Genomic DNA, 72,089 nt, shown 5'->3' with positions numbered 1-72,089 from the left:
ACCAAAACACTTAATTGATTAAAGCTACACTTCGAGTGACATAGTTTATTAATGATTAAGTTTAATTTTTGATAAAGGTACGACTCACGAAACGTAAAGTGAAAGTTTTCTCAGTGTACGAAAGGACGTTCGAAAAACCGGAACCGAGACATAAGTCGAGTGACGACGTACGACTTATCGGAACAAAAATTACAAGTTAACTAGGCACGAGAATATAATATAATATATAATTAATTAATATAAATTATATATATTGGATATTAATAAATAAATATGTCGACGAGGAAGAGTTAAAATACATGTGTGAGCTGGAAAAGGGATCCATGCGATCGCATGGAATCCCCTCACATTAGCCATGCGATCGCATGGCAGGGGATTTCAGGACATCTATAAAAGCTCGATCTGGTTCCAGTTTCTTTCCCCATTCATTTTACTACGTATCTTTTAAATTATTTATATTATTATTATTATTATTATTATTATTATTATTATTATTATTATTATTATTATTAAGATTAATATTATTATTAATCCTATTATTATTAGTAGTATTAGTACATAAAATAATACGACGATGCCATGAGCGGGTCACTTTTGAAATGGGTTTTCGAGCGGGATAGAGCTAAGGAAACTATGGGTTATAGCTATGAAGGTTATGGATATTTCTTGGGGGTTATGACCATGAGTCAAAGGTCAAACCTAGTGTTTATCATCTCTGTTGCGTCTATGTACTTTCCTGCAATATTGAATCACAATATTGATACGTGAGCATTCATATCTTATCTTTTATATATTAATTGTGTATCCATGTCTAGTGCTCTAGTATATATATTTATGCATGCTTGTATGCTAAATTCGTCGTTAAATAGTTTATGATGAATCACGAATTAAATACATATATTACTGATAAAAGGTATATGATATGCATGTTTTTGGAAAGCTGTCGAAAAATCAATAACTTTTCATTTAGAAATCGCGTAATTTCGGTGAACGAATTAAAAGATATGATCAACTGACTTATGATTGATATTAATTAAAATTGCTTTTGAATCTGCAATTGATATTTAAACAACTTGTATGTAAGATTGATAAATTGGATTTTTGAATATTACCAGCCGAGTAAATGAATCCTTATATAAGGCACGTCTTGTTTTGTTGAACAATTGTCAAAATTGATTATTTTATCATATTTTAAAGCCTTATAAAAACTATAGTCTAATTTTACAAGAATTTTTGAAACTATGTGAAATGTTAAAATGTTTCGATTATCATAATCATTCAACTATAGTATTGAATCAGATTGACTTTTTGAAATGACTTTTGATAACTTTTGTATGTCAATCTCGAGCATTAGGATTATGATACACTATGACCTGACCTAGCTTGATAGACATTTATTGACCAACATATGTTCTCTAGGTTGAGATCTACGGTTATTTGGTAATCCGAGTTTCAGTCACATTTTGGTGAACGACTTTATATGCTGCTAAGGTGAGTTTCATATGCTCCCTTTTTAATTGCTTTTGCAATCTATATTTTTGGGCTGAGAATACATGCACTTTATTTTAAACTCAATGGATACAAGTACATACTAAATTCTACACCGAGTTTGAACCGAAAATCCCTTAGCTTTGGTAACTAGTAGCTACCAGTTATAAGAACTGGTGGGCGCGAATAGTTATATATGGATTCATAGGACTTGACATCCCCGTCTGTTCCAGGTTTAGAAACCCTAGCCTGAACTATTAAACAGACGTATGCTATTTAAGTTAGTACACATTGGTTTGCGTGTATTGTACATGTTGATTGCATGTATGTTAAAACAAGAGTACTTATTATAACGTTAAAGCTTAGTTACCAGGGTGCTCAATCTTGTAGAATATTTTGAAAAACGTTTATGGATGAAACAACTGAAATCTTGTGAGCCACCTTTATATACAGATTATGTGAAACACTAAAACTATGAACTCACCAACCTTTGTGTTGACACTTGTTAGCATGTTTATTCTCAGGTTCCTAGAAGTCTTCCGATGTTTGCTTATATGTTAGACAAGCTTTGTGCATGGAGTCATACATGCTTTATTCAAGAAAACGTTGCATTCACAAAATCATCATCATGTATCTATTTTGACTACATTGTCAACGGAAGTATTATTGTAAACTATTATTTACGATGATTGTCTATATGTAGAAATCATCAGATGTCGAAAACCTTGGGTTTAAATATTCATTTATGGTATACCTTTTCAAAAGAATGCAATGTTTATAAAACATATCATATAGAGGTCAAATACCTCGCAATGAAATCGATGAATGACGTATTCGTCCATATGGATTTGGAGCGATCATCACAGTTTGGTTTGACTGTCCGTTTGAGGATGGTACACCGTGCTCAATTTCAATTGTGTACCCTACCCATATCTTCATGAAACTTTTCCCAAAACCGAGATGTGAAACGAGTATCTCGATTCGAAATAAGAGATATAGGAACCCCATTCCTTGATATCACTTCCTTGATAAACAACTTAGCCAAAGTCTCCGACGATATCGCTTCCCGAATAGGAAGAAACAAAGCACTTTTCGTCAATCGGTCAACTATCACCCAAATCGAATCAAATTGGGTCCTCGCCGTCTTTGGTAACTTTGTAATGAAATCCATGGTAATGTGCTCCCATTTCCATTTCGGGATTTCTAATGGTTGTAACATATCATACGGCTTTTGGTGTTCAGCTTTAACTTGCAAACACGTGACGCATTGTTCAACATACTTAACAACATCACGTTTCATGCCCGGACACCAATACTCTTTTCTCAAATCAAGGTACATTTTCGTCGCGCCCGGATGAATGGAATACTTTGACTTATGTGCTTCATCAAGTAGCACTCGTCGATTATCCCCCATCTTAGGCACCCACGCCCTTCCTTGAAAGGACAACAAACCATGCGGGCCTAAGGTAATAGACTCCGTTTGCCATACGATTCGTTCCTCATGCTTGTTGTTAACAAAAGCTTCAATTTGAATCTCACCAAGCTTTACAAGAAAATCGTTAGTGATAATCATGCGTAACGATCCTACTCGTATTGCCGGATGTTGACTCTTTTGACTCAATGCATCCGCGACCACATTCGCCTTGCCCGGGTGACAAAGTATTTCACAATCATAGTCCTTTACCACATCCATCCACCTACGTTGACGATAATTCAAATCTCGTTGATCAAAAAGATGTATCAAACTCTTATGATCAGAAAAAATCGTACACTTAACACCATACAAGTAATGGCGCCAAATTTTCAACGCATGTACCACCGCTGCCAACTCAAGATCATGAGTCGGATATCTTGTTTCGTGTTCCTTTAGTTGTCGAGAGGCATAAGCGATGACTTTACCTCTTTGCATTAGAACACACTCGAGCCCATTTAGTGAAGCATCACAATAAACCGTCATGTCTTTTACACCTTCCGGCAACACTAATACCGGAGCTTGACACAACTTCTCTTTTAACAATTGGAAAGCAATTTCTTGCTCGTTTTCCCAATTAAATCTCGCATTCTTTCTCGTCAATTCCGTCAATGGAGAAGCAATCTTAGAAAAGTCTTGGATAAACCGACGATAATAACCGGCCAATCCGAGAAAGCTTCGGATTTCCGCAGGCGTAGTCGGTTGTCCCCAACTCTTCACTGTCTCTATCTTCCCTGAATCTACTTGAATACCTTCTTTATTCACAATATGACCAAGGAATTGAACTTCCCTTAGCCAAAATTCACATTTGGAGAGTTTAGCATACAACTTCTCCTTCCGCAACGCCTTCAACACACCACGCAAATGATGTTCATGTTCCTTCATACTCTTCGAATAGACAAGTATGTCGTCAATGAACACAATTACCGACTTGTCCAACATAGGTTGGCACACTCGGTTCATAAGATCCATGAATGCCGCCGGTGCATTCGTAAGGCCAAAGGCATAACTACAAACTCAAAATGCCCGTAACGCGTTCGGAAAGCCGTTTTCTCAATGTCTTCCTCACGGACCCGCATTTGGTGATAACCGGACCGTAGGTCAATTTTAGAGAAAAACGTCGCACCTTGGAGTTGGTTAAACAAATCATCAATCTGAGGCAATGGATAACGATTCTTGATCGTCACTTTATTCAAATCCCGATAATCGATGCACATCCGCATACTACCATCCTTCTTTTTCACGAATAAAACCGGAGCGCCCCATGGCGAAGCACTCGGTCGGATAAAACCCTTCTCAAGCAACTCTTGGGTTTGATTTAACAACTCTTGCATTTTCGTTGGTGCTAAACGATAAGGAGTTTTAGAAATGGGGGTAGCCCCCAGAACCACCTCAATGCGAAATTCAACTTGTCTTTTCGCCGGAACACCCGGTAATTCGTCCGGAAAAACGTCTTCGAATTCACTAACCACCGGAATTTCACGAATGGATGGTGGCTCTTCACGAGTATCAACTACATGGGCAAGAAAAGCCATACCACCACTAGTAAGGAAACGACGTGCTCGTGCAATAGTGCAATAGTGCATAGTGGCACAAGTCTTCTCCATCTTTTGCCATGAATAATTAACTCTCTCCCACTTGGGGTCTTAACACGAATAGAATTTTCATGGCATGCAATATCGGCTCTAAAACGATCGAGCCAATCCATGCCAAAAACAATATCGAATTCACCCAAAGTCATCGGGATGAGATCAATTTTAAATGTTTCGGAACCAAACACGATATCACAATCATTACAAACATCAACCCCTAGCACCGTCTTACCATCCGCTATTTCAACTTCTACCGGATGACTTAACTTAGCTAGTGGTTTATCAAGCTTAGATACAAATCGCGGAGACATAAATGATAAATTAGCACCGCTATCAAATAGTATCCTTGCCGGATTAGAGTTAACCATGAAAGTACCTGAGACGACTTCGTTGGATTGCTTGGCCTCATCATGTGTCATCAAATAATTACGTCCCCGAGCCGTACCCACCACCTTCTCCAACTTCTTAACATGGTCGGTGTTCAAATCGGGACACTCCGGCCTTCAGTGCCCTTCTTTACCACAATTATAACAAGTGAGTTTGGTTGTAGGAGATGGCTTGGTACATTCACGAGCCATGTGTCCTTGTCGTCCACAATTATAACATTTTGGTCTAAAACCCCCGGACGTACCCTTCTTCCCACTACCAACACTCTCACTCGCTCCCTTACTTTTCTTGTTCGAATAACTAGTAGATTCAAACTTCCTTTTTCCAAAAGTAAAGCCACTCTTTCTCAACACGAGCGCCTCAAAACCTTTGGCCATATTGAACAACTCATCAAAACTTTTCACCACGCTTACACTAATCTTTTCTTGATAGTTATCGTTCAAGATTCGATAAAAATCTTCTTTCAACATTTTATCATTCCCGACATACTCCTGGAAAAATTGGGTCTTTGACAAGAAAACGGATTTGAGAGTGTTCAAATCCATCGACCCTTGCCTCAAGGCACGCAACTCGTCCTTAAGTCTAGTAAGATCGTCCGAAGTTCGGTACTCGTCGAAAAACTCCGTGTTGAACTCATCCCAAGTGAATTCCATGCATTGCACTTCACCATAAAGTTGGATTTTCGCGTCCCACCACAATTTAGCATCACCCCTTAACATGCTACAACCATAGCTCGTCTTTTTATCGAGAGGACATTCACATGTATGAAAAGCCCCCTCCATATCGGAGATCCAACGGGCACTCTTAAGTGGGTCCCGTTCGTCCTCAAAGGTGGGAGGTTGTGAATCCTTGAAATTCTTATAAAAGAAGTCCCTTCTTCCAACATTATCCTCTTGAAGGACAACCTTAATTTGTTCCTTTACTACGTTGACTAGTTGCTCGTCAATCGTATCTAAAAACATCTTCTTAATGTCTTCGAGAAACTCCGCTTTTTGATGTTTAAAGATGGCCTCAACTTTGGCCGTGAACTCAACATCCTCACTCGTACCTCCATCATTGTTCTCGGGTCTGTTTCTCGTCTTCATACTATAAAACGGAAATAGATTAAACAATGAAACCAGAGAACAAGACACCAAAATATACGTATACACCTCACGGCCCCATCTTGCTCAACAATCGTCGTACATAGCTTGTTTGACACGATTTGAACCCGTAACAATGGTAGCTAATCATTGTTACTCGAGCACGTCGCATTAACTTGCTAGTACAACGTCTATCTCGCTTGATGATTGTAAAACACAACACAAAGCAATTAACACATAGTTAGTTCACCTAAACCTAGGCGCTAACCAAATCTCGGTCCGACCCGTCTCCTACAAGTCCCGCATACAACGCATACATAAATAAGTCTAAGTCTAAGCACAATCTCAAGTCGCCTAAATCCCTTAGACCATACTCTGATACCACTTGAAACAACCCAACCCGTAATCAACACGACAAATTTTTTTTTTTTTGTTTTTGAAATAAACCATTAGCACCCAAATTAAACGGTTACATGAAACCCAATTAAACAATACCACAAGTTTAATGTTTACAAACGGCACAAAGGCCCTTAAGCAAAAGTATTACAAGTTCGACCCATATAAATGATAGTTTTAATCCAAACGACACTTGAGCATGGTTTGAGGCTAAACTACCCAAAACTCTAGGTCAACTTCCAAAAAGCTTCATCAAGCAACCAACAAGGGGAACTAGTGCCCAACAACCCCTTTCCCTTTCTTCGCACCAGCATCTAAAAAGATAAACAACGAGAGGGGTAAGCTAATTCTTAGTGAGTGCAATAAGTATACACATGCATATATAATATACCTACTTGCAATCACCTACTCACATACCACAAACATGCTAGCAATACAATATTAGCATACGAACTCCAAATATAACGCTAATAACCTCCATCACTGCAACTAGCATAAATCAATAGCATATACTCCAAATGTAATATGCTATACTACAATACATACACAAACTATATGGTTAACCATAAACGCATCATAGTGCTACCGGCTCCGTGGTTCACACCATACGCAATGCTATGACGCTACCGGCTCCGTAGTTCACGTCACTATGCATTCGAGTCATACTCTTTTATAGTGTTACCGGCTCCGTGGTTCACACTTTGGTGTTACCGGCTCCGTGGTTCACACCTCATTTTATAGTGCTACCGGCTCCGTGGTTCACACTTTGATGCTACCGGCTCCGTGGTTCACATCACAACACATGCACCATGATGCTACCGGCTCCGTGGTTCACATCATAGCGCACTCGCACACACTATGGCACTCCCGGCTCCGTGGGTCATGCCATAGCATACAAATAAATATACTATATACATACATGCATAAATATCCCACTCACCTTAACGCCAAGGTGATGATTATAATTCGAAAGCTTCAAGTGAAGTACCTAATACATTAAGTATCCAAATCAACATACAAACTTGTGGAACTAACCACCAATACTTAACTCTTGAGCATTTAATGACATAATTGCATTAAATGACCCATTTACACCAAAACCGCCCATTAATGGCCAAGACTCATCATAATTCACTAAAAGCTAGCGATTAAAGTCTACTAACACCAACTAACACCATTTATGGGTATTTCATACCCAACTCACCCAACTAGGTCAACCATTACTCATTTGACCCATTTTAACACTTAGGCCTACCAATTTGGTCAAACTTGGACCCATTAACAATCTTTCATCAATAAACAAGTGTATTAGTGATTTAATAACACCATTGACACTTACAAACACTAAACCCATGACCAAACCCTAGATTACAAGTCTTAGGGTTTCCACACCCCAATTTAACCCAAGTTCACCCATTAAACTCCCAAATGGGTCTTACAAGTCCCAAATGAACAAACCCTAGCCATAAATCAATTAAAACTCAAAACACGAGGTTAAGACTTACCAATACTATCAATTCGTAGCTAAGAACGAGGAGAACAAATTTTCTATTTGCTCCAAAGATCGAATCACAAGTCTTCACCTTCGAATCTCACTTTTAATCCAATTGGGTTTTATGTTTTGGAAGAGAGAATGGAAAGAAAAGGGAAAAGAAAATGAATTAAATGAGGTAAGTGGCTAATATTTGAGCCACAAATCTGATCCACACGCAAAAAGATGAAAATACCCTCGAACCACTCATTTTTAAATCAGAAAAACGAGTCAGCTCACCAGTAGGGTCGCGGCGCGACCCCCTTTGCCGCGGCGCGGCATTTAACATAAAATTCGAGCTGTTTAACATGTGTCCTGGTTTTTGATTCACGTTAAGTGTCGCGGCGCGACCCTTACCCTCCGCGGCGCGACAATGTGCTGAAACTTACCAATTTTGACATCTTAAACCAACTATTGATTTACACGATGTGTACACTTCATACTCGCTTCGTGTATACACTTAGACTACATCACAAGGTCTCACCCTAATTAAAACACTCCTAAACCATGCGTATATTCATACTCGTATACATTCTCAAGTGTATTCATATGTATATATATATATATATATATATATATATATATATATATATATATATATCTCGTATACATTAAATCAACACTTTAAAACATATAAACACATATACGGCCAGGTATAAACGTTCTTAAGATCAATTACGCACCTTAAATCACATGTGGGAAGAACGGGATGTTACACAGTCTCCCTAGTCCCGACTGGTGCCATTCACACAGTGTACATATAATTTACACACAACATCAGGCATACTATATTATTCTAACATGGCAATCTCTACACTATGCATGGTAAAAGAGTCAACCACAGTAGCATGATATGCTACTTAAACTCTATCCGGAGATAGACCCACTCACCAATTACCAGCAACTGCTCAGTTATTAATTCTGAGTTTCTTCCTTGTTCTTATCTCCTGAGAACAACAAAAACCAAGTTAGAATAGTGTTCCAATCAAAATTAGACACACCGACAGCACATTTCAGCAAATTAGTAAAAAAAAAAACGTTCGCTAAAAATTCATGCTTAACACTTGTGCATTTTCAAAATTTACATCCTGAAAATCATAAAAACACGCGGGCAGCATAACTACTCCAATTCAACACTTAGTAAAATATTCTGTCCTCAAAGACACACGGTCGACTGTCTCACACATTCGACCGACTGTGTCTACACAATCGGTCGAGTGTCTTCTCACTCGGTTGACTGACTAAGTCAAATCATCTTGTCAGAATTCATACACACTCGGGCGAGTGTGTCACTCAACCGGTCGATCTTCTACACAATCGGTCGAGTGTCAGGAGACACTTGGCTGAGTGTGTTCATCTGATGAAGAAGATGAACACAGCTACAGGTTTAACCCAAAATTCGCCATTTCTTGCTCTAGAGCTCATTCCTTACCGCAAAACAGACCAAATCAAGTACAATAAACATCAATAAACACAAACCCACAAGATTTTGACACAAACAACATGAAAATCAACCATTTTGACCCAAATTGAACTTTTAGTAAAATTAACACAAAAACTCCATTTTCACAAAGATTAGAGCTTGAAACACTTCGATTCTTACCTCAAAAGACTCGGTAAACTGTAAGGAACAAGATGATACACAAGATTTTAGCTCTAGAACACTAATTAGCAATCTAGGGTTTGATGGTGAAGATGAAGTGAGTACGGGTGTGTTTTGGAAAATTTCTAGAGAGATGGAGAGATAAGGGAAGAAAAGGCAGCACAATACACTTATTTGGGGTTAAAATTCCATACCCCATCTTACACGGGTATTTATTAGTTATCTGAAATCTTACGTACCTAGTTAGGCGGCCCTAACGGAGTCCAAATTAAATAAACAAACCTGTTCTGTGACCCTTGTCACAAACTGGTCTTAACCAAATAATAAAATAACACTATTCATATAATTAAAATAAAAGCATATAAAACACATAATAAAACCCTAAGGGCAAAATAGTCCACTTACAACTAGCCCGGGTTTCAGTCTGTTACATGATGTATGTAAACGTCATGAGAGGTATACTGTGGGACAATAACTGGAGCTATCGGTATGGCTCTAGCTTGATCAGCTAGTAGTTGTAGACCTGACAGGTTCAACGATCCTCTTGGGGTTTATAGCCGTTAGTGCTATGAGAGTGAATAGCTGAATAGAGCTATTGATATCATTAGTGAGTAGCTATGTATAACTATGAATACCTTTATTGTAAGGCTATGTTAGTGTAGTGCCTTTGGTGCCTTTGGTGCCTTTACTGAATAGCTTGTTGATGCTATTACTACTCTGTTAATTGAATCACTGCCTAGCACTGTATGATATAGTTGAGTAATGCTATATTATGTGATAGCTGTGTAATATTATGTCCTTATGCCTTTGACCAAATGCATGATCCCTAAAAGCTAGGCTCGATACTTTATATTAGTATATGTTGGGATATCTCATTCGCTTAGCGTTATGCTAATCCCTCACATTTTCTCCCCTGCAGGTTATATTGTTTTGCATGCTAGAGACGGAAGAAGATAGTTGTACTTTGGTTGTGTTTGACACACGGAAGAACTCTGATGTCTGCTATAACTATGCCTAACTGTTTTGAAAAGTAACACCAGTTGGATTGTAATGTATATTAATGAGATGCTTTTAACATGTGAATATTATATGCTTTAAATACTTCCGCTGTGATTTAAAAAAAAAGTATGGTGTTACACTTGTGAAGCCACCTAGTAAAAGATTTCATAATATACAAATGTACAGAGTGCTTCACAGCTCTGATTTCGGGCTTAAATATGATTTACCTAATCCAAACTCTTGAAAAAATGTTAATTTTGGTCTTTCAGTCTAAATTGTTCTACTGTTATGTTTTTAATTTGGCAAATGCTAATGTATATATAATGAAGATAATGACGATGATGTTTGGAGAAATTGCAATTGTCGTCTCCTCTTTTGAACTGAAATTTGATTTAGTGATTTATACATAAAATTAGAGTTTTGGATTGTTTATTGACGTTAGATTTTCATATTTGAAAGAAGATGAAGAAGATGATTGAATTTAGGAAGGGGGATGAATTTGAAATGAAGTTGAAGTTTAGGGACGAAATAAATAATAATGCAAACCACAGGGACTACTCCCGTGAAATTCGAGGGCTTCCTTTTAAACATTTCCCCATCTTGATCATTTTAACAATTAGTATTTGTCTATGTGTGCGGACTGCACACGGATGGTTTTGATTTGTTTTAATTGTTTATTTCATTAATTTGTTCTTTTAAATTTGATTTTATCATTGATTTTTGCGTTTGAGTTCTTTTGTATTGTAGATCGACGTTAGTGACAGATTTGCTTCAGACTTCAAAGATTATATCAATGGTGGGTTTTCAACTATTATTATTATTATTATTTGATATTTGATATTTGATATTAGTATTTTAGTATTAATATATGGTTTGCTATTTTACATCTCTTTTTCACATTTTCTTTGTTGTAGGCTTGGGAGGATACAATTGAAATCATATTCACATGGTTTGCTATCAAATAGTAGCACAAAAGGTACAAACAAATTTGATATTGTCATATGCAGTAAGATGGTACGAAATTTTATTTCCAATCAATTTTCATTTGTTATCTTATTATTATTTTATTAATATTTCTTGTTGCTACTTGGCAAACTAAACCATTAAACTTAGTTGAATTTTTTATTTTTTTTGAAATTTCAGGTTCATTATTAGAAATTCTCACATGAAGTTTTATCTTTGGTACCATTTACTTTGTGTAATATTATTTTCTTAAGAAAATTTCAACTAATACTAGTTAAATTACTAGTCCGGTAATTATAGTATAATCATGTACCATCCATATATTTTGAATATATGTTTCACATACTTATTAATGTGTTCTATGTTTTGACAGGGAATCGTTGTTTTTTAATGGAAAACCATGTACACTCGAATTTGTGAAGAAGATCAACAAGGTTTGGCTATAATCAGTGTTTTGATTAGTTTATTGTCTTGTATGTACATATATGTATCTAGATTTTCTTTAACAAATCAACTTGAAGATGATTGCGGTTGAACGGTGTTGTATTACCATTATGTGTTTTGACTATTAATAACAATGAAATAAAATAATATTAGTTCAATATTGTTGAAACAATTGCTTTGCTTCTTCACAATACAACTGGATCTCTTATAGCTGAATACAGCTTTTAAAACTTACAAGTAACATGATCGTCAAATGCAACAATTGTTTGTTTAGTGGTACAGTCAATGTGCCATAAATGTCTTTATACATATAATGGATTAAACAATGTGCCACTATAATCCCATAAATTTGTAGTAGCATATTTGAAAAGTGCCGCTATAACCACATAAGACTGCAGCAGCACATTTGAAAAGTGCCACTAAAAGGCTTTAGTGGTTGCGTTTGTGGCACTTTTTTTGTGTGCCACACATTACCAAACTGTGCTTTAGTGGCACATTTTATGTTTTAGAGGCAACTAGAAAAAAAATTCGGCCCGCGCATTGCTGCGGGGCCTTTCGGGTTACATACTCATGTTTAACGTAGCGTAATGTATTTACAGAATTTCAAACGCGTTGCTGCGGGTGTGTTTGGATACACGTGGTTAGTACATAGTATACCTAATGGCCTGCGCGTTTTTAACTCCGGGAACATCGTGTAAAAAAGGGATGGAACCATCAATATGATATACGGAGTAATTAGTTTGGGTTGTTTATTATACGTGTATATATATGTATGAATGATATCCCGAAATATTTAGCGTTTAAAAACCGTTGGTTTTGTGTATAGTTGCGTTGTGTTCGTAAAATTATTTCGAGTTGATAGGTGACGTCGAAAAAATTTAACTCGCGGTGAGCGGGAAATTACGGCTCGTTAAAAGTTTAGCCCGGAGTATTTAGCATTTTTTTAAAAAACGTCCGTTTCGCGTATAGTTAGTTGTGTTGTGTCCGTAAAATTTTTTCGAGTTAAACGGTGACGTCGTAGAAATTTAATTCGCGGCGAGCAGGAAGATATGGCCGGTTAAAAATTTGTACGGAGTTTTTTTTTATTTTGTTTAATAAAATAGTAATGTTACAATTTATACCCCTATTTTGGGGGAAGAAGTTGTACCTTGAGGAAATGTTGAGGGGATGGAGATGTTTTTTTTTTGGTGTCGTTTCATAGTGAGGCTACAACCAAAATTTGGTCTCCTATTAGTATATAGGATAAATAAATAAATAAATAAATAAATAAATTGTGCGAGTATTTAATTGTGCGAATTTTTAGTGGGTGTGTCGTCGGTTGGTGATCCCGTGTTTTCCTTCTAGCTTTTTGCTAGTTTCGTGTATTTTTCATATATTAATAAAACTACTTGCTTTTAAAAAAAAAAAAGTATATAGGATAAATTGTATGCCACTAGTCACTAGATGTCATTTAATTTGTAGTGTCATAATTTTATTTACAAACTGGAAAATAAATGGGCCCTATATGAGAAAATTAAATGGATATAGGGAAAGAAAGAAAAGCATAAAGCACATTATACATATATTATGCACAAGAAACCAAGACTGGTTTATAAGTGCATGGATATATGAGCTTCAAATTTTAAAGTTGAGTTTAAGAGAGCATAAAGCAAACTCTTGGTTTTTTTTTTTTTTGGTTAGATGTTTCTATTCTTTCAGCTTTTTCTTTATCTGGCTTTCTTGCATCTGTAGCCATCTACAATTGCTTTAGCTGCCAAGCCACAAAATTTGAATCCATACAAATTTAGATGGTTCAACAATATATTTACATCCCACATCTTTTATAACTTTGTACCAATTAAAACAGTCAAAACTTTTAACCATGGCCTAGAACTCGTAACTTACATTTACGGTAGACTAATCGAACATAGTTCATATTCATAATCACAGGATAACCCGATTAGACCGTGTATATATGAGGTTGAGGTAGGTGACTAACAATTCAGTTGCATCACACATAGTTCATATTCATAATCACAGGGATAGCCCGATTAGAGCAGTAAGTCTCAACATAGAAAACCTATCCGTTCATCTGGAAGTTCATAATCATTCATGATCATACATGCGCATACAATCATATATACATATACAAATACATATATTACATTTATATACAATAAAATGAAATATACTAAATGGGATGTAAAAGGGTCGGTCCCGAGAATTTAAGTACGTAGAACGAGATGAAAAAAAGGTCTTATGGCATAACGAATAATATAAGCTATTTAAAAAGGGCTCTTAGGCCCTAACGAATAATATAAACATTTACGGAGTATAAAAAAGACCCTTTGGACTTTGTTAGAATGCTGGTGGACTTTGATTTCTTTTTTTCCTAGGGCCATTGATTGTTGATTTTGAGTCTGTTGTGTTTCACCTTCGCTACTTCAGCTCCAATTATGTTTATATATGTATAAAAAAAATTGGGCCCATGAAAATTTTGTGACCCGAGCTGTCGATCAAGTTGTTTTCCGTTTGGGCCTCCCCAGTGTAAAAACATAGAATTTGAGTACTATTCATTCAAAAATGAAGATGACGGAAAAAGAAAGAAAATATATAACAAATTGTATGAAGATTCCAAGAGTGGTGTTCCAACTTACTTTTCATTCAAACCTGTCATTGTCTTCTAAAGAACATCCCCTTAAATAATATGCATCTCTTTTTTTATAGCTTCTATTGCACATCAATGCACCTTATTATGATTGAAGTGAATCTACTTATTTGCTTTTTCTACCTTTATTATTTTCATCCAAATCTCATCTCATAAAAGATTAAACTCTGCCTTATATGTAACAGTCACATTCCATTCACAATCAAATACACACACAAACCGCCTCTTTATATCTTTCTCCAATCATGGGGATTGCTAATAACAGAGCGGTGGTGATCTACGTTTGTATCTTCGTCGTTCTTTCAACCCGATCAGAAACAGTTTCTGCGATTAGAAGCGTCGATCTTGCTTTAAAATGGGGAGAAGAAAGATTGTTTTCAAGGAATTCGCGTGTTCTGATAGGCGTTAAAGTTAAAGAACAAGAACTTCACACGGATTTGAATATAGCACCTACACCTGCAATGATGTATGATCCAAATCAAACTAACAAAAGGAGAATTCGAAGAGGATCGGATCCAATTCACAATACATGATCATGTAAGCTTATAATTTTTCAAAAAGGAAAATGATAGATTACAAGTTGTTTTATAGGAAGGTTTAATTTATGTAGTTTTGTATGATTAAATATTAAATTGAATCTCTCCCTCTCTTTTTTCTCTTGTTCATTCTAAAACCATAGCTTCTTACAGAGTGCAGACTGTAGTTCTTTTCTTCAATTTTGCTCTCAAGATTAACCTTGCAATCTCTCTCTTCATTTGTTTACATACATACATGTTTATATATCTATATGTGTTTGTAACTATGCATACAGATAGATGCTCATGTGCTTAATGCAATGCAATAACAAAACTGCATAGTTAGAAGACAGAACACTTGACAAGGATGTATAGCTTGCAGTTTTTTTTCTTCACAAATAAGAAGTTAGAATGCGAGTACTTGAAGTTTTTATAGTCGGATTAGAAAAAGTTAAATTTACATTTGAGCTAAAAGTGCAGTTCAATTTGATCAATGTGAGATGGGTATAAGATTATCAATGTTAAAAAAAGATGTATCAATCCAACAGCTCTTATTGATAATAAATCAAAACAAATAGAGCCAATGTTGGATGATGAATCTTTAGAAAGGTTTATACATCTGTTACATGTGACATGATGTATAATGTGCATTGTGCAAAATGTTTAATAGAGCCAACCACTGGTTAAATCTTATACTTAAATCTTATACTCTCCATACACATCAAGCAATGCAAATATTAGAAGTTGTCTGTTGTTCAATCGTGCTAACTTTCAAGAAAACTAAAACCTTGAAAAACAGAAGAATCATAATCGTCTAAGTAGCTTCACATTGTTAGCGGATCTATGTATTTAGCTCATTTATAATGTTAGTTGGTATTAGTATTATGTTAGCCCATTGTGTTCTAGATTAGGGCTTGGTCCATTTATATCTTTTAATATATTGGTGTAATGTAGCACTTGAAAGGAATGCAAAAACAATATGCTAAATCAAAATATCGTGAAAATTTAATTGCATACACGTCATCACTGTTAGAATATCATAACACCTCACTTTCGGTATGTAATTAAATTGTCGTAAATTGTAAATTGTTGTATGTCCATTTATTTTTCTTATAAGAGAAGTCCCAACGGTTGAACCTTGGGGGCCGCCTAGCTCCTCGCCCACCTGGGCGCTGTTAGCAGTAGGGCTCCGCCCAGACATCCATCTTTTTCCATTTCCTTTTCAATCATATAGTTGGACGGAGGAAGTGCATAATGAAGTAGTACTTTTTGCTTTTGAACTTTCACAATTAATTAATTTAGTGGATCTCAATTTTTATGAGGAAGTATTTCATTGTTTGTGGTATTTAGTTCTGGGTTTAGTTCTGAGAAGGAAGTGCTGATGTGACAGCTAGTCCTGTGAAGGAAGTGCTGTCATCATTGGAAACACTCTAAAGAAGTAATTGAAGATTAATCGGCAGTGACTTCTAAGTGCTGTTAAAAAAGGAAATGATTTGTATGTTAATGGGTCGTTCAATATACAGTTGACTAATTCTGAGTCGTCCTTGAGCTTCAATAAAACAAACAAGGCAATAAAATTTGTATAGTCCAAGTAAATTATTGACCCACATATGTAGACAAGGGCTTCAGTAAAATAAATAAGCCTATATTTTTTTATCGCCGATTAAACTGAGCGGTGTCTTTAGGTTCACCGTCCGCCCCATTTGACCATGCGTATTCAGTCTCAATAAACTCCCATCGTCTAGAGTCAATACCATTCAAATATATCATAAAACGCGCATTCCCTAAATGTTTCTTAACATTTCTTATTGTGCTTGGTCTCGTTCACCGTCAAATGTGGGAGGTTGAGAATCCTTGAAGTTCTTTATAAATGTTTTACAAAATAGACACAAGTACATGAAACTACTTTCTATGGTTGAATGATCGAAGCAGCAACGTTTTTCGTTGTTTATTTTGAGTGAAAACGAGAAGATCGGACAAAAGTTAATCCTTCTAACTTGACTTTTAAAATCAACTAAACACATGTTCTATATCTATATGATATGCTAACTTAATGATTTAAAACATATATATATATATATATATATATATATATATATATATATATATTCCGCCATATTACCAGCAGACGTACCAGCAACCTCGTTGCTTCTTGGCTTAAATGGGGAATAGTAGGAACCACAGAAAACCGATCAAATAAAAGAAAATCCTCAACCGAAAATGAGAAGATCGGACAAAAAGGGACCTTTCAAACGCGTTATAGTTTTGCAAGAACGTTTTTCGTTGTTTATTTTGAGTGAAATTGAGAAGATCGCAAAGAGATAATTAATTGCGGACAAGAATCGTTATGATGATATCATCAAAAATATAGAGGATATTTATGATGATATTTTGAAATTTTTAAGTTCGAAAGTTTAGAAACGTAGTCAACTGCCACAAGGATGTATTTGCATTTTATATATATATATATATATATATATATATATATATATATATATATATATATATATATATATATATATATATATATATATATAACGACCTAAGGGTCACGTACTATTATCCTTGCTTCTATTCATTGAAGCATGCTTTATATATATATATATATATATATATATATATATATATATATATATATATATATATATATCAAATTGTAATAATAGACCACAAGATTTCATATTTCAATATACATCCCATATATAGAGATAAAAATCATTCGTTTGTTTAACGACTTTATTGAATCAAACCACCTATATGAAGTCCCGTTGGGTGGTGTACGTTATACGTATCGTAATTTCTTTCAACGACACTTATCATTTGCACGTAACACACACATACAGGCGAAAACCCAAAGCTGATCGACGACACCTGGGTACACATCCATTCGGGCTGTGTTTCGGTTCTGTAAAACCTCCCTACAGGGTCAATATATACCACCATTATTGGTGTTCAATTGTTTTAAAGAAAATCATGTCTTCCCTAAAGATCAAACTCATGACCTTTCTCTATCTCATGACTCAAAGGAAATAGGAAAACTGTGACCACAAGTTCAATAAATAAGCCTATATATGTCCTAGTATAGTACATATAGTATTGAAGGAGTGTGGATCATGAATATATGTATATTTATTATAAATCATATAATCTTGGATACTCACTTTGTTATATATGTGATAACATTTTTTATGGGATACTTTTAACACTAAATTTAGTATTAACTAGATTGGCGGCCCTCGCTTTGCGGCGGGTTTCTGAACGACCATGAAGTTAACATTTTAAGTAATTATATATTACGAATGAATTTGAAAGAACATCAAGTTAAGAGTATGTATTGGAATAATCTACGGTAATCGTAATTGTAGATAAGGTAGGTACAACGCAAACTGGTTGTAGTAAACTGATATTGTATCTGCAAAATAATATTTTTATTAGCTTGTTTATTTGTAACAATTTTTTTGTTGGTGGGTTCTTACCTTGGAAGGTTTCCGTGTTTGAGCTAATGTTGTTGTATTTGTTGCTATCTATCTGCCGTATAATATTGCATTGATTATTTTCCCTGTTTCGTATGGTCTTAAATCACTGGCGGTGTTACTTGGCTCAGCCTGCAGCAATTAACAATAGTCATTATCATTATAATGAATAAAGTGTTATAATATATAAATATATATATATATAAATGGATAGTCAATTATTGATACACAAAAGTAATATTATTGTATTACCTAAACTTGTGATATTTTTGCTATAAATAGCCATGAATGCAAGCATTAAACTTGCACCATTTCTCACACTTACAAAGTGTTTCTTTCTTTCTCTCCATTATCATCTTTGTTCTTACACTTCATTATTAGTATTCTAAATCAAGAATCAAATCACTAAAGGTAGTTATAAGCCTACTGAATTATAACATCAAGAATCAAACCACTAAAGGTAGTTATAAGCCTACTGAATTATAACACGTTATCAGCACGATAATCTTAATACTAATTATGGTTGGCTCTGCCACCTAAATGATATATGGTCGGTTATACCACCTGAATAATATATGATCGACACTGTCGTCTAATTATCATTTATGTTACTAACATTTATATTTCAATTATCTAACATTTATATGGCCGACACTGTCGCCTAATTATCATTTATGTTACTAACATTTATATTTCTATTATCTAACATTTATATGGCCGACACTGTCGCCTAATTATCATTTATGTTTACTAATATTTATATTTATGTTATATAACATTTATTAATGATTACTTACATATGGTCGACACTGTCACCTACTTATCATTTATGTTATATTAAATTTATGTTTAATGTTTATATACTTATGAATATAAAGTGACTATAATTTATCATGTTGTTTGTTTTAATAGAAAATGTCGAATCTGGAAAAGCTTAAATTTACTCCTTTAGAATCAACTGGAAACAACTACATGCCATGGGTTATAAAAGTAAAAATGCATCTTAAATCAATGGGCATTCTTGAAGCCATAAATGAAAACAACAATTGTTCTGAAAAAGAACAAGCAACGGCATGTTGCTTTATTCATCAACATATTGATGAATGCTTACAAAATAATTATGTGACTGTAGAAGATCCCCATGTTTTATGGGAAGGTCTCAAAAGCAGATTCAATAATCAAAGAGAAATTTTACTTCCAGCTGCTATGGAACAATGGAGAACATTAAGGTTCCAAGACTTTAAGAAAGTAAATGAATATAGCTCAGCTCTGTATAATACATGTTCACAACTTAAATTCTGTGGACATGAAATAAGTGATGCGGACATGATGGAGAAAACTTTCTCCACAATGAATGCTGCAAACATCACAGTGCAAAGAAATTTGAGAATGCTAAAGTTCAAAACATATCCTGAACTTAATTCATATCTCTTAGTTGCAGAGCAAAATGATGAGCTATTAATGAAAAATCAGCAATCCCGTCCTACTGGTACACTTGCAATCCCTGAAGCAAATACTGCAAATAATTATAAACAGGGACAAGGACGCGGGCAAGGTCGTGGTTATAATAACCATCACCATCATCATGCCAAAAGCCATAACTATGGTAGAAACCATCCTTATGGTAATGGTAATGGGCGAGGACGTGGTCGTGGTCGTGGCCGTGGTGGTCAAAGAAATAATAATCCACGAAAATATAAATATCAACCACAAAACAAGCCCACTAAACAAGATGTTGAAGAAAATTCTTCTAAAAATTCTGAAGAATCTTGCTACAGATGTGGTAGAATGGGCCACTGGGCTAATACTTGCCGAACATCTAAACATCTTGTTAAGATGTATCAGGATTCGCTGAAAGATAAAGAAAAGGAAGTAAACTTTGTGGATAACGTCGATCCAACAGTCACTGAGAAACCATCTGATTTATATGAAGATTTCTTGAATGTTTAAGTTGTGTGTCTTTCGAAAAATAAACGATTTAATATCGTCTGTCTTTGTCATTATGTTTGCTAAATGTTTCAGTACTATCTATTTGCATGTAAAATATTGTGTAATATTAATGTACTCACTATTTATTTCTTATATATGAAGTTCAATATGAATTTTGCTGGAATACAACATCAATCAAGTGGTGGAGATCTCTGTATAGCAGACAGTGGAACTACACATACTATACTTAAATCCGAGAAATATTTTATTGATCTAAAACCAACGGAAGGAACTATACATACAATATCAGGACCTGCTAACTTGATAAAAGGGATAGGAAAGGCAAATTTCATACTACCAAATGGTACAAAATTTTTAATAAATGATGCCTTATTTTCTCCCAAGTCAAGCAGAAATTTATTGAGTTTCTCCGACATATACCTTAACGGGTATGATTATCAGTCAGTGACAACAAAAAATGAGAAATATTTAAGTATCACTGACAAGAGTCATGTGGTTGAAAAACTGCCAAGACTTAGTTCTGGATTACATTATACACATATAAATGTACCAGAAATACATATGGTAGTTAACGAAAAATATATTGATCCTGGTGTATTCAGTTTATGGCATAACAGATTAGGCCATCCAGGATCAACAATGATGAAAAGGATTATTGAATGTACTCATGGACATCCACTAAAGGATAGAAAAATCCATCATGATACAATGGTTCCATGTACATCTTGCTCTCTTGGAAAATTGATAACTAGACCCTCACCACTTAAGGTTGAGAAAGAATCACCAATGTTTCTTGAAAGAATTCAAGGTGATATATGTGGACCAATTCATCCACCATGTGGACCATTTAGATATTTCATGGTTCTAATAGACGCATCTAGCAGATGGTCTCATGTTTGTCTGTTATCAAGCCGTAATGTGGAATTTGCAAAATTTCTTGCCCAAATTATTAAATTGAGAGCTCATTTTCCTGATTACACCATTAAAAGGGTGAGACTTGATAATGCTGGTGAATTTACATCTCAAGCATTTAATGACTATTGCATGTCTATAGGAATTGTTGTTGAACATTCTGTTGCTCATGTGCATACACAAAATGGTTTAGCCGAGTCATTGATTAAACGTTTACAGTTAATTGCTAGACCATTGATAATGAGAACAAAACTCCCTGTATCTATATGGGGTCATGCAATTTTACATGCTGCTGCATTGATTCGCATCAGACCAAGTGCAAGTCATAAATATTCCCCCCTACAACTTGCTTTTGGTCAAGAGCCAAATATTTCCCATCTTAGAACATTTGGTTGTGCAGTGTATGTTCCAATCGCGACACCACAACGTACAAAAATGGGTCCTCAAAGGAGGTTGGGAATATATGTTGGATATGAAACATCTTCAATATTAAGGTATATTGAACCTATGACAGGTGACGTTTTTACAGCACGTTTTGCTGATTGTCATTTTAATGAAACATTGTTCCCTAGATTAGGGGGAGAAATGAAAAATAAAGAAAATGATGTTTCATGGTGTGAACCTCAATTAAAGTATCTTGATCCTCGCACAAAAGAATGCGAGACAGAAGTTCAAAAGATAATGCATATACAAGAACTTGCAAATCAATTGCCTGATGCATTTACAGATACAAAAACGGTGACAAAATCATATATACCAGCAGTAAATACTCCAGCTCGAATTGAAATTCCAAAAGCTGGCAATAACGTCACTCATGAATCTTTGCCACGTCAGAAACGTGGAAGACCAATTGGTTCAAAGGATAAAAATCCTCGAAAAAGAAAATCAGCTGATAATGAAGTAAAAGAAAGTGTTCAAGAAGAACCACAAATCAGTATTCCTACTGCAGAGGAGATTGATGATGTCAATACAGAAATTGCAATCAATTATGCATATTCAAAAATATTATGGAACCGAAATGAAATGAAAAATCTTGATGAGAAATTTTCATTTAATGTTGCATATGACATCATGAATAATGATGATGATCCAGAACCAACATCTATGGTTGAATGTCAAAATAGACATGATTGGGCTCAATGGAAAGAAGCAATACGAGCTGAATTAGAATCACTCAATAAAAGAAAAGTTTTCGGATCCATCATTCTCACTCCTAAAGATGTGAAACCTGTAGGATACAGATGGATTTTTGTCCGAAAAAGAAATGAGAAAAATGAAGTTACAAGGTATAAAGCTAGACTTGTAGCTCAAGGTTTTTCTCAAAGACCGGGAATTGATTATGAAGAAACTTATTCCCCTGTTATGGATGCAATTACTTTTAGGTACTTAATCAGCCTGGCAGTTTCTAAAAATTTAGAAATGCATCTCATGGATGTTGTGACTGCTTACCTATATGGATCACTTGATAGTGATATATATATGAAGATACCTGAAGGATTTAAGGTACCAGAAGCATCAAATGCAAAACCCAAAGAAATGTATTCGATTAAATTACAAAGATCTTTATATGGGTTAAAACAATCGGGACGTATGTGGTATAACCGATTAAGTGATTACTTGATAAGCAAAGGGTATACAAATAACCTTACTTGCCCTTGTGTTTTCATTAAGAAAACAACATCCGGATATGTGATCATAGCTGTTTATGTTGATGATCTTAACATCATAGGTACAAATAAAGAGATCTATGAAGCCATTCAACTTCTAAAGAAAGAATTTGAAATGAAAGATCTCGGAAAAACCAAGTATTGCCTTGGTTTACAAATTGAGCATATGCCTAATGGTTTACTTGTACATCAAACAACATATACTGAAAAGATTTTGAAACGTTTCAATATGGACAAGGCAAAACCATTAAGTACTCCTATGGTTGTTAGATCACTCAATGTTGAAACTGATCCATTTCGTCCATGTGAAGATCATGAAGATATTCTTGGACCAGAAGTACCATATCTTAGTGCAATTGGAGCTCTTATGTATCTTACAAATTGTACAAGACCTGACATTTCTTTTGCAGTTAATTTGTTGGCAAGGTTCAGCTCTGCTCCTACCAAAAGACACTGGAATGGGATCAAACACATATTTCGATACCTTCGAGGAACTACTGATTTAGGATTATTTTATTCTAACGAATCAAAACAAGATTTGGTTGGTTATGCTGATGCAGGTTATTTATCTGATCCACATAAAGCTAAATCTCAAACTGGATATGTATTCCTAAATGGAGGTACTGCAATATCATGGCGTTCTCAAAAACAAACACTTGTTGCTACATCATCAAATCATGCCGAAGTGATTGCATTACATGAAGCTACTCGGGAATGTTTTTGGTTGAGATCAATGACACAAATCATTACTGATTCTTATGGACTAGAACGCGATAAAAGTCCAACAATTATCTATGAAGATAATGCAGCTTGCATAGCACAGATGAAAGAAGGGTATATCAAAAGTGACCGAACCAAACACATACCTCCTAGATTCTTCTCATACACTCAAAATCTCATTAAGGACAACGAGATTGAAATGAGATATGTTCAATCCAGCAAAAACTCTGCTGATCTTTTCACGAAAGCACTTCCAACTGCTATTTTCAGAACACACGTTCATAACATTGGCATGAGACATGTTCAAAAGATGTAACAACCGAAGCGATGTCTACTTGAGGGGGAGTCAACTCCATGCTGCACTCTTTTTCCCTTAGCTAAAGTTTTTCCCACTGGGTTTTCTTTAGCAAGGTTTTTAACGAGGCAGTAACTTACAGTTGATTTTCAACAAACAAAATTGCTATCCAAGGGGGAGTGTTATAATATATAAATATATATATATAAATGGATAGTCAATTATTGATACACAAAAGTAATATTATTGTATTACCTAAACTTGTGATATTTTTGCTATAAATAGCCATGAATGCAAGCATTAAACTTGCACCATTTCTCACACTTACAAAGTGTTTCTTTCTTTCTCTCCATTATCATCTTTGTTCTTACACTTCATTATTAGTATTCTAAATCAAGAATCAAATCACTAAAGGTAGTTATAAGCCTACTGAATTATAACATCAAGAATCAAACCACTAAAGGTAGTTATAAGCCTACTGAATTATAACATAAAGTATATAATCACCATAGTGCCTTGTGTAGAATCTGCAACAAATATAAATAATATATATGACAGCCTCAAATAATTGTGTAGTTTTCTATTGTATACGAATGTCTAAGAGCAGTTAGTATATAAGAGAATGTTGTGGTCAAGACCTTAAACATTTCGACATTTTGAAGAAAATCTTTATAAACTATGTAAACATACATTTATGTCAATCAATGGTGGAACTGTAGCAGCATCATCATGAGGCAAAAAACCAATATGAGCTGTATTTCAACACTGAGGTAACTAACATAACTTCAATGATCAGCAAAAACATTAACAAACTGCCTAAACTACTTTTATTTATTAATTTAATCATTGAGCTCTGTCTGTAAATGTGATCGGAATTTCTTATATATCAAAAAAATGTTTACATAAACCGATAGATATATATTCTAAAAAACGGTAAACAAACTAATAGTTGATACTATTATAAGACCCCTCAACATATACAAACTAATAGTTGATACTATTATAAGACCCCTCAACATATCAATTTGTCATTCTAGAAATGCTAATGGTTCAACGCCTTATGTTGGTGATTTTAGTGTCATCCAACGTACATTTTAGTTAGTTGCAATTTACTTGAATGCAGGTGTTAGCTAGCTATACTTACCAACGGGTTCGGAGAGTGTGGAGTACACGCCCGTAAGAGTTGGCTACTAACTGTCGCGTAAAATGCGGGGGTCAAGGGGGCTGCGCCCCCTTGCGGGGTCCAAGGGGCAGCGCCCCTGGCGGGGTCCAAGGGGCAGCGCCCCTGGCTGGGGTCCTGCTCCCAGGTGAGCGGGCAGGGGTCGAGGGTCAGCGCCCCTCGCGGGGCTCGGGGCAGCGCCCCGAAACCTCAACAGAAATTGCACTATTCGTTAACTAGAAAAGTTGCGTTCGAATAAGTGTCAGCGAACAGGTATGCCTTTTGGTATAACCGATTTTCCCGCCAAAACTGAAAGGTTACACCCTTTCGGTTTAACTGTTTTCCTATAAACAGTTTATGAACGTCTTTGTTCATTAATTCTGCATTCATAAAAACCAACAGAAACACACATATTCTCTAACAATTTGATCAGTGATTTCGTTGCCCAAAACACTGATTGCGTTCTTGTTTGATCCCTGTAAAGATTTCGTGCAACCGTGGCAATCGTAGGGTCGAAATACTTTATAGAGATAGTGATTACACGATTCAAGAACGAATCCGGCAGTCAATTCATACCCGATTTCTAACACCTTAGCCTGCTCATTCAAACGTGAATGGTAACTGTATAATGGCTATACATTTAATAATTGCCCATAACAATTCCTAGGATACATATAATTATATCCACCCGTTACAACAGTAACAGACCATCAGTTAATTTTCTGAAAATTAATGATATGAAGAAACAATCATGATACAACAGACCATCGGTTAACTTTCAGAAAAATGATGATATGAAGAAACAATCATACATGGACAGTAACCTTTTGTTTTATCATTCATACCAGTTTTCAAATGAAATAAACAAAAATTTATTTTTCGGATCTAGAAAAGAGAGAAAACAACATACCTCCAATATTTACAACCTCTAAAACCAAACCACTTTTGCTGAGCTACCAACCTGCATCACACTTGACATCATATGATCTCACCTAATACAACATTTAAAACAGTTTTGTCAATAATTGTACCAACAAACAATTATGAAAATCGAATATCAATCAATGGATAAAACAAAGTTATAAATCAGACCAGGAACGACAATTGCAACGTTACACAACTGGATTACTGGAGGTTGAACCAACAGACTCACTCACTCAGAGAAGTGACACTGACAGGACCAAGATCACTTGAGGTAACTTCCACAGTAACAAAAAAAAAAGCAACAGCACTTGCAGGCTGATTAAATTCATTCACGCACATAATTCCTAACTTATTACGGCGGTGTAACGAATACCTATTGGCTGGCAACAACACCGGACTAATAAAACTTGAATTAACAGTCACGAACATTACAATATTGGTACCATTTCTTTGTTTTTGTCTCGTTGTCATTATACTATCAAAGTGTATTGTCTCATAACAAATGATATAAAATGGAAATATAACAGCACATCCAACAAAGTAAAGCACATAAGACAATTTAACACAAAACAAACAGATAAATTATATAAAGAAAATAGTCGGGACAACATCAATTTAACACGAATAAAAAAACATAAACAACATGATACATTACCTCCTGCAACAAAGAGTAGGCACCATTGGTTCGTTATTCAGCTAAAAACGAAAACACAACCTGATAAGAACTAACACAAAGCAATTTATAAGTATTCCTATACATCATCACTTTCAAATTTCCAAGTTAAAACACCAAACAGTAACATCATTACAAAAAGACTAAAGAACCTGCCTACTTTTTACCATAGCTTATCAAGTATAAACAACAAAATTAGCAACTAAACAAACCTTGAAATGGAGTTAGAAATGGTAATAAGAACTGCAAATTCGAACTTTAAGCAACACGAACAATACCCAAATCAACCTGCAATATGAAAACTACACCCCAGATCTACATAAACTCTAAAGAAGGAACTGAAAACATGAGAATGGTTACCTCGAAACATAGAGTTTAATGAAATTTGATAATGGTTACACCCCAATTAAGAACAGATTATGTGTTTAAAAGTAATACATTTACTGAATTATGTAGGAGAAAGTGATGTGAGCAATTATTGCTTGCCTGTGATAATTTGTTTTTAAAGCTCCACAACACCAGAGTTATCCAAATCAATTATTCAGCTCATGGCATCAGGTGCCTTAATATGTGGTCCAAGAAAGTAGTCCCTGAATCGATGAAGCCTGCATAATAACCAATACATATAAGCACATACAAAAACAAATCTTTAGAAATCAAAGAACCAAATTCATCTACCTGTAATAAAATTTGAAAACAAAATAAATTAATAACATAAGTCTTAAACCTCCCATCGATCCAAACATGCCAATCAAACCAACACTTCTTTACAAAAACGCAAAAGTTAAAAAAAAAAAAAAAAAAAAAAAACCCCAAGTCAAAAACCATTACTAAAAGCTGAACCTATTTATAGAATCAACAACTTATGAAAAGGCTTAGATGATGAGATGTAAGTTTTTATACTCAACAACTTATGAAAACCCTTACTGCATGATCTCAATCATATAACTCAATTACATAACACATAAATGAATAAAATGAAACTTACATTTTGGGAAGTCAGCTTTAGCAACAAATTTTTCAATAGTACCATAAACCAAATTACTATCAATCAAAAACTTCAAATAACCATTTATGTGGGATTCACTTATACAAAACCTTATATAAATACCTGCATCACAACATGTAAGTCAAACCTTATAAGAGCTCTGAAAGTCTAAAAGAAAATTTCTCTACTACCACGAAATAATTCAGTAACAATTAACAAACGAAAAAATTACTTTTAAACGTGAATAACAATATTTTTATCCTCATAAAAATAATCAACCCAATTGCTATTAGTTTTCTCTAATCAAATATATGGCAATGGAAAAATAGTTAACACAAATCAAATGCCATACTTTTACAAAAAGATAAGAAAAAAGGATTACAAAGATTAGCCACTAAATAAATAAATAAAAGTTTGTTCATGGGTTACATCAAACACTTTGAATGCTCAAGCCAATCTGAAAATTTACCCCACATTTGATATCGTATGAGAATCAAACACAACCTACATCACAACAATACACACCAAACAGGTACACGCAAATGTATACCGGGAAAAAAAGAAACAATTTTGTAATGACCAAAATTAATCTGAAAAAAAACGATGTCGAGTAGCACAAAAAAGGACACAGCAAAAAATACCGAAAAGGAGGAATGAATGTTCACATGAATTTAATAAGGAAAAAAAAACCTCGAATTGCTTACCAACTACGGAGAACCGATAGACGATCAAGCACTTTGAAGATGAGGTTACGCCCAATTGGCCAATCGCTTCCATTCCAAAAACCAACAAACCCTAAAAAGAAGCAATTGAAGTTATCAAAGAACCCATTGAATTTGTTGATGAAGATGAGGATCCCGTATGATGGTGATGATGACGGATCTACGTGAAGCGGAGCTGTGTAACATGAACTGAGATGAGAAAGATGGTGATAAGGATGAGGAAGATGGTATGTCTCCGGTGCCTCCGTTGGGGATAAAATTCTTTCCTGTAGCACAACCACCTACCATTTGAGATGTAGAAAGAGAAAGAGCGTGTGTGAGAGGTAGAGGTAAAAAATATTGAGCAAGGGAGGAAGATGATGGTGTTTGTGATGGTGCTATGCGTATGTTTTGTGAGAGGTTGAGGGAGAGGAATAGGTGGATATGAAGAAGGTAAGTGGCAGAAGAGTGTAGAGGGGGTGTAGGAAGGGGGGGGGGGGGGGGGGGGGGGGGGGGGGTGAATGAGGGTAGTGGAGTATGGGATTTGTTAATTTTTACCTGAAATGGTGTGGGTGATAATAATAGTAAGTCTATTAGAATAGAAAATATTAGATTAGAAGTGCAATTTTATAAATCTATTATAACATGCATATGTATATGTATATAAGTATATATTAGAAGTACTTAATACATGATTGTTTTTTTTACCGCAAAAGTATGATATATTAGAAAAAAACGCTCCCTGACAAGGTGCTAACAGAAAAAATTACAACGGGCTTTGAAGCCATGAGTTCCAATTAGAAACCACATGACCTCTGTTTTTAAGCCAACGAAAGGAAAAAAAAATTAATGACATCAAATAAATTACATCTACGAATTACAATATCATTAAATACTATGTCGTTCCGATGTCTCCAAATGACTCACAAGAGTGTAATGAATATCGAGCGTAAGCGAATCTTGGACGAGACTGCCATGGAAGCCCCATCGATCCAACTTTTCACATCCGACCAACTAGAAAACTGAGGCAGTCCACAGTTTAACCAAACCCGTACCAATCGCCAAACATCCATAGCCACGTGACAGTCGAAAAAAAGATGGTTATTACGTTCCACCTCCGAGTTGCAAACCGGACAGTTCAATGAGCTCAAGACGATACCTCTTGAGGATAAATTGCATCTAACCGGTAAAGCATCTCGCTTAAATCTCCACCAAAAAATATTAATCTTTTTCGGTAACACTTTCACCCACGACGTGGACGTGTGGTGCGACGGGAAAACTGTAAGACCCAAATATTTATTGTACATAATGTATTTATGGTGTACGATGCGTGTATGAAGTGTACGTGTTGCTTGCTCGAACGTCGAAGGAAACTGGACGTTGTCCGAAGTGACAAGGTGTGTACGTATTTTTTCAACCCCAAATAAAGTTTGAGTTGATGTTTCAAAGCCTTACCATTGGATAGAATATCTTATTACGTTTCCAACGATATTTGATTCATCGAAAATGGAGTTACGGTCGAAAAGTTATGGCCAAAACAAGTTGTTGAAACCTGTTTTGGGCTCGACCACAATTTCCAGTTATTTGGAGCGGCGCTCCACCTTCTGGCGCGGCGCGCCGATTGCTGCAGAGGCAATTTTCAGCCTTTTTAAAAGGTTTAAATGAGGGGTACTTTGGTCTTTTCAATTAGCGTCGGTTTGGGGTCATCAAGACTGACCTAGAACTCCATTGGAGCTCATTTCTCACCCACACAAACACTCCCATCCTCAAACCCTAGAGAGAGATTGAGTTCTAGTGAGAGAGAACTCCATTTGGAGAAGAAGGAGGTTGTTTCGGGTCAAACCTCAAGCATTAAAGTTGTTCTACTCGTCAACGGCATCATTTTGGCGGTATTGGTAAGTTCTAACTCCGAATTTCATTGTTGATTTTGCTATTCAAAGTTAGGGTTTGAACTTGATTTGTTGATAAACCCATTTAGACTCATGAAGTGGGTTTAGTGATGCTAGTAATCGGGTTTATTGTTAGTGTTGGTGGATTTTGGGTTGGTGAACAAATTGTTTATGTTTAGAACTTGAATTTGGGTTTAATCACTAGGTTTAGTGATTATGGAAGTATTGGAACCCATTTAGGGTTATTTGGTTGACTAATTTTGACTATGGGTCAAAATTAGGGTTTGGTGACGGTTATGACCCAATTGTCGATTTAGTAAGGTTTATAAACTTAAAATGGATTAAATTGAAGTATAAAACCGAGTTAAATATGTTTTGGTGTCAAAACTTGCTAATGGCGTGTTATTGACTTCTTATGGGTCAAATTAGGGTTTAAGTGTCTTTATGGGAAAGATAGGTGTTTAACACCTATGATTGGGTTTAATTGGCATATTAAGACCATTCTCACTTGTGTTAGTGATTATTGGTTAATTTTGGGCGCGGTTTGTACTTGGAAGTGCATTTGGGTCAAATTTGCACTAAGTGTCAAATTGGGTTGGTTTGTAAATCCAATCTAAGTGTGTTGTTGAATTTGTGATAATGGAATAGGTACTTTCCATTGACGAGTTGCAGATTATTCGGTAGCATTCTTCAAGGCGACAAGGTGAGTGGAATAATTATATGTGTAGGTATATAATGTATCTATTTGTTGTAGCGTGAAATGTGTAGTGTCGAGGTGTTAAGACACCACGTTTCACGTGAAGAGTGTAGCATCGAGGTGTTAAGATGCCACTCGGGTGTAGCATCGAGGTGTTAAGATGCCACCTAGGAGTGTAGTGTCGAGGTGTTAAGACACCACTCCGTAAAAATAATGAGTGATGCATCGAGGTGTTAAGATGCCACTCAGGGTGATGTGCCGAGGTGTTAAGGTGCCACCCTAGGGGTTAGTGGTGCGAGGTGTTAAGTGCCCTAACGGATGTTATGAACACCGATGGCGTTTTCGCAAGCGCCGTTCCCTTGTACTAATGGTTAACCATGGTTATTTGTGTTGTAAGCGTATTATATTATTCGAGTTATATTCATATGCGGTTGTTATGCTAGCTTGTGGTATTGGAGATTTATAGCTTGTTATTGTGACGATAAGCTAAATGTGTATGTTAGCGTGTTTGCGGTTTGGTGTGTAAGTGTATGTAAGTAGGTATAATTATATATGTATTCGTATAATTATTGCATTCACTAAGCTTTGCTTACCCTCTCGTTGTTTACTATTTTTATAGGTTCGGTTTTGGACAAGGGTAAGGGCATCGTTTTGGACTAGAGATCCCGCTTGATGCTAGGGGATGCTTTTGGCTTTAGTAGCTCTTGGAGTTTGACCGATAGTTGGGTAGTTTAATCCCAAACGCCATGATCATTGTGTAGTTTGGAACTTAAACTTTTTGGTGGTCGAAACTCGTAAATTGTATTAAACTCGTAAAACGGCCGATGTGGGCCCCGCTTGTAAAACATTGATTTTATATTTGAAACAGGTTAGTTTTACATATTTGGAGGTATGGTAAAAAGCGTTTCGTCTAAAAGTGTCGGGAACTAGTCAATCTTTTTCGCATTTTGAGACTTTCCGGACAGACCCGAATGGCGCGCCGCGAGGCCATCCTGGCGCGCCGCGCCAGTTCACTGTGCAGCAATTTTTTTTTTATTTTGTATTTTCACGTGGTTTGTTCGCGGGTTGGTTTGGGTTGTTACAAGTGGTATCAGAGCATGGTCTAAGGGATTTAGGTGACTTGAGATAGGCGCCTAAACTTAGACTTTTTGTGTGCGCGTTATTCGGGACTTGTAGGACTTTGAGTCGGAACGGGATTGGTTAGTGCATAGGTTTATGTTAACTAATCATGTACTAATTGTTTGTGTTGTGTTTAGCAATCATCAAGCGAGATAGACGTTGTACTAGCGAGTTAACGCGACGTGCTCGCGTAACAATGACTAGCTACCGTTGTTACGGGTGCAAATCATGTCAAACAAGCAATGTACAACGATTGTTGAGCAAGATGGGGTAGTGTGGTATATGTATATATATATATATACATACGTGTTATATCTTTTCGTTCCATTGGTTAATCTATTTCATTTCTTAAGAATGAAGACGGAAGATGAATACGGAACGGAAGGGCCTACTCATGAAAGGAAGGGCGAGTTAGCGGTAATGGTTGACGCCGCGATTGAGCAATGCGTCTTGGGTTTCGCCAACGGAGTTGGTCAAGTAGTCAAAGAGTCAATCGAAGGACGAGTAACCGAAATGGTCCGAGACCAAGTGACTAAGGTTGTAAGGGAAGAGTTTGAGAAGAGGTTTTCTAAACCTCGAGGTAGTAGTAATGAGGATGTACTTGCAAGATTGGAGCCAAGTGCTACTGGTAAGAGGACAAGAAGTGTAACACCCCAGCTTAACATGACCACAATATTGTCCGCTTTGCCCGCAGGCGCACGGCTTTTTCTTGGCGACCACACACGAGAAGCACTTTCCCAGGAGGTCACCCATCCCGATAGTGCTCTCGCCCGAGCACGCTTAACCACAACGTACTCGCACTTCTACTCAGCCTGTGATCCCAAAACGCGTTGTGTCATTTAAGCGTGAGTATTACCTTATAATCCCATGATCACTCATGTCAGTGGGCGATGTGGGATTTGCCTAGGGTGTTACATTCACCCCCCCTTAGGGACTCATCGTCCTCGATGAGGTTTTCCCCACCACCCCCAACATCACATGAGTGGCTCTGATACCATTCTGTAACACCCCAGCTTAACATGACCACAATATTGTCCGCTTTGCCCGCAGGCGCACGGATTTTTCTTGGCGACCACACACGAGAAGCACTTTCCTAGGAGGTCACCCATCCCGATAGTGCTCTCGCCCGAGCACGCTTAACCACAACGTACTCGCACTTCTACTCAGCCTGTGATCCCAAAACGCGTTGTGTCATTTAAGCGTGAGTATTACCTTATAATCCCATGATCACTCATGTCAGTGGGCGATGTGGGATTTGCCTAGGGTGTTACATTGGACTCCAAATCTTGTTTTGTTTAAGTCTCTTAACCTCACGATCCATTATTTCGATGGGTTCTTCAATGAATTGAAGTTTTTCATTGATTTGGATTTCGTCCAACGGAATAGTGAGATCTTCTTTAGCAAAACATTTCTTCAAATTTGAGACGTGGAAAGTGTTATGTACAGCCGCGAGTTGTTGAGGTAGCTTCAGTTGGTAAGCTACTGGTCCGACACGGTCTATAATCTTGAATGGTCCAATGTACCTTGGATTTAGTTTCCCCCGTTTACCAAATCGAACAACGCCTTTCCAAGGTGAAACCTTAAGCATGACCATTTCTCCAATTTTAAACTCTATAACTTTTCTTTTACTGTCCGCGTAGCTCTTTTGTCGACTCTGGGCGGTTTTCAATCTTTGTTGAATTTGGATGATCTTCTCAGTAGTTTCTTGTATAATCTCCGGACCCGTAATCTGTCTATCCCCCACTTCACTCCAACAAATCGGAGACCTGCACTTTCTACCATAAAGTGCTTCAAACGGCGCCATCTCAATGCTTGAATGGTAACTGTTGTTGTAGGAAAATTCTGCTAACGGTAGATGTCGATCCCAACTGTTTCCGAAATCAATAACACATGCTCGTAGCATGTCTTCAAGCGTTTGTATCGTCCTTTCGCTCTGCCCATCAGTTTGTGGATGATAGGCAGTACTCATGTCTAGACGAGTTCCTAATGCTTGCTGTAATGTCTGCCAGAATCTTGAAATAAATCTGCCATCCCTATCAGAGATAATAGAGATTGGTATTCCATGTCTGGAGACGACTTCCTTCAAATACAGTCGTGCTAACTTATCCATTTTGTCATCTTCTCTTATTGGCAGGAAGTGTGCTGATTTGGTGAGACGATCAACTATTACCCAAATAGTATCAAAACCACTTGCAGTCCTTGGCAATTTAGTGATGAAATCCATGGTAATGTTTTCCCATTTCCATTCCGGGATTTCGGGTTGTTGAAGTAGACCTGATGGTTTCTGATGCTCAGCTTTGACCTTAGAACACGTCAAACATTCTCCTACGTATTTAGCAACATCGGCTTTCATACCCGGCCACCAAAAATATTTCTTGAGATCCTTGTACATCTTCCCCGTTCCAGGATGTATTGAGTATCTGGTTTTATGAGCTTCTCTAAGTACCATTTCTCTCATATCTCCAAATTTTGGTACCCAAATCCTTTCAGCCCTATACCGGGTTCCGTCTTCCCGAATATTAAGATGCTTCTCCGATCCTTTGGGTATTTCATCCTTTAAATTTCCCTCTTTTAAAACTCCTTGTTGCGCCTCCTTTATTTGAGTAGTAAGGTTATTATGAATCATTATATTCATAGATTTTAATCGAATGGGTTCTCTATCCTTCCTGCTCAAGGCATCGGCTACCACATTTGCCTTCCCCGGGTGGTAACGAATCTCAAAGTCGTAATCATTCAACAATTCAATCCACCTACGCTGCCTCATATTCAGTTGTTTCTGATTAAATATGTGTTGAAGACTTTTGTGGTCGGTATATATAATACTTTTGACCCCATATAAATAGTACCTCCAAGTCTTTAATGCAAAAACAACCGCGCCTAATTCCAAATCATGCGTCGTATAATTTTGTTCGTGAATCTTCAATTGTCTAGACGCATAAGCAATCACCTTCGTTCGTTGCATTAATACACAACCGAGACCTTGCTTTGATGCATCACAATAAATCACAAAATCATCATTCCCTTCAGGCAATGACAATATAGGTGCCGTAGTTAGCTTTTTCTTCAATAACTGAAACGCTTTCTCTTGTTCATCATTCCATTCAAATTTCTTCCCTTTACGCTTTAATGCAGTCAAGGGTTTTGCTATTCTGGAAAAGTCTTGGATGAACCTTCTGTAGTAACCAACTAGTCCTAAAAACTGGCGTATGTGTTTCGGAGTTTTTGGGGTTTCCCACTTTTCAACAGTTTCTATCTTTGCCGGATCCACCTTAATACCTTCTTTGTTCACTATGTGACCGAGGAATTGAACTTCTTCCAACCAAAATGCACACTTTGAAAACTTAGCGTACAATTCTTCCTTCCTCAATACTTCTAACACCTTTCTCAAATGTTCACCGTGTTCTTGGTCATTCTTTGAGTAAATAAGTATGTCATCAATGAAAACAATGACAAACTTGTCAAGGTATGGTCCACACATCCGGTTCATAAGGTCCATGAACACAGCTGGTGCATTAGTTAAACCAAACGGCATGACCATAAACTCGTAATGACCGTAACGTGTTCTGAAAGCAGTCTTTGGAATATCATCTTCTTTCACCCGCATTTGATGATACCCGGAACGTAAGTCAATCTTTGAATAAACAGACGAGCCTTGTAGTTGATCAAATAAGTCGTCGATTCTCGGTAGTGGGTAGCGGTTCTTGATGGTAAGTTTGTTCAACTCTCGGTAGTCGATACACAACCTGAATGTACCATCTTTCTTCTTGACAAATAAAACAGGAGCTCCCCACGGTGATGTGCTTGGTCGAATGAAACCACGCTCTAAAAGTTCTTGTAATTGGCTTTGCAGTTCTTTCATCTCGCTGGGTGCGAGTCTGTAAGGAGCACGAGCTATTGGTGCAGCTCCTGGTACAAGATCTATTTGAAATTCAACGGATCGATGTGGGGGTAATCCCGGTAATTCTTTCAGAAATACATCGGGAAATTCTTTTGCAATGGGAACATCATTGATGCTCTTTTCTTCAGTTTGTACTTTCTCGACGTGTGCTAGAACAGCATAGCAACCTTTTCTTATTAGTTTTTGTGCCTTCAAATTACTAATAAGATGTAGCTTCGTGTTGCCCTTTTCTCCGTACACCATTAAGGGTTTTCCTTTTTCTCGTATAATGCGAATTGCATTTTTGTAACAAACGATCTCTGCTTTCACTTCTTTCAACCAGTCCATACCGATTATCACATCAAAACTCCCTAACTCTACTGGTATCAAATCAATCTTAAATGTTTCGCTAACCAGTTTAATTTCTCGATTCCGACATATATTATCTGCTGAAATTAATTTACCATTTGCTAATTCGAGTAAAAATTTACTATCCAAAGGCGTCAATGGACAACTTAATTTAGCACAAAAATCTCTACTCATATAGCTTCTATCCGCACCCGAATCAAATAAAACGTAAGCAGATTTATTGTCAATAAGAAACGTACCCGTAACAAGCTCCGGGTCTTCCTGTGCCTCTGCCGCATTAATATTGAAAACTCTTCCGCGGCCTTGTCCATTCGTGTTCTCCTGGTTCTGGCAATTTCTAATAATGTGGCCCGGTTTTCCACATTTATAACAAACTACATTGGCATAACTTGCTCCGACACTACTTGCTCCGCCATTACTCGTTCTGACACCATTTGTTCCTTTCATTCTATTAACCCCTGGTCCGTAGACCTCACACTTCGTCGCGCTATGACCATTTCTTTTACACTTGTTGCAAAATTTGGTGCAGAACCCCGAGTGATACTTTTCATACCTTTGGCATAGCTGCTTCTGATTGTTGTTGTTGTTGCAGTTGTTATTGTTGTTGGGATGATTGTTGTAGTTGTTGTTGTTGTTGTTGTTGTTGTTGTTGTTGTTATTTTTGTTGTTGTTGTTGGGCCGTTTGTTGTAGTTGCGATTGATGTTGCGATTGTTGGGATAATTGTTGCGATTATTATTGTAATTGCTGTTGTTGTTGTATTGGTGATTCTTATCACCGTTTTCCTCCCACTTTCTTTTGACTTGCTTTACATTGGCCTCTTCAGCCGTCTGTTCTTTAATTCTTTCCTCAATCTGGTTCACTAGTTTGTGAGTCATTCTACATGCCTGTTGTATGGAGGCGGGCTCGTGTGAACTTATATCTTCTTGGATTCTTTCCGGTAATCCTTTCACAAACGCGTCGATCTTCTCTTCCTCATCTTCGAATGCTCCCGGACACAATAGGCACAATTCTGTGAATCGTCTTTCGTACGTGGTAATATCAAATCCTTGGGTTCGTAACCCTCTAAGTTCTGTCTTGAGCTTATTGACCTCGGTTCTGGGACGGTACTTCTCGTTCATCAAGTGCTTGAATGCTGACCACGGTAGTGCGTACGCATCGTCTTGTCCCACTTGCTCTAGATAGGTATTCCACCATGTTAACGCAGAACCTGTGAAGGTATGCGTAGCGTACTTTACTTTGTCCTCTTCAGTACACTTACTTATGGCAAACACCGATTCGACCTTCTCGGTCCACCGTTTCAATCCGATCGGTCCTTCGGTTCCATCAAATTCCAAAGGTTTGCAGGCAGTGAATTCTTTGTAGGTGCATCCTACACGATTTCCTGTACTGCTAGATCCAAGGTTATTGTTGGTATGTAGCGCAGCCTGTACTGCGGCTATGTTTGAAACTAGAAAAGTACGGAATTCCTCTTCATTCATATTCACGGTGTGTCGAGTAGTCGGTGCCATTTCCTTCAAAATAGTCAAATGGAACAAGTTAATCATACAGAATATTAAGAGTAGTTAATAGTATTTCGTAGCATAATATGAACTCATTTATAAAAGCTTTTTCTTCATATTAGCGTTTTATAAGTTTAAATTCGGGTAGTACCTACCCGTTAAGTTCATACTTAGTAGCTAATATACAATTCAACTACTACAATTCTATATGAAAAACTAATTATAATAATATTTCGCGTTCAAACTTTTACACAATATTTTACAAACTTACAATACCGCTTATTTTACATATAGCATGAAATATAGCACACAATAAATTTGATACAAGATGGTTGTGAAGATAATTCTAGCTAGTACACAAGTCGTTCAGCAAAGGCAATAAAGACGCGTAATTCATACGTCCAGAAACAAGTCATGCATTCTGGTTTTACTAGGATTACTTCCCATCCTTGGTCTTGTGGAACATAACCGTTATGGCCGTTGATAAGACAGCGTGTTGTAACATCGTCAAAGGGACGAGGGTTACGTAATGTCCAACAGTCCCGTTGCAATCTAAAAACCTCATTTCTTACCCCAATTACCGACTCCGTCACTTGTGGGAACATTTTGTTTAATAGTTGTAGCCCGATGTTCTTGTTCTCACTTTGGTGAGAAGCGAACATTACTAATCCGTAAGCATAACATGCTTCTTTATGTTGCATGTTAGCCGCTTTTTCTAAATCACGAAGTCCAATATTCGGATATATTGAGTCAAAATAATTTCTTAACCCATTGCGTAAAATAGCATTTGGGTTCCCCGCAATATATGCGTCAAAGTAAACACATCGTAACTTATGGGTTTCCCAATGTGATATCCCCCATCTTTCAAACGAAAGTCTCTTATAAACCAAGACATTCTTGGAACGTTCTTTGAATGTCTTACAAACTGATTTTGCCGTAAATAGTTGTGCCGAATAATTCTGACCGACTCTAGACAAGATTTCATCAATCATGTCTCCGGGTAGGTCTCTTAAAATATTGGGTTGTCTATCCATTTTGTGTTTTTAAACTGTAAAATAGACAAGAGTTAGATTCATAAAAAAAATTACTTATTAATACAAGCAATTTTTACATATATCATAAAGCATAAGCACACTATATTACATATATTACACCACACGAATACAACTATCTTATTCCGACTCGCTCGTTTCTTCTTCTTCGGTTTTGGTTCGTTTTGCCAAGTTTCTAGGGATATATGATGTTCTCCTAATACGAGCCGTCGTTTTCCACATTGGTTTAGAAAAACCTGGTGGTTTAGAGGTTCCCGGGTCATTGTTACAACTTAAGGGCTTCGGGGGTTGACGATGTAACACCCCAGCTTAACATGACCACAATATTGTCCGCTTTGCCCGCAGGCGCACGGCTTTTTCTTGGCGATCACACACGAGAAGCACTTTCCCAGGAGGTCACCCATCCTGGTAGTGCTCTCGCCTGAGCACGCTTAACCACAATGTACTCGCACTTCTACTAAGCCTGTGATCCCAAAACGCGTTGTGTCATTTAAGCGTGAGTATTACCTTATAATCCCATGATCACTCATGTTCGTGGGCGATGTGGGATTTGCCTAGGGTGTTACATTCACCCCCCCTTAGGGACTCATCGTCCTCGATGAGGTTTGCCCCACCACCCCCAACGGCACATGAGTGGCTCTGATACCATTCTGTAACACCCCAGCTTAACATGACCACAATATTATCCGCTTTGCCCGCAGGCGCACGGCTTTTTCTTGGCGATCACACACGAGAAGCACTTTCCTAGGAGGTCACCCATCCTGGTAGTGCTCTCGCCTGAGCACGCTTAACCACAATGTACTCGCACTTCTACTAAGCCTGTGATCCCAAAACGCGTTGTGTCATTTAAGCGTGAGTATTACCTTATAATCCCATGATCACTCATGTTCGTGGGCGATGTGGGATTTGCCTAGGGTGTTACAGACGATACATATAAAGTTCATCGGGGTTGGAATTAGATTTCTCTATTTTTATGCCCTTTCCCTTATTATTTTCTTTTGCCTTTTTAAATTCAGTTGGGGTAATTTCTATAACATCATCGGAATTCTCGTCGGAATCCGATTCATCGGAGAATTGGTAATCCTCCCAATATTTTGCTTCCTTGGTGGAAACACCATTGATCATAATTAACCTTGGTCGGTTGGTTGAGGATTTTCTTTTACTTAACCGTTTTATTATTTCCCCCACCGGTTCTATTTCTTCATCCGGTTCTGATTCTTCTTCCGGTTCCGATTCTTCTTCCGGTTCCTCTTCGGGAACTTGTGAATCAGTCCACGAATCATTCCAATTTACATTTGACTCTTCATTATTATTAGGTGAGTCAATGGGACTTGTTCTAGAGGTAGACATCTATCACATAATATCAAACGCGTTAAGAGATTAATATATCACATAATATTCACATGTTAAAAATATATAGTTTCCAACAAAATTTGTTAAGCAATCATTTTTCAAGTAAACACGGTCGAAGTCCAGACTCACTAATGCATCCTAACAAACTCGATAAGACACACTAATGCAAAATTCTGGTTCTCTAAGACCAACGCTCGGATACCAACTGAAATGTCCCGTTCTTATTGATTAAAAACGTTCCATATTAATTGATTTCGTTGCGAGGTTTTGACCTCTATATGAGACGTTTTTCAAAGACTGCATTCATTTTTAAAACAAACGTTAACCTTTATTTCATAAATAAAGGTTTAAAAAGCTTTACGTAGATTATCAAATAATGATAATCTAAAATATCCTGTTTACACACGACCATTACATAATGGTTTACAATACAAATATGTTACATCGAAATCAGTTTCTTGAATGCAGTTTTTACACAATATCATACAAACATGGACTCCAAATCTTGTCCTTATTTTAGTATGCAACAGCGGAAGCTCTTAGTATTCACCTGAGAATAAACATGCTTTAAACGTCAACAAAAATGTTGGCGAGTTATAGGTTTAACCTATATATATATCAAATCGTAACAATAGACCACAAGATTTCATATTTCAATACACATCCCATACAGAGAGATAAAAATCATTCATATGGTGAACACCTGGTAACCGACATTAACAAGATGCATATATAAGAATATCCCCATCATTCCGGGACACCCTTCGGATATGATATAAATTTCGAAGTACTAAAGCATCCGGTACTTTGGATGGGGTTTGTTAGGCCCAATAGATCTATCTTTAGGATTCGCGTCAATTAGGGTGTCTGTTCCCTAATTCTTAGATTACCAGACTTAATAAAAAGGGGCATATTCGATTTCGATAATTCAACCATAGAATGTAGTTTCACGTACTTGTGTCTATTTTGTAAATCATTTATAAAACCTGCATGTATTCTCATCCCAAAAATATTAGATTTTAAAAGTGGGACTATAACTCACTTTCACAGATTTTTACTTCGTCGGGAAGTAAGACTTGGCCACTGGTTGATTCACGAACCTATAACAATATATACATATATATCAAAGTATGTTCAAAATATATTTACAACACTTTTAATATATTTTGATGTTTTAAGTTTATTAAGTCAGCTGTCCTCGTTAGTAACCTACAACTAGTTTTCCACAGTTAGATGTACAGAAATAAATCGATAAATATTATCTTGAATCAATCCACGACCCAGTGTATACGTATCTCAGTATTGATCACAACTCAAACTATATATATTTTGGAATCAACCTCAACCCTGTATAGCTAACTCCAACATTCACATATAGAGTGTCTATGGTTGTTCCGAAATATATATAGATGTGTCGACATGATAGGTCGAAACATTGTATACGTGTCTATGGTATCTCAAGATTACATAATATACAATACAAGTTGATTAAGTTATGGTTGGAATAGATTTGTTACCAATTTTCACGTAGCTAAAATGAGAAAAATTATCCAATCTTGTTTTACCCATAACTTCTTCATTTTAAATCCGTTTTGAGTGAATCAAATTGCTATGGTTTCATATTGAACTCTATTTTATGAATGTAAACAGAAAAAGTATAGGTTTATAGTCGGAAAAATAAGTTACCAGTCATTTTTGTAAAGGTAGTCATTTCAGTCGAAAGAACGACGTCTAGATGACCATTTTAGAAAACATACTCCCACTTTGAGTTTAACCATAATTTTTGGATATAGTTTTATGTTCATAATAAAAATCATTTTCCCAGAATAACAACTTTTAAATCAAAGTTTATCATAGTTTTTAATTAACTAACCCAAAACAGCCCGCGGTGTTACTACGACGGCGTAAATCCGGTTTTACGGTGTTTTTCGTGTTTCCAGGTTTTAAATCATTAAGTTAGCATATAATATAGATATAGAACATGTGTTTAGTTTATTTTAAAAGTCAAGTTAGAAGGATTAACTTTTATTTGCGAACAAGTTTAGAATTAACTAAACTATGTTCTAGTGATTACAAGTTTAAACCTTCGAATAAGATAGCTTTATATGTATGAATCAAATAATGTTATGAACATCATTACTACCTTAAGTTCCTTGGATAAACCTACTGTAAAAGAGAAAAATGGATCTAGCTTCAACGGATCCTTGGATGGCTCGAAGTTCTTGAAGCAGAATCATGACACGAAAACAAGTTCAGGTAAGATCATCACTTGAAATAAGATTGTTATAGTTATAGAAATTGAACCAAAGTTTGAATATGATTATTACCTTGTATTAGAATGATAACCTACTGTAAGAAACAAAGATTTCTTGAGGTTGGATGATCACCTTACAAGATTGGAAGTGAGCTAGCAAACTTGAAAGTATTCTTGATTTTATGTAACTAGAACTTGTAGAATTTATGAAGAACACTTAGAACTTGAAGATAGAATTTGAAAGAGATCAATTAGATGAATAAAATTAAAGAATGAAAGTGTTTGTAGGTGTTTTTGGCCGTTGTTGTATGGATTAGATATAAAGGATATGTAATTTTGTTTTCATGTAAATAAGTCATGAATGATTACTCATATTTTTGTAATTTTATGAGATATTTCATGCTAGTTGCCAAATGATGATTCCCACATGTGTTAGGTGACTCACATGGGCTGCTAAGAGCTGATCATTGGAGTGTATATACCAATATTACATTCATCTAAAAGCTGTGTATTGTACGAGTACGAATACGGGTGCATACGAGTAGAATTGTTGATGAAACTGAACGAGGATGTAATTGTAAGCATTTTTGTTAAGTAGAAGTATTTTGATAAGTGTCTTGAATTCTTTCAAAAGTGTATGAATACATATTAAAACACTACATGTATATACATTTTAACTGAGTCGTTAAGTCATCGTTAGTCGTTACATGTAAATGTTGTTTTGAAACCTTTAGGTTAACGATCTTGTTGAATGTTGTTAACCCATTGTTTATTATAACAAATGAGATGTTAAATTGTTATATTATCATGATATTATGATATATAATATATCTTAGTATGATATATATACAGTTAAATGTCGTTACAACGATAATCGTTACATATATGTCTCGTTTCGAAATCATTAAGTTAGTAGTCTTATTTTTACATATGTATTTCATTGTTAATACACTTAATAATATATTTACTTATCATTTAACATAATTAACCAAGTGTATCAATATCTTAATATGATTCATATGTACCTAGTAAGATGTTGTTATAACGATAATCGTTATATATATCGTTTTTGAGTTTCTTAAATTAATAGTCTCATTTTTATGTATATAACTCATTGTTAAAATACCTAATGAGATACATACTTATAATAAAATCATGTTAACTATATATATAACCATATATATGTCATCGTATAGTTTTTACAAGTTTTAACATTCGTGAATCACCGGTCAACTTGGGTGGTCAATTGTCTATATGAAACCTATTTCAATTAATCAAGTCTTAACAAGTTTGATTGCTTAACATGTTAGAAACAGTTAATCATGTAAATAACAATTTCATTTAATATATATATAAACATGGAAAAGTTCGGGTCACTACAAGAAGTGCGCCTGAAGGCGTCGGAAACGTGAAGAAGAGGAGTAAGGGAGGTCATGTACCTACGTGTTATAATTGTGCTGAAAAGGGTCACCTGTCGCGTGATTGCACGCTTGCGCCTCCTAAAGACGACATATGCTTCAAGTGTCGAAGAAAGGGATACCGGAAGTCGGAGTGTCCCGAGTTGTTTAATAATCAAAGTAGAGGTGTAATTGAGGCGGCTAGTAGCATGAAGAAAGGAGCGTCGGGCCCCTGTGGGTTGAAGTGTTACAAATGTGGGCAAAGGGGACATAAGGCTCGCGAGTGCCCGTCGGGCAAGAAGTTATGTTTTTACTGTTGGAAGGAAGGGTACCAAAAGCCAAAGTGTCCTAAATTGATTGCTAAAAGAGATTGTAAGTTGGGGGATTTCGCGCCTACGGGTTATGATCATCTACAACGAGGTTATATGACACGTGATTGTGCAAATATGCCTTCAAGTATGATCATGTGCTTTAATTACCGGAAGGAGGGACACAAAAGGTCGGAGTGTTCCGAATCGTTCGCCGATCGAGTTAAGAGGTTAGAGCGCGAGTATTCGATGGATAGTGAAGCACAGAAGTCCAACGATGATGTTTCATGTATTTTCTTCTTTGGTACAAATATGCCTTATTATTGTTTATTGTGTGCCGATGGATTCATGTATGTATTAGAGACTTAAATTTTGTTTCGTGGTCTAATTAGTCTCAAGTGAGTGTATGTTTCAAAGGTACCCATAAGGGTGCGGGATTAGTGAACTCGGTGAAGATTCGGTTTGTTAGCGATTTTGATGATAGTGCACCGGGGTAGCTTTTGAGTCATTAACTCGTGGAAATGCGCCCTGGGGACGAATGCATGGCGGTAATACGTAGTATTAGTATGGGTGGCATTCCTAATGGAAACACCCTATGATGACGTTTGGTTGTCGGGCGAAGGGCGTAAGACTTGGTGCAACCAAGCATTCTTTAGTGTTAGGAAATGTTTCTACCAAGCCATAGGTATGTGCATTGGTGTTCGATTATTAGAGCGTTTTGCTTTCGTGTTGAAGTTGTTGAACCATGAGGTTCGACGGGTGGATAGAACCCTTGAGATCGAGTGTTTTGGGTCTCGATGTATGTTGGAAATGGAGTCTACGGGACGCAACGTTAGGTGCCTCTTTCATACCTACTAGCGTGGTATTCGACTCCGATGGTGTTGCGGCTACATTGTACTTAGGGTACCGGATAGAAACCCTTAGGTACATGAGTGACTAGGTGGAAATTTGACAAACTATAGCAATTGGATTATTGCAAGTGTAAGGTTTGTGTAAATTGTGGTAGACTCTTCGTTCAAAGAGTTTAAGGATAGGTTAAATTCCTTCGTATGCTCAAGGTTGGAGCAAGATTATGGTAACGTGCGTATTAAGAGATGCAAGACGGGTGAACCTCGTCTCTCTCATAGGAGTTACGGTAATGCGATTTGGCGCATTAGTTGTTAGGTTAGTGGTCATTCCACGGGATGCTATTATTCGATGATGTGGTTACGAAGCGGAGTCTAAGTGGGGGAGTTTGTACTCTTACACGAAGGTGTTCTATTGCAGTGATATTTGGACGATGCTCGTAGGGATTCGAAGCTAGTGTTGAGACCTACATTGGTCGATTGTGGTAAAAGTACGATTTGGAATAAATTATACTTACGGTTTTTGGATTTAAATTATCACCGCGGTGGTAAGGTGGTAAATCTCATTGGGAGATAATTTACGTGTTCGACGAGCAAGGTAAGATCCCTCGGTAAAGGGATGTGTATGCCGGATTCTCTTCTAGGGAATTATTGTTGTGTCTATGAGTAATGTGGGTGGTTCTTGGCTCGATTGTGATAGCCGTGTGGTTACCTTTGGGAATAGATTAATGGGACTTTGAGAAAGGTTACGATGCCTCATTATCATATACTTTGGGTGGTAGTTACACAATAGCCATTTTGTGAACTACAAGGTGATTATGTGGTGTTTATTTGGGGTTATCTCTATGTTGACCGCGTTTGACTTAAGATAGGTGATGAGGGATATCCGGAAGGATTAGCTCTTCATTAACCACTCGTGGTTGTGAGTGATAGCCGATTTTTACTCACACGTTGATAAATAGTGATGCGATAGCCGTGTTTCGCTCACATATGGTTGGTAGTGTTGCAATAGCCGTTTTTGCACACTACGGATATATCACGATAGCCGTTTTTGTACACCATGGGTTTCGTGTGAACTAACCTTCGCGTTGTTGGACTTGAGAACCACTGGTTGTTTTAAGCTCTGATGGTTCGGTCGTAAGGACCATGTTGTGTGATTAGTGATGTAATAGCCGTATTTTGCTCACGTAATTGGGTAGTTGCCTATTAGCTATGTTTGCGCACTACTAAGGGTGTTAGATGGTAAGTGTTATCCGTAAGGATTCGTCTTTACTTGGTCTTCATCGTTTGGGTTGTTGACCTTAGGTCGATATTTGGTTGTTTTTAGCATTGTACTTGGAAAGGGTACACTATAGGGTTGATATCTCGGTACGAGATCGGTTGAGTTTTCCTGATGTATGGGGGATTGAGCAGGTTTTAGTGCTCGGATTTTAGTTTCGATAAAATCGCGGGTGACGATTTTAGTTGTTAAAGGCGATTCATTGGGAAGAATTGCTTAGAAAAGTCGGATTGGGACTTATAATTGAGGACCGTTGAGTAGTTCCGAATTGGTTAAGTGGAGAAGATCACGAGGACGTGATCGAGTTTAAGTGGGGGAGAGTTGTAAGACCCAAATATTTATTGTACATAATGTATTTATGGTGTACGATGCGTGTATGAAGTGTACGTGTTGCTTGCTCGAACGTCGAAGGAAACTGGACGTTGTCCGAAGTGACAAGGTGTGTACGTATCTTTTCAACCCCAAATAAAGTTTGAGTTGATGTTTCAAAGCCTTACCATTGGATAGAATATCTTATTACGTTTCCAATGATATTTGATTCATCGAAAACGGAGTTACGGTCGAAAAGTTATGGCCAAAACAAGTTGCTGAAACCTGTTTTGGGCTCGACCACAATTTCCAGTTATTTGGAGCGGCGCTCCACCTTCTGGCGAGGCGCGCCGATTGCTGCAGAGGCAATTTTCAGCCTTTTTAAAAGGTTTAAATGAGGGGTACTTTGGTCTTTTCAATTAGCGTCGGTTTGGGGTCATCAAGACTGACCTAGAACTCCATTGGAGCTCATTTCTCACCCACACAAACACTCCCATCCTCAAACCCCAGAGAGAGATTGAGTTCTAGTGAGAGAGAACTCCATTTGGAGAAGAAGGAGGTTGTTTCGGGTCAAACCTCAAGCATTAAAGTTGTTCTACTCGTCAACGGCATCATTTTGGCGGTATTGGTAAGTTCTAACTCCGAATTTCATTGTTGATTTTGCTATTCAAAGTTAGGGTTTGAACTTGATTTGTTGATAAACCCATTTAGACTCATGAAGTGGGTTTAGTGATGCTAGTAATCGGGTTTATTGTTATTGTTGGTGGATTTTGGGTTGGTGAACAAATTGGTTATGTTTAGAACTTGAATTTGGGTTTAATCGCTAGGTTTAGTGATTATGGAAGTATTGGAACCCATTTAGGGTTATTTGGTTGACTAATTTTAACTATGGGTCAAAATTAGGGTTTGGTGACGGTTATGACCCAATTGTCGATTTAGTAAGGTTTATAAACTTAAAATGGATTAAGTTGAAGTATAAAACCGAGTTAAATATGTTTTGGTGTCAAAACTTGCTAATGGCGTGTTATTGACTTCTTATGGGTCAAATTAGGGTTTAAGTGTCTTTATGGGAAAGATAGGTGTTTAACACCTATGATTGGGTTTAATTGGCGTATTAAGACCATTCTCACTTGTGTTAGTGATTATTGGTTAATTTTGGGCGCGGTTTGTACTTGAAAGTGTATTTGGGTCAAATTTGCACTAAGTGTCAAATTGGGTTGGTTTGTAAATCCAATCTAAGTGTGTTGTTGAATTTGTGATAATGGAATAGGTACTTTCCATTGACGAGTTGCAGATTATTCGGTAGCATTCTTCAAGGCGACAAGGTGAGTGGAATAATTATATGTGTAGGTATATAATGTATCTATTTGTTGTAGCGTGAAATGTGTGGTGTCGAGGTGTTAAGACACCACGTTTCACGTGAAGAGTGTAGCATCGAGGTGTTAAGATGCCACTCGGGTGTAGCATCGAGGTGTTAAGATGCCACCTAGGAGTGTAGTGTCGAGGTGTTAAGACACCACTCCGTAAAAATAATGAGTGATGCATCGAGGTGTTAAGATGCCACTCAGGGTGATGTGCCGAGGTGTTAAGGTGCCACCCTAGGGGTTAGTGGTGCGAGGTGTTAAGTGCCCTAACGGATGTTATGAACACCGATGGCGTTTTCGCGAGCGCCGTTCCCTTGTACTAATGGTTAACCATGGTTATTTGTGTTGTAAGCGTATTATATTATTCGAGTTATATTCATATGCGGTTGTTATGCTAGCTTGTGGTATTGGAGATTTATAGTTTGTTATTGTGACGATAAGCTAAATGTGTATGCTAGCGTGTTTGCGGTTTGGTGTGTAAGTGTATGCAAGTAGGTATAATTATATATGTATTCGTATAATTATTGCATTAACTAAGCTTTGCTTACCCTCTCGTAGTTTACTATTTTTATAGGTTCGGTTTTGGACAAGGGTAAGGGCATCGTTTTAGACTAGAGATCCCGCTTGATGCTAGGGGACGCTTTTGGCTTTAGTAGCTCTTGGAGTTTGACCGATAGTTGGGTAGTTTAATCCCAAACGCCATGCTCATTGTGTAGTTTGGAACTTAAACTTTTTGGTGGTCGAAACTCGTAAATTGTATTAAACTCGTAAAACGGCCGATGTGGGCCCCGCTTGTAAAACATTGATTTTATATTTGAAACAGGTTAGTTTTACATATTTGGAGGTATGGTAAAAAGCGTTTCGTCTAAAAGTGTCGGGAACTAGTCAATCTTTTTCGCATTTTGAGACTTTCCGGACAGACCCGAATGGCGCGCCGCGCCAGTTCACTGTGCAGCAATTTTTTTTTTATTTTGTATTTTCACGTGGTTTGTTCGCGGGTTGGTTTGGGTTGTTACAAAAACGGCCTTGTCAATATGATCCCTAAACGATTTAACCGTGAAAATACCATCTCCATCAAAGTGAACACTTCCAACAATCTTCTCGTTCCGTGATATGCACATTCTGGAGTTCAGTCACTAGTTCCGAGAGAGTAAACAAGTTCCTAGCACCAATATTGTCACGAGACCACATCCTAATCCACTCGCCATTAACCCATTTATCTGCCACCGTGTCATCGTTGTTCACCTCGATGTGAAATAATATGTTAAACCGAGACCTTAATGAAGAAGAACCACACCAAGGGTCGGACCAAAACTTCACCTTTCTACCATTTTCAACTTCTAAGTAAAAGTTATTTTGAGGGATAATATTGTCACTAAGAAGCTTATTACATGCAAAAACAATCTGTGACCAAGGGTTTGATCCTATAGCATTTTCAAAATTGTTCCCATGAATTTCTTTAATAACTTTAACCCACATATCACCTGGTGAATTAATGTAATGCCACCTCCACTTTAAAATTAAAGCTCGATTGAAGGCTTTCAAGCTACCAATATTTAATCCACCTTTCACAAAAGAAGCAAGAACATGATTCCACTTAACCCATGCCATTTTTCTTCTTGAGTCATTGGAACCCCAAAAAAATCTAGCTATAATGGCTTCAATGTTGTTGAGAACCGTTTCCGGGCAAACGAAAAGGGACATAAAATATAAACCAATGCTCCCCATAACCGACTTAATAAGAGTTAGTCTACCACCCGAGGATAGAAGACCCGCTTTCCAAGAAGCAAGACGATTATTAAATTTACAAATAAGATCATCCCAACTCGAAATTCGTTTCATATTAGCTCCAATAGGGACCCCGAGGTACTTAGTTGGAAAAGTACGCGATCGACAACCGAAGCCATCCGCCACCATGGCTACAACGAGTGGATTAACACCAATACAAAAACATGGAATTTGGACACATTTATTTTATGTAGCGAAACTAGATAAAAAAAAACTTCAAGGATAGTAAGAATATTACCCAGTTCCCGTCTTCTCCATTCGGACATAATAATAACATCATCGGCATAAATAAGATGGAACAAACAAAGGTCATTTGACCCAAATTGAATACCACGAATCAAGATGGAATCCTCGGCTTTATTAAGGGCCAAATGCAAACCCTCCATCACAATAATGAACAAAAACGGGCTAAGAGGATCCCCTTGACGTAAGCTTCTTCTTATGGAAAATTCACGTGTAGGACTCCCGTTAACAAGTACAGAAGTTCTAGCTGACTTTATAGAGCCCAAGATCCACCCACACCAACGAGAACCGAAACCCAAGGATCGCATCATAAAAAGTAAATATTCCCAGTTTACCGAATCATAAACTTTCTCGAAGTCAACCTTAAAAAGGAGCATCTTACGGTTGTTTTTCTTAAGCCACATAATAATTTCACTTAATATCAACGGACCATCAAGAATCTGTCTACCCGAAATAAAAGCAGATTGTGTCGGGGAATTTTTTTTTATCAATAACACACGATAGTTGATTAGTAAGAAGCTTCGTTATTATCTTATAGAAGACACCTATTAAAGAAATAGGTCTAAAATATGAGATAAGGACCGGATTCTTTACTTTAAAATCAACGAAAAGAACACCGAATTTGCCCCATTAGGCATGTAAGCCGAAACAAAAGAGTTACGCACATCTCTACATATATCGTCACCCAAAATTTAATGAACTTAAAAGAAACTGGTCCTGGAGCCTTAGAACTACCACAATCCTATACCGCATTTTTGATCTCTAAGTCATCGAAATCATGTTCAAGTAATAAATTATCATCCGCATTGAGAGTGACCCGAGGGTTAACATTAATGCAGTTAGCACCCGAGTTCACCACATCAAATTGACGATTGTAGTAATCAAAAAACTTGTTCTATATCGTAATCGGATTAGTCACCCAAGACCCAATCCTTGGATGAATTGTTGATTTCTTTTGTGTTAAGAGAGCAATGGAAAAATTTAGAAATTTTATCACCTTCAATATCCCATATGATACGCGATTTTTGTAACATATCAAGAGCATCGAATTTGGAGATATCTTCACGATTTTGGAACAATCTGTTGCGCTCATCAATCTGATCTATGGTAGCCAGGCCCGAATCGATTAGCCCATCCAGCCCGTTAATTCTTTGCACAATATCATTCAATAGGGCCTTTTCTTCACCTCTAGACTGAGCAATCCAATTCTTCAATTTACAGTTAAGAGCACGTAGTTTAACAATATCATGACGGCCCGAATTTTGGTAGATTACTTCCCATTCATTTTGAACCATGCTATCAAAGTTGGGCCTATCGAACCAAGACTCAAATACTTTAAAATAAGTCGGCACATAGTCCACTTTTTCTTGAAATAATAAAATGGAAGAGTGATCCGAATATCCCCGAGGAAGGACAACACCTTTTAAATTATCAAAAGACAAAAAAAAAAAAAAAAAAAACCGTTGTTAGTAACAAAAATTCTATCAAGTTTACTCATTTTGTTACCCGCTTTAACTCGCCATGTGAATGATTGTGATGGGTTTATTAAATTTAATAGTGGAAATATCAAAAAAAAAATTAATTACATGTTAGTTTTTTTTTGAATTTCTTGTAGTTGATAAGTTGTAACAAAGTATATGCTAGAATATTTTTATATAACACGTGTTCAAACTCCTCTTTGAAAACATAAGAAGTTAGCAAGTTCATTTGCAAAACGAAAAAGATCACTTGTTGTGTTTGCAAACTAAAGCTAGAATTTATTAATCATGTATAAAAAGAAGCTAGTGAAACGGTCTTAATTGAATAATCGTAATGCGGTTACTTTTGGCCAAAAAGAATATCGGTAGTGCAAAGATCTAATGACATACAACTAAAAAGTTTCGAGTGAATTTCTAACAAATCGAAAAAAAAAAACACATCTAGAGTGGCAACGTTGGTTTTCTAATCCGATTTCATTCGATGTTAGTGTTACTAACAAAGTTGGGGTTGGTTGAACGACACAGCTGAAATCTATGCCTTTTCGTAGCGTTCAATTTGTGCAGATCCGAAGATTTTGTCCTAAGGGGGTTTCCATTCATATGGTTCTCTTTATATGCACTGGCGGATATAAGAATGATGGTCACTAGTGTCAGTGCTTAAAAACCTAAAAAAATTTCTACTATATGACTTATTTCAATTGTGTCACTAAAAAAAATGTACACTATCCACTGGTGTCACTAGTTAAATATCCAAAAAAATTTCACTACATCGCGTATCTCACTGGTGTCTCGTGCTACCACTCACCCTAATGTAGGTCCGCCCCTGTTTATATGTCTCTTATGTATATGTACTCCCTTGAATTGTAGGATCATATTTTTGCATGTACAGTGGCGGAAACGGGTGGGGGCAAGGGGGCACCCGTTCCCAGTGAAGTTGCAATTTTTAATTTAAAAATTTTGGATTTTTCGATTTTGCCCAAGTGAAATTTTTTTTTTTTGCCTCACAGCCTTCATATTTTGCCCCATAACCTTTAAATTTTTCTCAAAAGCCTTCAAAATTTGCCTAAAAACCTTCATATTTTGACCTAAAATCTTCAAATTTTACTCAAAAACCTCCACATTTTAAATCGCTCCAAGTAAAAAAAAAAATTACGTTTTCGCCAGTGTGGATATATCCAGAAAAAAATTAATAAAAAGAAGTGAAAATTTGAACTGTATTATTTGTTGTTTCAAAAAAAACATGTGTATCGGTCCAGCGGTCCCCGATAGCCCACTGGAGCCTGGCGAAACACCATCACCCATTTTCCCACAGCATGCCAGGCCCGATAAACGAACATGCATTGTCATTGTTTCAATCTTCGCATGCGTGGGACCAAAGGATCATTTGAGCCCGGTAAGAATTGTTTTTGATCAAATTATTTGAAAAATCCTCACCTAGTGGGAATCGAACCCTCACCTCCCCTAAGGGAGAGTGAGTCATTCACCACTAAGCTATTGGCCCATTCTTAAATGTATTATTTGTAGTAGTAAACCTTTTGGTGAAGCTTATCTTGAGTACAAGACAAAACTAATAATTTAATACGAAGTAACTTTAATGTACTGTAGAGAGGGAATTTGTTAAAATTGTCGAGTGTTAAATAGCAGATAGATGTATACAGTATACTCGGGTACTTTCATTTTTTGTTTCTTCATACAACTTTGTGGTGTAGGTGTTAGAGCAAAGGGTGTCGTGACGCGTCAGTTTAGTGTTAGTTTAGTGTCTTGCTGATGACTGAACGCTGACTGGACTGACACTGTAAATTGAAATTGCTGAAAAAACAGGGGAATTGGAAAGATGGTCAGTTCAGTGTCTTGAAAAGAGTAAATATTTATGTTTTTTTATTTAATTAATTTTAAAATTAATTAAATTATTTTAAAAAACAATATTAACACAAAATAAATAAAATAAACTTCTCTAATAATAAAAAAAGTTACATAATTAAAAATTAAACTACAAAATAAAAATACAATGCATACTAAAGATGTTATTTGTAAATCGAATAGCCCAAAGATGTTCGACTATCCTCCTCCTCCCCCTCCTCCTGAGCTCGAATAGCTCAAACATGTTCGACTAAGTCGCCTCGTAAACGTTCATGCACCTCCCGATCGTGTAATTCCTTCGTCCTGGCTTCATACTTTTTACATCTCTCGTACCAAGTAGTTTGCATGTTCTGAACCAGTTCATACACCCAATTATTCTCAGAAATGTTGAACCCATTATCTTCAACTATCATGTTATGCATTATGATACACGCATACATAATTCTTTGAATAGCCTTCACCGAATAAGCTCTTGCAGGTTGTTGTAGTATATGCCAACGTCCTTGTAAAATACCAAAAGTCCTCTCAACATCTTTTCTTGCCTTAGATTGTTTGCGTGAAAAGTATTTACTCTTGGGATCAGCTGCACTCGAATATGCTTTGACAAACGATGCCCATTGAGGGTAAATCTCATCCGCTAAATAATAACCCCTTTTGTATCCACACCATTAATAACATAAGGGATGTATATATAGAGGTTATATATATTTAGGTAAACGATTGGCAGAAAAATTTAATATACCTTCCATAATTCGGTTGAATACATGTCTCCTCATTTGAAATCGACTTTTGAACTCCACGTCGCTATACTTCGGATATTCAGCAAAATAGTCTCTTATGAGGCGATCATGTGTTTCATAGTGATCACGTCTGATATAGCGTCACGTTAAACGAACATTAGAACTATCCCCCTCATCACTTTGATCGGCCTCTAACATTTCGAGTGCAAGCATCGTATACTCATCGTCGGAAGATGAATAAGCCATTGTATTTTATAAACTATTTTTTTGATTGTATAAAAAATGAGAGAAGTGAGGTTTGTGTGAGTGTATAGATTGTGATTTGTGTGTGTATATATAGAGGTAACATATATATATATATATATATATATATATATATATATATATATATATATATATATATATATATATATATATATATATATATATATATATATATATATATATATATATATATATATATATATATATATATATTATTTAAAAGAAGAAAAAAAAGCAACGGTCGAATTTTTCAAATAAAACCCAACCAAAACAGCGTCGAGACCCAGACTTTTACCACACAGACGCCGGACCGACGCCAAAATGGTGTGGTCCGACCGTCGGCGGGTTAACCGACGCCGGACTGACTTCTTCCACACCTCAAGCTCTTAGCCCATCACAAAAACTTCGTGGCGTAGGTTTTTTAGCCCATCACAAAATTGGTTGGTATCAAGATTGAAGGTACGCGCTACGCGGCTATACATTATCAAAGAAAAATCTATAAATATAACGGTTGGCAAAGTATTAATGGTGCGAAAATGGCGTTTACAGGTTATAGGTTATATATCCGAAATCACCGACTATAATTTACATCATCAATTACCTAACTACTACAAACTTAGATTAACGGCAATTGTGAACTAATTGAGGAAGACAACTGTGGAAGATAATTATCGAACTCTTGTAGATACTATAATGGCAATAGGGAACTAACTGAGGAAGATAATTATCGAGCTCTTGCTGATGCTATATTTGAATCACTGATGTGTAGTGATTACATGTAATTTTTTTGATTGTAAATATTAAGAATATGTGGGATTTAACTCTTGATACAGAACTGCTAATGGAACTGCCTGAAGAGTGCACATTTGAGACTGCATTGGCTGATTTGATTATGAGTAATAACGCGCGTTTAATAATTATCACTCATAGTCAAATCAACCAATGCGGTCTCAAATGTGCACTCTTCGGGCAGTTCCATTAGCAGCTCTGCATCAGGAGTTAAATCCCACATGTTCTTAATATTTCCAATCAAAAATATTATTAGATGCAATCACCACACATCAGTGATTCAAATATAGCATCTGCAAGAGTTCGATAATTATTTTCCTCAATTAGTTCCCAATTGCCATTATACAGATTCAGAATATTTGTAAGGACTGTTCTGATATCTTCAGAAGTTAGGCGTAACTCTCTGATGGCTTCCAATGGCGTTTAGCGATATCTTTGAAGTATACCTAAAAGATTAATAAAACATTTCAAATTAGTAACACTTTAATTACTAATTTGCTTGATAATAAAAATAAAGGAGTTGTTATTTACTTATTAGGGCTCCTTTTAATCATTAAAGTTGTTCGAATATCTTTCCCACTGGCAATTCTATCAAGATCGAGCTGAAACTGCACAAAGCGTTTAAATAATCAATCTACCGAACGGGAGACACATGATAACTTATGTCAAATATCAAACATTTTTAAAAAGTATTACTTGGAGGGGAATTAGCTATGGAAGGGAATTAACTGTTGGAATTGAGTAATGGATTTATAGTTTCCTTCTCCGCAAAAGCTTATTTCGCAACGCACGCATGGCAGTTCGAGCAGCATGAATATCGGAGTATGATATCATCACAAAAAAACCTTATGTTTACCAGTGTGTGCAAGGCATCCTAATATCACCGCATTGGTACAAAACACATAATAAATAAATATGTTAGGTCACTAAATATAGGTTTTTTTTTTCTTTTTTTTTAAAGTCACTAAATATAATTATTAAGAATACGACTGACAAAGCATAACTTTAAACCATAATCTAAAGTCAACTAATTTAAAAAGTTTCAATAAATATTATTATTTACCTCAAATAGAGCTTTTAACTCTGAATCTTCAACGTCACTAAACCCTAAACCCCAAACCCTAGCAATTCATCTTCTTCGTTGTTATTCAACAGGATAGCCCATGTAAAGCAATTTTCTCTGTTGAATATCTTGTCTGTCTTAAGAAAATGTGCAAACTGTTAACACAAATAACTGAATAATGATATGCAGCTATCAACAACTATGATCGATGGATAAACTAAAGTAAGTAAATATAACAATGAACCGAGGCTCAGATAGATGTATAAAGTCAACTAAGAAAAACATCAAACCGTATGGCTGCAATCTGCATTTTGCCCCGCCAGTATACGATTTTATTTTTTATTAACAGTCAACCAATAACATTCTAATTGAGATCCATTTTCTATCTTTTCAAACAATAGAGCGAACAATAAAGATCATCGAAGACGAAGAACCGAAAAAAAATCGGCTAAGAAACCGAGCCTCAAATTGATGCATAAAGTCAACTAATTAATCCTGAATCGTATGCTGCAATCTGCATATTGCCCCGCCAACATACGGTTACAACTTTTATGAACACTTCCATATCATACAAAAATGATCGTCATTGCCTTTTGTATCTTTTCATATAATACATCTGAAATAACGAACAACCATAACAGTTAAGCAAATCAGACTGTTAACACAAATAACTGAATAATGACATGCAGCTATCAACAACTATGATCGATGGATAAAGTAAAGTATAAGTAAATATAACAATGAACTGAGGCTCAGATCGATGTATAAAGTCAAGTAAGAAAGCATCAAACCGTATGGCTGCAATCTGCATTTTGCCCCGCCAGTATACGATTTTATTTTTTATTAATAGTCAACCAATAGCAGTCGAATTGAGCATCCATTTTCTATCTTTTCAAACAATAGATCGAACAATATAGATCATCGAAGACGAAGAACCCAAAAAAACCGGCTAAGAAGCCGAGTCTCAAATTGATGCATAAAGTCAACTAATTAATCCTGAATCGTATGGCTGCAATCTGCAAATTGCCCCCCCAGCATACGGTTACAACTTTTATGAACACTTCCATATCATTCAAAAATGATCATCATTGCCTTTTGTATCTTTCCATAGAATACATCTAAAATAACGAACAACCATAACAGTTAAGCAAATCAGACTGTTAACACAAATAACTGAATAATGACATGCAGCTATCAACAACTTTGATCGATGGATAAAGTAAAGTAAGTAAATATAACAATGAACCGAGGCTCAGATCGATGTATAAAGTCAACTAAGAAAGTATCAAACCGTATGGCTGCAATCTGCATTTTGCCCTGCCAGTATACGATTTTATTTTTTATTAACACTCAATCAATAGTGTTCGAATTGAGCATCCATTTTCTAAGTTTTCCAACAATAGATCAAACAATAAAGATCATCGAAAACCAAGAACTGCTAAAAAACCGGCTAATAAACCGAGACTCAAATTGATGCATAAACTCAACTAATTAAGCCTGAATCGTATGGCTGCAATCTGCAGATTGCCCCGCCAGTATATGGTTACAACTTTTATGAACGCTTCCATATCATACAAAATTGATCACCATTGTCTTTTGTAGCTTTCCATATAATATATCTGAAATAACGAACAACCATAACAGTTAAGGAAATGTAACTGAAAAATGACAAACCGCGAAGCTCATTTATATGCATAAAGTCACACAAAGAAAAACGGATCGTCATGGCTGCAATCCAGAGATTGCCATGCCAAGATTCGAACAAATTGTTTTCCAAACCCCATATTAACACGGGTCGGTTTAAGGGGATTAAAAATCCACCCTGGCTGCAGACATCAGCAGTTGCATAAATTAAATGCCATCTGAGTGTTGCCACGCCAAGTACCACGAATATAAGCATCAATGTCGCCTGCGCTATCAACAACATGTAACATAACACTCACGAAAAACTTAAAAAAACTATAGTTTTTTCAAAATACAAGCGAACCCTGTAACGAACATTTTGTTTTTAAAAAACTCAATAAGCACATACTTGACATTGACAATTCAGGAGAAAATGGGATTCAAAATCCACCATGGCTGCAAACATCAACAGATGCATAAGTGTTGTCACGCCAAGGTATCCTTATTTTTATTTTTAACTGGTAATGGTTGGAGTGGAAGAAACAGTACGCGACCAACCCTGCTCAGCCTCTCTTCTTCGTCTGCTCATCCAAAAAAAAAGATATAAAAATATATCCCACAAAAGTATACATTGTTAATGACATAAAAAATATACCCCACACAAAATTAACAATAAAGAACCATACATACTTCAAACAGCAATTAAAACAAACAAAAAAAAAGAGATTAAAATACAACAAAATTAACAATAAAGAACCATACATACTTCAAGTGTATTAGAAGAAATAAAAAATCACAAAACCTCATTCATATAAGAACTATTTTTTCATGTATTCACATCAACTAAAACAAAGGAAAAAAAAGATAAAAATACAGCACAATTATTTATTTCATCTATTCACAGCAATTAAAAAAAACAAAAAAAATTTGAAATGTAACTGAAAAATGACAAACCGCGAAGCTCATTTATATGCATAAAGTCACACAAGGAAAAACGGATCGTCATGGCTGCAATCCAGAGATTGCCATGCCAAGATTCGAACAAATTGTTTTCCAAACCCCATATTAACGCGGGTCGGTTTAAGGGGATTAAAAATCCACCCTGGCTGCAGACATCAGCAGTTGCATAAATTAAATGCCATCTGAGTGTTACCACGCCAAGTACCACGAATATAAGCATCAATGTCGCCTGCGCTATCAACAACATGTAACATAACACTCACGAAAAACTTAAAAAAACTATAGTTTTTTCAAAATACAAGCGAACCCTGTAACGAACATTTTGTTTTTAAAAAACTCAATAAGCACATACCTGACATTGAAAATTCAGGAGAAAATGGGATTCAAAATCCACCATGGCTGCAAACATCAACAGATGCATAAGTGTTGTCACGCCAAGGTATCCTTATTTTTATTTTTAACTGGTAATGGTTGGAGTGGAAGAAACAGTACGCGACCAACCCTGCTCAGCCTCTCTTCTTCGTCTGCTCATCCAAAAAAAAAAGATATAAAAATATATCCCACAAAAGTATACATTGTTAATGACATAAAAAATATACCTCACACAAAATTAACAATAAAGAACCATACATACTTTAAACAGCAATAAAAACAAACAAAAAAAAGATTAAAATACAACAAAATTAACAATAAAGAACCATACATACTTCAAGTGTATTAGAAGAAATAAAAAATCACAAAACCTCATTCATATAAGAACTATTTTTTCATGTATTCACATCAACTAAAACAAAGGAAAAAAAAGATAAAAATACAGCACAATTATTTATTTCATCTATTCACAGCAATTAAAAAAAACAAAAAAAAGATTAAAATACAAATTATTTTTCATGTATTCTCAGCAATCAAAACAAAGGAAAAAAAGAAAAAAACACAGCACAATTATTTATTTCATCTATTAACAGCAATAAAAACAAACCAAAAAAAGATTAAAATACAAATTATTTATTATTTATCTCTTATACTAATTATGTAAAAAGTTTTTCACCAGCATGAACGATTAAAGGCGAAAGAAAGCTTTAAACAACATATAAACAACTACCCGTGTTAACCTGAAAGGCAAAGTGAAAGACAAAAAAAAAAAAAATATCTCAATCGAGATGAAATCGGTTAAGCATACATGTAACGAAAACGATTAAGCACACCTGTAACGAAATCGATTAATCACACTTGTAATGAAATCGTTCAACTTCAAAAATAATTCGATTTTAAGACTGCAATAGCAAACAAAATTAAAGAAAAAATTCGCTTAACTAAAAGGAGGAACCTAAATGGAGAAAGCAAGAGTGATTAAGCACACCTGTAATGAAATCGATTAATCATATCTGTAATGAAATCGTTCAACTTTAAAAGTAATTCGATTTTCAAACTGCAATAGCAAACAAAATTAAAGAAAAAAATTGATTAATTGAAAAGAAATCGATCAAGCATACCTGATTTAACTCTGAATAATCCAACTTAGGCAACTGAAAGGAGGAACGTAAATGGAGAAAGCAAGAGGGTGAGGGAAAAGATAGGGTTAGAAAGAAGAGAATGGCGGATGGACAGAAGAGGACGCAACAGGGTATGGTGAACAACAATAGCTACAGTTCAGATCCAACCACTCTCCACACATTTATTATATGTTTATGTAATATAAAAAAAAATATACAATATAAAAAATGTAAAAAAAATATATGTATCAAACAGTGTAAATAGCATGAATAGTAAATCTATGTGAGTGAGAGCGCCACATGGATCAATCAGATGGCAAAGATTCCTCTCCCTAATAGAAGATGGATAATTGCCTTTATGTCTATATGATATGATGGGCATGTTTTTGTAGAGCTTTTAGTTTTAAATTTTTATGAAAAGATTCATATATAGCAAAAGGTTCATTTGATAAAAGAGATTAAATTTTTTTTAAAAAATAAAAAAATAAAAAAATTAAAAGTTAAAAGTTAATAGAACTAGTGTCTGAGCTAAACTCTTAGCCTTTTGTCATTTTACTATTTATTTTAATATTTTGACTATTCTATCAAACAACTAAATACATATAAAAAATTAATAACTATCAACTAACAACTAATGCTACCAACTAGTTTTTAAGTTAATAGAACTGGTGTTTAAGAAAAAACTTCTAGTTTTTTGTTATTTTACCTTTTATTTTAATATTTTTAGCTATTCTACCAAACAACTAAATAGATATAAAAAACTAATAACTATAATGGCTAACAAGTACAAACTACCAACTACGTAGTAGTTTTGTATACCCTTTTTGTTGATTGAATAAAATTCTTTTGCTTTAAAAAGAATCTATCATAAAAAAAAAAGCTTTGGGACAATTACAGTAAAACCTCTGTAATTTAATACTTGATAAATTAATAACCTCGATAAAATTAATAATTTGTTCGGTCCCAAATTGGGACCAATACAAATTTGGACCCCAATCGATAAAATAATAAGATAATATTATTTTTGAAATCTCAATGTAAATATATTGGTCCCAGCGAAACTATAACTTAATAACTACTATTTTTTTTAAATCCCAATATACATTGAACTTAACAAGTTCATTAATGTGTGATGGGAAATTTAAAGGTCACTGTTTATGTTTTATTCAAATAGTTAAAGTGAACGGACATGATAATTTCGAATGCCGATGCATTAATTTGAGACTTGCTCACAAATATAAGTCAATTTTTTAAATTGATAATTTATTAATTTATCGATATAATAATATCTCATAACTCACTAAATTAATAAAATTTCGGTCCCAACATTATTAATTTATAGAGGTTTCACTGTATATAAATAATAACATTTTGATTAGTGAGAAGGAAAATTTAATCATTGAAAAGTAGAGGAATATTCAAATGAAACAAACTTTTAAGTTGAGATCCAAGAGACTAATCAGAGTGCAACACGTGGCGCGATAATTACATGTGATTTTTTTTAAATTTTGTTTTTTTGATTTTTTTTCAATCACATGTGATTAGATTGACATGCATTAAATCACATGTGATTAGATTTGACATGCAGTAAATCACATGTGATTCTGCATGCCAATCACATGTGATTGTAAAACCCAATCACATGTGATTGTAAAACCCAATCACATGTGATTCTGCATTTCAAATCCAATCACATGTAATTGAAATTTTTTTTTTAATAAAACGACGAATTTCAGTAAGTTTGTGCTAAAACCTTTAAATACCAAGTTTTTGATCAAAACTTGATTAAATCACCGAATAAAAGTCTGAAGTTTTGAAGATATGATCACGAAATGCTAACAAACTTGATCAAATCACCGAATTAAAGTTTGTTTCCGGTTGAAATTTTGTTTAAAAAAAAATTTAAATTTTTTTTAATCACATGTGATTAGATTTGACTTACAGAATCACATGTGATTGTGTTTTACAATCACATGTGATCGGGTTTTACAATCACATGTGATTGGATTTGACATGCTAAATTTAAAAAAAAAATTAAATTTTTTTTCAAAAAATTTTTTTTTAATTTTTTTTTAAATTTAAAAAAAAAATTTGAATTTTTTTCAATCACATGTGATTGTCGCGCCACATGTCACGCTCTTATTGGTCCATTGGATTTCAAGCAAATTATTGAATTCAAGGTATTACAACTCTATTATTTTTGTTAAAGCATGACTTAGGATGGTATAAATAGTCTTAAGGCCTATTATTTCTCTCACATTGTAATTATGTATAACGCATCTAATTTTGAAACTAATATCACTTTACTAAGTACAAATTATAACTCATTAATATGCACGCCAAATGTAGTATCATTTGGCGGTGCATCATTTTCGGTTGAAATTCATAAGATCACCTTAAAAGAGAACAAGGAGCAAGACTCCCTGAAGGCGTCTTGCCATTAGAGTTCGTCTAGATGACGAAATGATATTTTATTCATTTTAATGTTCTTTTTAAACGTTTTGAATTTCTATCAAATTATTATTTTTGTTAAAGCATGATTTAGGATGGTATAAATAGATTTAAGGCCTATTATTTCTCTCATAATGTAATTATGTATAACACATCTAATTTTGAAACTGTTGAGTCCTCAAAATAATTAAGGATTTAATTATGACAAAACTGTAATTTATTTGCGCTAAAATATTATGTGCAGCCAGCACAAGTTTGTTCATGTATAGACAGCAGATATTGTTGTGTCGAGTGTTTAGTTTGCTGCTTAGTCTACCAGCACAAGATAGACAGTAGTCTTCAATCAGCACAGGATGTGTACCCAGCAATTCAAGAATATCAAGTGTCTCAGCAATGAATAACCAGCATAGCTGGAATGTAGCTTACTACACAAGACAGCTATGCTCCATTACAAGCATAGTGGTTTCCTGAGTGGTCTACATCAATCGTACTATTCAACAGAAGTCAAAGACAAAGTTGAACAGAAAAAGACACGCGTCGGCGACTGACAAGTGACCTTACAAGACCACGTGGAAATGCAGAAGTTTAACGCATGTGCAGACATGTGTTATACTTTGTCAATGCCTAAGGAACACAACATTCTATTTGTTTAAACAAATAGTGGTGCCAAACCGAATTGGGGTGTTCCTGCAAATAGCTACCAAAGAGGAAAGAGGAGAGCACGCTCTCTGATGCAGTTGTCCCCACAAGTACAGACATCCTATGTACCAGTGGACAATGGAACAATTACACGGATAATAGGACTACTATAAATTGTTGTATCCACTATTGTAACAACTAGTTGTGTGGGTTTGTTTATTTAGAGTCCAAAACGTGTAATAGCTTAGAACATACTCTGTAGCTATACTTTGGTAAATCTGTATCAACCAACTATCATTCCGCCAAGGATAGTTGTAATTCTTTGTGATTTAATCAATAAAGAATAACCGTTGAAAAATTACCTTTGACTCTATTTAATTTACTTGCTTGAATACTAAATTGTGTTTAACTGTTAAGAGAATTAAAAGAATTGTATTCACCCCCTCTACAATACTCCTGTTGTTTATCAAGGGACCAACAACTGGTATCAGGGCTTCAGTCTTGATAATTTAATATTTTGGATCTGAATTCTCTCATAGCTGCATACTCAAATACAGCTTACCTTGAAAATGGCTCATCCAATAGACCACCTAAATTTGATGAAATTTCTAAGATCACCCTAAAATAGAACAAGGAGCAAGACTTCCTGAAGGTGTCCTTCCATCAGAGTTTGTCTATATGACGAAAATGATATTTTATTCATTTTAATGTTCTTTTTAAACGTTTTAAATTTCAATCATATTACTATTGTTGTTAATGGATGACTTAGGATGGTATAAATAGATTTAAGGCCTATTATTTCTCTCACAAGGTAAGTATGTATAACACATCTAATTTTGAAATTAATATCACTTCACTAAGTACAAATTTTAACTCAATAATATGCGCCGCCAAATGTAGTATCATTTGACGGCGCATCATTTTCGATTTCAGACTGTGCTGAAATTCCTAAAATCACCCTAAAAGAGAACAAGGAGCAAGTCTCCATGAAGGTGTCTTGCCATTAGAGTTCGTCTAGATGACGAAAATGATATTTTATTCATTTTAATGTTCTTTTTAAACGTTTTGAATTTCTATCATATTATTATTTTTGTTAAAGCATGACTTAGAATGGTATAAATAGTTTTAAGGCCTATTATTTCTCTCACATTGTAAATATGTATAACGCATCTAATTTTGAAACTAATATCACTTCACTAAGTACAAATTCTAACTCATTAATATGCGCCACCAAATGTAGTATCATTTAGCGGCGCATCATTTTCGGTTTTAGAATGTGCTGAAATTCCTAAGATCACCCTAAAAGAGAGCAAGGAACAAGACTTCTTGAAGGTGTCTTGCCATTAGAGTTCGTTTAGATGAAGAAAATGATATTTTATTCATTTTAGTTTTCTGTTTAAACATTTTGAATTTCTATCAAATTATTATTTTTGTTAAAGCATGACTTGGAATGGTATAAATAGTTTTAAGGCCTATTATTTCTCTCACAATGTAATTATGTATAACGCATCTAATTTTGAAACTAATATCACTTCACTAAGTACAAATTTTAACTCATTAATATGCGCCACCAAATGTAGTATCATTTGGCGACACATCATTTTCGTTTTCAGACTGTGCTGAAATTTCTAAGATCACCTTAAAAGAGAACAAGGAGCAAGACTCTCTGAAGGTGTCTTGCCATTAAAGTTCGTCTAGATGACAAAAATAATATTTTATTCATTTTAATGTTCTTTTTAAACGTTTTGAATTTCTATCACATTATTATTTTTGTTAAAGCAAGATTTAGGATGGTAAAAATAGCTTTAAGGACTATTATTTCTCTCACATTATAAATGTGTATAAGGCATCTAATTTTGAAACTAATATCTCTTCACTAAGTACAAATTCTAACTCGTTAATATGCAACGCCAAGTGTAGTATCATTTGGCGACACATCATTTTCGGTTTCAGACTGTGCTAAAATTCCTAAGATCACCCTAAAAGAGAACAAGGAGCAAGACTCCCTGAATGTGTGTTGCCATTAGAGTTCGTCTAGATGACGAAAATGATATTTTGTTCATTTTTATGTTCCTTTTAAATGTTTTGAATTTCTATCATATTATTATCTTTGTTAAAGCATGAATTAGGATGGTATAAATAGATTTAAGGCCTATTATTTCTCTCACAATATAATTATGTATGACGCATCTAATTTTGAAACTAATATCACTTCACTAAGTACAAATTTTAACTCATTAATATCCGACACCAAATGTAGTATCATTTGGCGGTGCATCATTTTCGGTTTCAGACTGTGATGAAATTTCTAAGATCACCCTAAAAGAGAACAAGGAGCAAGACTCCCTGAAGGTGTCTTGCCATTAGAGTTCGTCTAGATGATGAAAATGATATTTTATTCATTTTAATGTTTTTAAACATTTTGAATTTCTATCATATTATTATTTTTGTTAAAGCATGACTTAGGATGATATAAATAGTTTTAAGGCGTATTATTTATCTCACATTGTAATTATGTATAACACATCTAATTTTGAAACTAATATCACTTCACAAAGTACAAATTCTAACTCATTAATATGCGCCGCCAAATGCAGTATCATTTGGCGAAACATCATTTTTGGTTTCAGAATGGGCTGAAATTCCAAAGATCACCCTAGAAGAAAATAAAAAGCAAGACTCTCTGAAGGTGTCTTGCCATTAGAGTTCGTCTGGATGACGAAAATGATATTTTATTCATTTTAATTTATTTTAAACGTTTTGAATTTCTATCATATTATTATTTTTGTTAAAGTATGACTTAGGATGGTATAAATAGCTTTAAGACCTATTATTTCTCTCACGATGTAATTATGTATAACGCATCTAATTTTGAATCTAATATCACATCACTAAGTACAAATTTTAACTCATTAATATGCGCCTCCAAATGTAGTATCATTTGGCGGCGCATCATTTTCGGTTTTAGACTGTGCTGAAATTCCTAAGATCACCCTAAAAGAGAACAAGGAGCAAGATTCCACGAAGGTGTCTTGCCATTAGAGTTCGTTTAGATGACAAAAATGATATTTTATTCATTTTAATGTGCTTTTAAAACCTTTTGAATTTCTATCATATTATTATTTTTGTTAAAGCATGACTTAGGATGGTATAAATAGTTTTAAGACCTATTATTTCTCTCACATTGTAATTATGTATAGCGCATCTAATTTTGAAACTAATATCACTTTACTAAGTACAAATTCTAACTCATTAATATGCGCCGCCAAATGTAGTATCATTTGGCGGCGCATCATTTTCGATTTCAGACTGTGCTGAAATTTCTAAGATCACCCTAAAAGAGAACAAGGAGCAACACTCCTTGAAGCTGTCTTGCCATTAGAGTTCGTCTATATGATGAAAATGATATTTTATTCATTTTAATGTTCTGTTTAAACGTTTTGAATTTCTATCATATTATTATTTTTCTTAAAGCATGACTTAAAATGGTATAAATAATCTTAAGGCCTATTATTTCTCTCACAATGTAATTATGTATAACACATCTAATTTTGAAACTAATATCACTTTACTAAGTACAAATTTTAACTCATTAATATGCGCCGCTAAATGCAGTATCATTTGGCGGCGCATCATTTTCGGTTTCAGACAGTGCTGAAATTTCTAAGAGCACCCTAAAAGAGAACAAGGAGCAAGACTCCCTGAAGGTGTCTTGCCATTACAGTTAGTCTAGATGGCGAAAATGATATTTTATTCATTTTAATATTCTTTTTAAACATTTTGAATTTCTATCATATTATTATTTTGTTAAAGCATGACTTAGGATGGTATAAATAGTTTTAAGGCCTATTATTTCTCTCATATTGTAATTATGTATAACACATTTAATTTTAAAACTAATATCACTTCACTAAGTACAAATTCGAACTCATTAATATGCTCCGCCAAATTTGGTCGCGCATCATTTTCGATTTCAGAGTTTGCTGAAATTCCTAAGATCACCCTAAAAGAGAACAAGGAGCAAGACTCCCTGAAAGTGTCTTGACATTAGAGTTCGTCTAGATGACGAAAATGATATTTTATTCATTTTAATGTTATTTTTAAACGTTTTGAAGTTCTATCACATTATTATTTCTATTAAATCATGACCTAGGATGGTATAAATAGTTTTAAGTCCTATTATTTCTCTCACATTATAATTATGTATAACACATCTAGTTTTGAAACTAATATCACTTCACTAAGTACAAACTCTAACTCATTAATATGCACAGCCAAATGTAGTATCATTTGTCGGCGCATCATTTTCGGTTTCAGACTATCATGAAATTCCTCAGATCACCCTAAAAGAGAACAAGGAGCAAAACTCCTTGAAGGTGTCTTGCCATTAGAGTTCGTCTAGATGACACAAATGATATTTTATTCATTTTAATGTTCTGTTTAAATGTTTTGAATTTCTATCATATTATTATTTTTGTTAAAGCATAGGATGGTATAAATAGTATTAAGGCCTATTATTTCTCTCACATTGTAATTGTGTATAACGCATCTAATTTTGAAACTAATATCACTTCACTAAGTACAAATTCTAACTCGTTAATATGCACCGCCAAATGTAGTATCATTTGGCGACGCATCATTTTCGGTTTCAGACTGTGCTGAAATTCCTAAGATCAACCTAAAAGAGAACATGGAGCAAGACTCCCTGAATGTGTGTTGCCATTAGAGTTCGTCTAGATGACGAAAATGATATTTTGTTCATTTTAATGTTCCTTTCAAATGTTTTGAATTTCTATCATATTATTATCTTTGTTAAAGCACGAATTAGGATGGTATAAATAGATTTAAGGCCTATTATTTCTCTCACAATGTAATTATGTATAACGCATATAATTTTGAAATTAATATCACTTCACTAAGTACAAATTTTAACTCATTAATATGCGCCACCAAATGTAGTATCATTTGGCGGCGCATCATTTTCGGTTTTAGACTGTGCTGAAATTTCTAAGATCACCCTAAAAGAGAACAAGGAGCAAGACTCCCTGAAGGTATCTTGCTATTAGAGTTCTTCTAGATGATGAAAATGATATTTTATTCATTTTAATGTTTTTAAACGTTTTGAATTTCTATCATATTATTAATTTTGTTAAAGCATGACTTAAGATGCTATAAATAGTTTTAAGACGTATTATTTCTCTCACATTGTAATTATGTATAACACATCTAATTTTGAAACTAATATCACTTCACTAAGTACAAATTCTAACTCATTAATATGCGCCGCCAAATACAGTATCATTTGGCGGAACAAAATTTTTAGTTTTAGACTATGCTGAAATTTCAAATATCACCCTAAAAGAAAATAAAGAGCAAGACTCCCTGAAGGTGTCTTGCCATTAGAGTTCGTCTGGATGATGAAAATGATATTTTATTCATTTTAATTTTCTTTTTAAACGTTTTGAATTTCTATCATATTATTATTTTTGTTAAAGCAAGACTTAGGATGGTATAAATAGTTTTAAGACCTATTATTTCTCTCACAATGTAATTATATATAACGCATCTAATTTTGAAACTAATATCACGTCACTAAGTACAAATTTTAACTCAATAATATGCGCCGCCAAATGTAGTATCATTTGGCGGCGCATCATTTTCGGTTTCAGACTGTGCTGAAATTCCTACGATCTCCCTAAAAGAGAACAAGGAGCAAGATTCCATGAAGGTGTCTTGCCATTAGAGTTCTTCTAGATGACGAAAATGATATTTTATTCATTTTAATGTTCTTTTAAACGTTTTGAATTTTTATCATATTATTATTTTTGTTAAAGCATGACTTAGGATGGTATAAATAGTTTTAAGGCCTATTATATCTCTCACATTGTAATTATGTATAACGCATCTAATTTTGAAACTAATATCACTTCACTAAGTACAAATTCTAACTCATTAATAGGCGCCGCCAAATGTAGTATCATTTGGCGGCACATCATTTTCGGTTTCAGACTGTGCTGAAATTCCTAAGATCTCCCTAAAAGAGAACAAGGAGCAAAACACTTTGAAGGTGTCTTGCCATTAGAGTTCGTCTAGAATACGAAAATTATATTTTATTCATTTTAATGTTCTGTTTAAATGTTTTGAATTTGGGAGGTGATCCGTACACCACCTCTATTTTGCCATACACCACTAAATAAATTTTCTGGACATTTTTACCCTTCTTTTTGTTCACCACCAACTCCCCCTAACTTCTCAAAGAAAGGGTAAAACTGTCTAAATAATTATTTTGGTGGTATATGGCAAAAACAAGGTGGTGTACGGATCAACTCTCTTTGAATTTCTATCATATTATTATTTTTATTAAAGCATGACTTAGGATGGTATAAATAGTTTTAAGGCCTATTATTTCTCTCACAGTGTAATTATGTATAACACATCTTATTTTGAAACTAATATCACATCACTAAGTACAAATTTTAACTCATTAATATGCGCCGCCAAATGTAGTATCATTTGGCGGTGCATAATTTTCAGTTTCATACTGTGCTGAAATTCCTAAGTGCACCCTAAAAGAGAACAAGGAGCAAGACTCCCTGAAAGTGTCTAGCCATTACAATTAGTCTAGATGGCGAAAATGATATTTTATTCATTTTAATGTTATTTTTAAACATTTTGAATTTCTATCATATTATTATTTTGTTAAAGCATGACTTAGGATGGTATAAATAGTTTTAAGGTCTATTATTTATCTCACACTCTAATTATGTATAACGCGTTTAATTTTGAAACTAATATCACTTCACTAAGTACAAATTCGAACTCATTAATTTGCGCCGCCAAATGTAGTATCATTTGGCCGCGCATCATTTTCGGTTTCAGACTTTGCTAAAATTCCCTAGATCACCCTAAAAGAGAACAAGGAGCAAGACTCCCTGAAGGTGTCTTGCCATTAGAGTTCGTCTAGATGACTAAAATAATATTTTATTCATTTTAATGTTCTTTTTAAACGTTTTAAATTTCTATCATATTATTATTTTTGTTAAAGCATGATTTAGGATGGTATAAATAGTTTTAAGGCCTATTATTTCTTTCACATTGAATTGTGTATAACACACCTAATTTTGAAACTAATATCACTTCACTAAGTACAAATTCTTACTCGTTAATATGCACCGCCAAATGTAGTATCATTTGGCGGCGCATCATTTTCGATTTCAGACTGTGCTGGAATTTCTTAGATCACCCTAAAAGAGAACAAGGCGTAAAACTCCTTGAAGGTGTCTGGCCATTAGAGTTCGTCTAAGTGACAAAAATGATATTTTATTCACTTTAATGTTCTGTTTAAACGTTTTGAATTTCTATCATATTTTTATTATTGTTAAAGCATGACTTAGGATGGTATAAATAGTTTTATGGCCAACTATTTCTCTCACATTGTAATTGTGTATAAAGCATCTAATTTTGAAACTAATATCACTTCACTAAGTACAAATTATAACTCGTTAATATGTACCGCCAAATGTAGTATCACTTGGCGACGCATCATTTTCAATTTCGGACTGTGCTGAATTTCCTAAGATCACCATAAAAGAGAATAAGGAGCAAGACTCCCTGAAGGTGTCTTGCCATTAGAGTTCGTCTAGATGACGAAAATGATATTTTATTCATTTTAATGTTCTTTTTAAACGTTTTGAAGTTCTATCACATTATTATTTTTGTTAAATCATGACTTAGGATAGTATAAATTGTTTTAAGGCCTATTATTTCTTTCACATTGTAATTATGTATAACGCATCCAATTTTTAAATTAATATCACTTCACTAAGTACAAATTTTAACGCATTAATATGCGCCGTCAAATGTATATCATTTAGCGGCGCATCATTTTCGGTTTCAGACTGTGTTGAAATTCTAAGATCACCCTAAAAGAGAACAAGGAGCAAGACTCCCTAAAGGTGTCTTGCCATTAAAGTTTGTTTAGATGTCAAAAATGATATTTTATTAAATTTCTATCATATTATTATTTTTGTTAAAGCATGATTTATTAGGGTATAAATAGTTTTAAGGCCTATTATTTCTCTCACATTCTAATTATGTATAACACATCTGATTTTGAAACTAATATCACTGCACTAAGTACAAATTTTAACTAATTAATTTGCGCCACCAAATATAGTATCATTTGACGGTGCATCATTATCGGTTGCAGACTGTGCTGAAATTCCTAAGATCACCCTAAAAGAGAACAAGGAGCAAGACTCCCTGAAGATGTCATACCATTAGAGTTCGTCTAGATGACGAAAATGATATTTTATTCATTTAATGTTCTTTTTAAACGTTTTAAATTTCTATCATATTATTATTTTTGTTAAAGATTTATTTCGGATGGTATAAATAGTTTTAAGTCCTATTATTTCTCTCACATTGTATTTACGTATAACGGATCTAATTTTGAAATTAATATCACTTGACTGAGTATAAATTTTAACTCACTAATATGCACCAC

At 35.3% G+C, this 72,089-nt stretch overlaps 1 long non-coding RNA gene across 1 annotated transcript; it reads right to left on the bottom strand.

Annotated features, from left to right (window-relative positions):
- Window positions 1–18,452: 18,452 nt before the first annotated feature.
- LOC139858628 (uncharacterized) lies at window positions 18,453–27,671 on the bottom strand. The gene is made up of 3 exons (XR_011763014.1): window positions 26,205–27,671; window positions 18,595–18,723; window positions 18,453–18,530 (listed from the first exon to the last, which is right to left on the bottom strand). It is a non-coding gene; the product is annotated as an uncharacterized lncRNA (long non-coding RNA).
- Window positions 27,672–72,089: the final 44,418 nt, after the last annotated feature.

The sequence above is a fragment of the Rutidosis leptorrhynchoides genome, chromosome 7 (genome assembly GCF_046630445.1).
Source record: "Rutidosis leptorrhynchoides isolate AG116_Rl617_1_P2 chromosome 7, CSIRO_AGI_Rlap_v1, whole genome shotgun sequence".
NCBI classification, from domain to species: Eukaryota; Viridiplantae; Streptophyta; class Magnoliopsida; order Asterales; family Asteraceae; genus Rutidosis; species Rutidosis leptorrhynchoides.
This window is presented reverse-complemented; position numbering and strand designations above follow the sequence as displayed.